The following is a 69,937-nucleotide window of genomic DNA, read 5'->3' on the forward strand; positions in this document are numbered from 1 at the left end:
CCCTTCCCTTCCCCCTCAAAAGCTCCTCCCCTCCCAAGCCCCCTTCCCAGCCCCCAGGCCCCTGTCCTCACTGTGCATCTCCACCAGCGCAAAGCCTTTCCTGGAGTCATCTCCACATTGTGGATCCTTCGCACACCCAGCAGCTGAGAGAAACATGCAAATTCCTTTCTTATTCCATGAGGAATCTCTAAGCTCAGACTCCAGAGGCAGGCCAGTGACAGTCGCCCATCCTTGTCGTCCAGTTTAACCTGACCCAGAGAAATAATTGGGCTTTGAGAGTTGTTCCCAGAGCTCCTTCCTTCGCCCAATTCAGTAATAATTTTATCCATAGCTCATCTTGTGCAGTACTTTATTTTATTATTATTAGTTTTTGAGACAGGGTCTCACTCTGTCACCCAGGCTGGAGTGCAGTGGCATGATTTCAGCTCATTGCAACCTCCGCCTCCCGGGTTCAAGTGATTCTCCTGCCTCAGCCTCCCAAGTAGCTGGGATTATAGGCGCCTGCCACCATGCCCAGCTAATTTTTGTATTTTCAGTAGAGAAGGGGTTTTGCCATGTTGGCCAGGCTGATCTCGAACTCCTGACCTCGGGTGATCTGCCCGCCTCAGCCTCCCAAAGTGCTGGGATTACAAGTGTGAGCTACCGTGCCCAGCCTTGTGCAGTATTTTAAACCGCGTGTTCACATGTATCTTCTTACTTGATCTGCTAACCTTGCTCTCAGGTAAGTAGGACTGGTCTTATTTTCCTTATTTTATAGATGAGAAACTGAGGTCTGAAGTCAGACTATTAGTAATGTCAAAACGTGGATCCCCTGATCCTCAGACCCCCAACCCCAGCCCTCCTGCCTCTATACTCAGCGCTCCTGGACACTGAGAGGTCAAGTTCCCTCTGTCTGTGATTTCCATACATGCAGATTTCAGAGTGAGACAGCCTCTGGCTCTTCCAAATCTAAATGCTGCTGAAATCTCCACCCAGAAAAACCTGTCTCTAGACATCTCTGTTTGTCTTAATCCGTTCCCCTTGGTGGATCGTGGCTGGGAGGACGGAGGAGGAGCTCTTGTTGTGAAGCCTCTCCTAATTGATTTCTCTCTGATGAGGTGACATAATCCTTTCTGGCTGCCCTTACAGCTTCTCCAGTTTCTTGAAACAGCTTCTCCATATTCTTTCTCCTGGCATCCTACATATTCCCTGAGCTAAAAATCGTTCTTGATTTTAGTCTTGGCAGCCACCCTCCATGACAGCCTTAGGTCTGCACATTCATCGAGAGAGCCTTGCTTCCTTCCCAGAACCTTGCACACGGGTGTACATGGGTACACATACATGCACACACACATGCACACACGTGTACACACATGCGTGCACACACACACACATACACACACACCCTTTGTTAGGAGTGAGTTTACTACTACATTCTGGCCTGTCTCCCACGTTCGAGTCAGGCAAAGGGGAACAGCAGCTTTGAAGATGGATTTAACCAGTTCTTCCTGAGGTGAGGCCTTTCTTGCCAAATCTATCAATGACTTGTTGGGGGTCAAGGGAAGGTTCGAGGCCTGCTGTTTGTTCTTTGCTCAGCCTTGGGACAGCTGGGGGAAACAGGCTTGCCTGGGCAGTCCTGACCCCACAGCTAGGAAAGTCGACACCATTCTCCTAGACCACTGGCTGCCTTTTCCTTCAAGACCCCCGACCCCTTTGCCAAGCCCCTCACCAGGAGGAGAGCCCCAGAGACCAGGTGGGCTGAAGCAGAGGCCTCTGGCCCCGGAACCTCTGAGCCAAGCTGGGTCAGAACTCAGGCTTCCCACCATATCATTCTTGTACCCCACTTTCATCCAGCCTGCTCTCGGGGAGGGAAGAAGGAGATTGGCTGGGTGCAGTGCAGTGTTTCTAGGGACTGGGGGGGCAGGGGAGTCCATTCAAATTGACAAAAATAGAACATCAGCCTCATATCATTTTTCTCAAAACAAGATTTATTGAAGTTCTGTCGGTGAAAATCGCTGCTGTGTGGAACGCTTAACTTATAGATTAGATTACTCTGTCGTGCCTTACTACATTTTTCATTAGAAAAATATTGGCTGGGAGAGTTTGACCTCATAATCTCTGCATTTTAAACAATAACCAGAGGAAAACCAAATAGAAGGTACAAGTTAACGGTTTTCTCCCCCCAGCATTTCCCCCTGGGAGAGATCGGAGCGAGGGCTGGGGAAGGGAACAGGAGTGGAATCTGCTGTGTGAGCAATTCCCCATCTCCCTGCCCATTCCCCAGAGGCTGCGGGAGGCCGCTGGGGGTGGCAGGAGGCGGTGGGCTGCCCTGAGTCCTTGGGGCTTGGGCCCTGCCAGATCCCTGCCTCAAGTGGCCCAGAGCTCTGCAGGGCCCCAGCCCAAGGTAGGTTAGCGTACCTGAGGGTAGGAGCCGCTGGAGCATCAGGAGGGAGAGGGCATTTTTTCTGTCCCCCAGGGAGAGCTCAGTCTAGGTAGGGAGTAGGGACACAAGAGCCATAAAGATTCAGGTGAGTGTATCAAATCCTCACGTTGTACCCTGTGAATATGCTCAATCTTTGACAATTAAATACTAAAAAAAAAAAAAAAGTAAAGACCCAGAGGAATCCAGAATCCCAGGGCAACTCTGAAGCTCTATAGGAAGCTGCAGGAGTGGAGAAGTGAGGACAGAACTACCCCTTGCTCCTCCACCAGAGCAGGAGAAGTCTCCTTACGGGGGGGATTTTATGAAGGAAGGAGCAACTCCAAGGTGAGGGTGAGCTGGGGCAGTCTAGGCTGGCCTAGGGCATTCTGACCATTCCTCTCAGCCCAGAGGCAAAGGTACCTAAGGGACCCTAGGCCTGAAGGCCCCAGGCTGAGCCTGCAGGTGCTGGCTGCTGGCTCCAGGGAAGGGAAGGGGCCATCCAGGTGCAAGCAGATCCCGGGCCACTTTACCACTGCTGATCTGATTCCTTGGAGAGTGGAACCCCCACCCCCTACTCGGTTTCTACTTTCCGAGGCTTTGGTGATTTCCAAGTTCTGACACAGTCATTAGTTACAAAGAGCAATTATTTTTTCTTTGTCATTAAGTCATTTTTTAAATGGCTCCAGGCGACATCACAGAACAAAGAAACAAAATATCCATGAAAAGGCTTAATCACAAATTACTAATTATTTCACCCCCCCCAAAATCGTGAAATCTGAACTCCATGAAAAAAGAGAAGGTCTCCCGTCCATAAGCTCGCCATGGCTCTTAGGCACCTAATCCATCATGGTGGGGGGGGGGCACTTCCTGGCCCCCTCCGAGCCCCGGGGGGAGGGGGTGGTAGGGAGTCCCCCATTGCTGACCTTTGAAGTCACCTTCTGCTCATAGATACAGCCCTTCAGCCAATGGGGGGCAGCTTGAAAATGAGTGGGGGACCCAGCGACAGCTCCCCGTACCTTGGGCTTGCGATGCCTCCACCCCTCCTCCCAGGCCAGCAGCCTCTGGCCGCGGCATTCCACTCTGGGCCCTTTGAAGCCTATGGGCCACAGCGGAGGAGCCACCCCCCTGCCGTGGGGCTCCTAGAATCTCCAGCTGGAAAACAAACCGGAGGAGGAAGTAATCCTGGAGGGGAAGCTCCAGGGTCCCCAGACGTGAGGAAATAAAATGTGTTTGACACCAAGATATATGGGAGGAGAGGGGACGTCCGGGGTTTGGGCCCCTCTATCGGCCAGGCTTTCTCCTAGGGCGGATTGCGGTCTCCTTATCTGACCCTTGCTGAGAGAAGGAGCAGCGTGGAGGAGGCGGCAGTCAGGTAAGGCTTGTCTCAGTCCAAGAGCAAAGATGAGTCTGCCAGGGCAGTGGGTTCTGAGGGAGGGCCGGCCTCCGAGGAAATGCCCACACTTGCCCCACCTTTCTGCCCACTACATCCAGTTTCCCTAGAGCAGCCTACCCCGAGCTTGAGAGACCAGCAGTCATGGAGAGAAAGAGCCTGGGAGGATGGGATTGCAGGTTCAGATGCGGGCCACGGAAAAGGAGGGGTAGGTGGGAGGGCGTGGTGGAGCCCCAACTTCAAAACCCACATAATCTCTCCTCACAGCTCAACCTCGAACCTGACTTCAGAGAAAGCCCAATCCTCTTCATTCGTCTGTTCAGCAAACTCTTACCAAACGCTTGTTCTGTGCCAGGCAACAGGAATACATTGGTGGACACGATAGAGCAGGTCCTGTCTTCATGGAGACCAACTTTACTTGAGTAATTTTTTGTTGAGAAGATCTGGGTCAAAGAGAAAGTCAGAGCTATGCCCAGTGTGTCTGTCCCAGCCTTTGCCCACTATGGCTGTCTGGATAATTGTCTTTGGCTGTTTTCTGACTCCCAAGTCACACTACTCTCTTAAGTACAGGTCTTGTAGGTCTCCTGGGTTCACTTTTGTGCTTGTCCTGGGCACCTGATAGAGAGGTGGAGAAGGTCAAAAGTGGAAGGAAGAAAGTAGGCAATCAGGAGTTTAATAAACAGAACCTACTTAACAAATGGTTGGAGCCATTGTTTCTATATCACATGACCTATGAAGACCTTGAGTATAAATGTCCAAAATATTGGAATCACAGGCTTTGTCCCAGCAAGAGAGCTTACACCTCAAACAATAGTCCCCAGCCATGGACCCGTCCTCATTCTCCCTCTTTCTCTTTCTTGTCAAACTGTCTCCTTCCTTCCCTCTCTTAAAATCATGCTGATCAAGGAACATCTGAAAATATGCTGGGACTTGGGCTATCTTTATTCACTTATTTTTATTTTATTTTATTTTATTTTATTTTTTTGAGATGAAGTTTCACTCTGTTGCCTACGCTGGAGTGCAATGGCACGATCTTGGGTCACTGCAACCTCCGCCTCCCGAGTTCAAGTGATTCTCCTGCCTCAGCCTTACAAGCAGCTGGGATTACAGGCGCGCAGCTCCATGCTTGGCTAATTTTTGTATTTTTAGTAGAGATGGGGTTTCACCATGTTGGCCAGGCTGGTCTCGAACTCCTGACCTCAGGTGATCTGCCCTCCTTGGCCTCCCAAAGTGCTGGGATTACAGGTGTGAGCCACTGTGCCCGGCCTATTTATTTATTTATTTATTTATTTTGAGATGGAGTCTTGCTCTGTCACCCAGGCTGGAGTGCAGTGGCACAATCTTGGCTCACTGCAAACTCCTCCTCCCCGGTTCAAGTGATTCTCCTGCCTCAGCCTCCTGAGTAGCTGTGATTACAAATGTGCACCACCACGCCCAGCAAATTTTTGTATTTTTAGCAGAGACGGGGTTTCACTATGTTGGCCAGGCTGGTCTCCAACTCCTGACCTCAAGTGATCCACTTGCCTAGGCCTCCCAAAGTGCTGGGATTACAGGCATGAGACACCTCACCTGGCCTATTTATTTACTTTTTTTGAGAGAGAGTCTCGCTCTGTTGCCCAGGCTGGACTGCAGCAGTGTGATTTCGGCTCACTGACATGTCTGCCTCCCAGATTCAAGAGATTCTCCTGCTTTAGCCTCCCACTAGCTGGGACTACGGGCTCAAGCCACCACCACATCTGACTAATTTTTGTATGTTTAGTAGAGATAGTTTCTCCATGTTGCCCAGGCTGGTCTTCAACCCCTGACCTCAGGTGATCCACCCGCCTTGGCCTCCCAAATTGCTGGGTTTACAGGCGTGAGCCATGGTGCCAGCCCAGGCCGTCTCTACTAAAAAAACAAAAATTAGCCAGGCATGGAGGTGGGTGCCTGTAATCCCAGTTACTCAGGAGGCCAAGGCAAGGAGAATCGTTTGAACCAAGGAGGCAGAGGTTGCAGTGAGCTGAGCTTGCACCACTGCACTCCAATCTGGGTGACAGAGCAAGACTGTCTCGAAAATAAATAAATAAATAAATAAATAAATAAATAAATAAATAAATATCTTTAAAAGGAACAGGCTTTTTCTTGGAGATTATCTGCTCCATCCTCCTGCTGCCAGTGATGGCAGCCACTCCTCAGACCTGTAGTAGGTATGAGCCTTGGGTAATAGCCCTCCTGTCCCCCAGTAGCCATTCTCCCTTTCTTCTTTTAATAATAAAATCCCCAAGTGTTAGCTGGAGCATGGCCACCTGGTTTAGGACTACATTTCCCAGACTCCCTTGCAGCTAGGTGTGTTTGGGTAACCAGTTTCCAGCCAATGAGATGCAAGCAGAAGTAATGTGTGCTTCTGGACTTTGCCCATATGAAGGAGTTGACACCCTTTTCTCCCTTTTTCACTCAGTGTAAATGGTTATAGAAACTAGAGCAGTCATCTTAGACCTCAAGATGGAAGCCATGTGTTGAGAATGGTGGAAGCACAGTAAAGAGAGACCCTGGAGCCCTGACGTTGGAGTGGAGCTGCCACATCTGCCCTGCAGTGCTTCTGCTTAGATTTTATGGTAAAGAGAAACAAACTTTTTAGGTGCTTAACCTACTATAATTTTGGAATTTGCTTTATTTCTTTCCTTTTGCTTCTCTGAGCAAACGAAAAGCAAATGAGCTAAGGCAGCACCATCTGATATAATGTGAACCACATATGTTATTTAAAATCATCTAGTAGATAGCACCACTGCATTCCAGCCTGGGCGACAGAGCAAGAACTTGTCTCAAAAAAAAAAAAAGTCTTCTAGTAGACACATTTTTAAAAAGCATAAAAAGAAACAGGTGAAATTAATTTATATTACATTTAACTCCATATTTTCAAAATATTACTTCAGCATGTGAACAATATAAAAATTTATATTAAAGAGATAAAGAGGTCCAGGCTCAATGGCTTACACCTGTGATCTCAGCACTTTGAGAGGCCAGGGTGGGAGGACCACTTGAGCCCAGGATTTTGAAACCAGCCTGGGCAACATAGCAAGACCCCATTTCTACAAAAATTTAAAAAATTAGCTGGGTGTGGTAGTATGTGCCTATAATCCCAGCTACTCAGGAGGCTGTGGTGGGAGGATCACTTGAGCCCAGGAGTTTGAGGCTGCAATGAGTTACAATTGCACCACTGTGCCCCAGCCTGGGCGATAGAGGGAGACCGTGTCTAAAAAAAAAAACAAAAAACAAACAAAAAAACAGAAAGAAAGAAAGAAAGAAAGAAAGAAAGAAAGAAAGAAAGAAAGAAAGAAAGAAGAGAGATAAAGAGTTTACATTCTTTTTTTCATGCTAAGTCTTCAAAATCCAATGTATATCTTACACTCACATCTGAATTGGACTAGCTGCATTTCAAATGCGCAATAGCCGCATTTGGCTAGTAGCCAGCGCAGATTAAGGGAATTGCCAGAGGTTGAAACCAATTAGAGATTGAGGACCAGCCGTGAGTTAAGAATAATAGTTACAGTAACCACTGTTCCTACTGCTGCAAAGGCCTTTTGGCAGCATTATTCCTTTTCCAGCCAGATGCTTGGCATACCCAGAGCGCTCTGGCTTCAGCCCACGAGGAACAACTATGCCTTAGTTTACTATATTGGACCCTGGAGAAGGACTGTCTTAGGAAGCAAGTAGGCCCCTAGGAAGATGGAGAAAGAAAAGGAAAAGCTAGGGTGTGGGTTACCCTCCAATCTCCACTTTGGCTTTAATCAGAATGGAGTGCACCAGGAAAAACAGTACAGGTCTGATCACAGAGGTGTTATGTTCAGGGAGACCCAGGGCCATGACATATGCCTCCTGAGCTCCTCGAAAGGATCAGGCTTATCTCATATATTATGTGGCTTAAAGAAAGAACAGTGATACCACATGAAGAGTCCATATTTACCAATGTAATATTTATCACCTTATCACTCCCTCATCTGGATAACAAGTCAACATCTCCACCACCATCACAATCACCTCTTCACTTGTGACCATAATTATTGTCACCATCATTCACTGATACTGCCATCACCCCTAAAATGATTGTTTCTGTTACTCTAGCTTCAATATCACCATGTCCTTCCCCATGACAATAGTTATCATCCTTACTCCCTTTATCCCCTTGGCAACGACCATTAACCATGGCAACACTATGACCACTCATCACCCCATTCCTGCTATTACCATAATTACTACAATCTCTGTCACTATCAATCTCACTACAACAGCAACTTCCACCATCATCATAATAATGAAATTAGGCCCTGCAGCATCTCTACCACCTCAGTATTCTAAGGACACCCCCAGATCCCCTTTTCATGTCTAGAAGTCTCCGAGTGTACCCAAAATTTCCATCTGGTCAAAATAAGCTCTTGAACCCCTTGTCCCCTGGCAGCCCCCTCACTCAATCATTCTTGCCCCAGGCTCAAGTTTGCATTACTCTGTTTGACCTTTTAGATTCTGGACTCCTTGCCTGTCCTGACCACAGTGCATTGAAATCTGCACTGTCTTTCTGCCTGCTTGGATGCTCTGGCTTTGGGGCTCTTAGTTGATAACTAACTTGTGGCCACTTAGCTGTAGGCATTCTGCCATCAGTTATATATGCCTGCCTGGCTGGGCCCGGGGAGCTCAGCAGTGCCTTGCCCTATCAGAGGGACTAATATCCTGCCAACATCTCTTCTTGGGTTTTTGCTGAGCACGAACAGGCTGGGTTTGTCTAGTTGATCCCTGAAGGCAGGTTGGTCCCTGAAGCCCAAAGGAAGCAAGGAAAGGGTATCTCCTGGCAGGACTTACCAATATAGAAAACCTGTCCTTGTTAGTATAGTGGTGAGTAAAAAAAAAAAAGAAAGAAACAAGGCCAGGTGCGGTGGCTCGTGCCTGTAATCCCAGCACTTTGGGAGGCCGAGGCAGGAGGATCACGAGCTCGGGAGTTCGAGACAAGCCTGGCCAACATAGTGAAACCCCATCTCTACAAAAAATACAAAAATTAGCCAGGCACGGTGGCACATGCCTGTAGTCCCAGATACTTGGGAGGCTGAGGCAGGAGAATCGCTTGAACCTGAGAGGAGGAAGTTGTGGTGAGCCGAGATCATGCTACTGTACTCCAGCCTTGGCAACAGAACGAGACTCCATCTCAAAAAAAAAAAAAAAAAAAAAAAAAAAGAGAGAGAGAGAGAGAGAAAAGGAAAAAAAAAATCCTGATGCCTGGAAAGTGCCACAGGAAGGAGAAGAGGTTGGGGCAGGAGATAAGTTCTGCTCCCCTGCTGGCTTGTCCAGTGGAGATCACAGTGGTCTTGTTCTGGCTCATGTATTTCTGAGAAAGGTTATCCCCAGAAAGAATGGAGACACGTTACTCTTGTGGAAGGTGTGCTATAGAGAGAGACCTGGATATCCCACATCTCTTCCACGGACAGTGAGATCTGGGGCTCTGAAGCATTTGGGGAGAGGGACCTCCTCCAGGGTTGCCGATGGTAGTGACCATGTTAGAGGCAACAGGAGCTGCCACCTCTCCCCACCCCTGGACTCTGGCCAAAGCCCCTCCAGTCACTCTCTTGTCCTCTCAGGGATGCATAGGCACCTATGTTTTCTGCAAGTCGTCAATTCCTCCAGTTACACATGGTTTGAGTCCCTACATGGGGAGAGAAAGGATCCAGTATATGCATCTGGGTTGAGTTCAGATCCCAAAGCGCATCTCTTGATCTGATCATGTAATCCAAAAGGAATTGCTCTCCAATCCCCAGATCTGAATAAATTTTACCAGAGTGCTATGGTGTGGAGGGGTGAAGTAGGAAGAAGGGAACTGGATTCTTGTTTGATGTTTTGAGACTAGATTCCTTCTCAATGCCTGGCACAAGGCTCTGCCCAAGGCAGAGACTATCTACAGAAAAAATGAGGTTGGAGGCTCCCTGGCATGTGCACAAGGCTGCTTACACTTTGAGGACAGCCCAAATGCTCAGTAGTTACCCCCTACCTCACCTCCAACGCTGGGCAAACGGATGATGGAGTGACCCTGGGAGGTGGCCAGGTGGGAGGGAAACTAGCAGCTTCCCCTGCCACCACCAGAAGACATAATGGCCATAGACATACCTGTTAATAAGCACAACCTCTCCCCACTTCCATCACCAGAGAAAAGGGATACAGTCCTTCCTTTCTCCCTCTTCCTTTCATTCATTTGTTCCATTTTTAATTTAGTGACTACCATGGGCTGAGCACTGGAGCTTGGCGACCCAAAGATGAATAAGACTCGACTCTTATCCTTAAGGAGCCTGCAGTCTGATCAAGTCGTTACTGAGAAGAGAGGAAGGAAAAGATACCCTTGGCCTTTCCAACTTGTCAAGGGTCAACTGAATTCCTGAGCCGGTCCCCCTGAGAGGGCAGTGGGCGAGATTCCAGCAGGTAATGGATGAGCACAGCTATGCCCTGACAGGGACATTGCCTGCAATTGGTTCCAGTCATATATGGAGCCAAACTGCTTTGAAAATTGGGGGGGATGGTGACAGAAGAGAGCAGGCCCGCCCCCTCCCCCATCCCCTAGGAGCCTAGGGCCCTGTCCTGATCCCCCTTCTGGGAGATGAAATGTGTGGTTTCCCAAAGCTAGGAGCAGAGCAAATATCTTCTGCCTCGGAGGGGCCGGTCTCTGCACAGGCTGGGAACCCCCAGGGAAGCAGCACTGAGGGCCCTAGGAGAGAGGGCAGAGGCCAGAGGCAGGGTACTGCCGGCTCAGGAGGTCAGATTCCAGAGCAAACAGCAAGCTGTCTGCCTTTTCAGACTCTGAAAGGCTCGGGGTAGCGGCAGGAAGGGAGGGTGAAAGTTTAGAGACCCTGTGGGTAGGGAAGGGGCCTCCAGGGTCTGACAGGCACCCCCAGGACACTGTGTCTGCCCAAGCCTTTGCTGGGAAAGCGGAGGCCAGTGCAGCTACCGGGTGAGTGCAGCCACTGGCTCAGTGCAGCGGCCGGGCGAGTGCAGCCCTCAGATTTTGCCCCAATAACCAGAGTCCCATTAGCACAGTCTGAGCAGGAGGCCTGGCAGAGCACATCGTCCCCCTCTCTCATTTAGGGTGGAAACAGTTCACACAGGGACAACCACCATCTTGAGTCTCTTCTGTCAACTGCCCTGTGGTCTCTCTGGCCACACTGGGACAGAGCATCACTCCAAGAAACCCTCTGAGCTCATTTCCCCAGCTGAGCAGGTTCCCACCTCTGTTCCTAGAGCACCATCATGAGTGAGCCTCAGGAACCACCCCAGATTTTAGGAGTTAGGAGTGAGTCTAGCTGTGCTGATGGCCACCTGGGGCTCTGGTGCGCTCTAGCCTCCTCCCATCCGCCCACTGGGGGCATCGTCAGGCCTCCGTGCTGAGCCATTTGCCTCCTGCTCTGCCCCAAACCTGTTCAGCCCCCAACACTCTCACTTTCCTGTCCCCTTCATGCTTCTTAGCTCATTTCTCTCTGCTTCTACAAGCCCCCCTGCCAAATGTTCCCCCACCCTAAACCGACCCTTTTCATCTCTATGTCCCCCCGTGCATACCTGTCTCAAAATGCAGGTCCATGGGGCACTCCTTCTTAGGGACTAGGCCATGCCTAGGGGTAGGGCTGGTGTGGCATTAGTGGCAAAAACTCCTATGTCTACCAGAGTAAGTCACATAAATATACAAGCAGGGGCCAGGCGTGGTGGCTCATGCCTATAATCCCAACACTTTGGGGGGCCGAGGCGGGTGGATCACTTGAGGCCAGGAGTTCAAGACCAGCCTGGCCAACATAGTGAAACCCCGTCTCTACTAAAAATACAAAAATTAGCTGGGGTGGGGGGAGGTGGTGCACGCCTGTAATCCCAGCTGCTCAGGAGGCTGAGGCAGGAGAATCGCTTGAACCCGGGAGGCAGAGGTTGCAGTGAGCTGAGATCTTGCCATTGCACTCCAGCCTGGGCAATAGAGTGAGACTCAGTCTCAAAAAAAAAAAAAAAAGCAAAAATTAGCCTAGCATGGTGGTGCAGGCCAGCTACTCGGGAGGGTAAGGCTGGAGAATTGCTTGAACCCGAGAGGCAGAGGCTGCAGTGAGCTGAGATCGTGCCACTGCACTCCAGCCTGGGCGACAGAGTCAGACCCCGTCTCAAAAAAAAAAAAAAAAAAGACACAAGCTGGATTGGTGGCATGAACCCCAGTGTGGAGCAAAAAAAAGGGCTGGCCCTGAGACAGAGGCCTGAAGAACATGCACAGGGGTCTCTCCTGAGAAATGCTGCCAAGGCCTGTCTAATCGCAGGTGCCTGTGGCCCAGCTACTATCCAAGTGTGTCCCTCCGAAATTCATGTGAAACCCTAATCTCCACTGTGGCGGTAATAAGAGGTGTGGCCTTTGGGAGGTGATTAAGACTCGAGGGCTCTGCCTTCCTGAGTGGGATTACTGTCCTTAGAAAAGAGGCTGAAGGGAGCTCCCTAGCCCCTCCCCGCCACGTGAGGATGCAGCAAGAAGACATCAGGCTGGGCGTGGTGGCTCATGCCTGTAATCCCAGCACTGTGGGAGGCAGAGGTGGGCAGATCACTTGAGGTCAGGAGTTCGAGACCAGCCTGGCCAAAATGGTGAAACCCTGTCTCTACTAAAAATACAAAAATCAGCTGGGTGTGGTGGTGCGTGCCTGTAGTCTCAGCTGCTCGGGAGGCTGAGGCACGTGAATCGCTTGAACCTGGAAGGTGGAGGTTGCAGTGAGCCGAGATCTTGCTACTGCACTCCAGCCTGGGTTACAGAGTGAGACTCCATCTCAAAACAAAAACAAAAACAAAAAAGAAGACATCACCTTTGAAGCAAGACCTTACCAGACACTGAATCCATTGGCGCCTTGATCTTAGACTTCCCTGACTCCAGAACTGTAAGAAATAAATTTCCAGGCTGGACCCGGTGACTTGTGCCTATAATCCCAGCACTTTAGAAGTCAGAGGTTGTACAGATCGCTTAAGCCCAGGAGTTTGAGATCAGCCTGGGCAGCCTGTATCTCAGAGAAACCCCGTCTCTTAAAAAAACAACAACAACAAAAATGAGCCAGGCATGCTGGCATACACCTGTAGTCCCAGCTACTTGGGAGGCTGAGGTGGGAGGATGGCTTGAGCCTGGGAGGCAGAGGTTGCAGGTGAGCTGAGATTGCACCACTGCACTCTAGCCTGGGTGACAGAACAAGACCGTGTCTCAAAAAAAAAAAAAAATGAACAAACAAACAAAAAAACAAAAACAAAACAAAACAAAAATTCCCTTGTTTCTAAGTTACCCAGTTTAAGATATTTTGTTAAAGCAGCAGGAGCAGATGAAGACAGGCCCAATTCCCAGAACTCTTCTCAGGACCTCAAACAGGCCTGGGCAATGAGTCAGGAGAACATCTAGGGTGGAGTGGGGAAGGATTTGACCCCTTGCTGTTTCTCCAGCCAGTAAGCCCAATCTCACCGCTCCTGCCACTCTCGCCCAAACACAGTGCAAAGAGGGAGCTGGTCCCCTTCTCAAATGTCCTCCTGTCTCCAGGCCATGTCTGTCTGTAGCCTATCTGGGGCTGAGGGGTTAGCAAATAGGAGAAGAGCTGGGCACAGTGATTCATGTCTGTAATCCCAGCACTTTGGGAGCCCAAGGTGGGAGGATCACTTGTGTCCAGGAGTTAGAGACCGGTGTGGGCAACGTAGTGAGACCCCGTCTCTACGAAAAAGAAAAAAGAAGGCCAGGTATGGCGGCTCACACCTGTAATCCCAGCACTTTGAGAGGCTGAGGCAGGTGGATCACCTGAGGTCAGGAGTTCAAGACCAGCCTGGCCAACATGGCGAAACCCTGTCTCTACTAAAAATACACAAATTAGCTGGTCATGGTAGCGTGTGCCTGTAATCTCAGCTACTCAGGAAGGAAACCCTGTCTCTACTAAAAATACACAAATTAGCCGGGCATGGTGGCGTGTGCCTGTAATCTCAGCTACTCGGGAGGCTGGGACTGGAGAATCACTTGAACCCAGGTGGCGGAGGTTGCAGTGAGCTGAGCTAGCTCCACTGTACTCCAGCCTGGGCTACAGAGCAAGACACCAGCAAAAAAAAAAAAAAAAAAGAAAGAAAGAAAAAATTAGCCTGGCATGGTGGCATGCGCCTGTGTTCCCAGCTATTCTGGGGCTGAGGTGGGAGGAGGGAGGATCACTTGAACCCAGGGGACAGTGAGCCATGATTGCGCCACTGCATCCCAGCCTGGGCAACAGAGTGAGACTCTGTCTCAAAAAAAAAAAAAAAAAAAAAAAGGGGGTAACCGGAGGGGGAGGTCTTCTGGGAATGACAATGACACAGGCATACACACCCAGCAAATACACACGGTTGCCCTGGCTCGGGTCCACACTTCTATATGCCTGTGCACTCACACTTGTACGTGTGTGCCCTGTCTTATCCACTCAGTCATCCAACAAATATTCATGGAGCAACCACTCTGCCCCAGGCACTGGGCTAGGAGCCGGTGTGACGACGATGAATGAGACAGACCTAGACCAGTGGTCCCAGCCTCCATGGAGCTTACAACCTAGCAGGAGATATATATATATTAAATGAATATTTACACAAAATTGTTAAAGACAGTCAAATCATAATAAGGGTCGTGGTGGAGAAAATTCCACTGGACTCTAAGAGCAGGGGGTTTTCACTTAGAGTTACGCAGGCTGCACCACACAAGAGGGCTCCAGGAGAGCATGACCGGTGTCTGTGTCTTTGTGACAGAAGGGGTGCCTCTTTTTAACTCTCTCAAAGCCATCTCCTGGGCTGGCGTTGTCTTGAGGTGGCAGTGGCTAGCTTAGTCTGGGGGTCAGTTTCACATCTACTATCCTGCATGCCCAATCTCATAAGGCCTCAAGCCCAATTTCAGGGTCAATCTTGCTTTCATACAGAGTATTGCAGAACACCCTATCATACACTCGCACAATCATCCACACTGCTCGACATCACACACAGGCTCCAACACCCTATTACAGACATGGCTTTCACACACACTTGAGGATGCTCACAATCACACGAAGATCCTCACACACGTACTGTCACATGCATACACAGCCTCACGAAAGTCACACATAAGCCTTCATATCCCATCACACGTGTGGTTCCTTACACACCACATCACCCGTATACTCATTGCTTCATTACAGCCACACACAGTTCCTCACACTCTGTTACACACACATGCGCACACACAGTTTCTTGTACACGCAGACGGTCACGCTCCTGTTAGGCTTCTGGAGACAGGCATGTGCAGCCCCTGATCACAGCTAAATGTCAGCGAGTCCCTCTCCTCCCAGTTAGAGATGAATTGTTGCTCGGGAGATATTTCATCCTTAATGCCTCCTGCTTGAACTGGAGCATGCATCTCGGGGAGGTTACGTTTCTCCCAATCCGTCTGCTGTCCCCCGGCTGGCTCAGGGAGCTGCCCTCCTGCCTCTCAGCTTTCATGAGGGGAGAGGAGAGCTCCCCCTCTCCTTACAGCCTCTCCCAACCCAACCCTTCCCTCCTGCCAGCTCAGCTCCAGGAAAAAGACCAAAGCCCAGGCAGCCGCCCAGGCCCCCTCCCCAGCTCCCAGCTCAGGAGATGTCCCCAGAGCCCAGGGGCCATAGCCTGGCCACACCCAACCCCTACCCCAGCTGCTAACTGCAGTCCCAGCCAACACAGACTCTGTGGCCTAGAGAAGAGTTGAGGATAGAGAGATAGCATGTGGTATTGAGAAGCCTGGCATTGAGAGACAGCCACTCTTAAGGGTTGGTCTGCACCCGTATCCCTCCTTGTCATAAACAAAACAAACAAAAAGCATGATTGATGCCAATATGAGGGTAAATTAATACAACCTTTCAGGAGGGAAGTTGGGTAAGAAGTATCCCCAGCCTCCACAAGTATACCCCCTTAGCCCCAGCAATGTCTAAGAATGTATTGTAAGGAAATAAACAGAAATAGTCCAGACAATTTAACTTCAAGGGGCTCATTCCTGCCTTGTTTATAAGAGTGAAAAATTGGAAACAACCTAAACATCCCACAGTAGGGATTGGCAACGGTACAACCATCAACAGAATACCATGTAGCCATTAAAATGATGGTGTGGAAGAATGTTTAGCATCATTGAAAGACATTCACAATGTAACGTTGAGTAAAACAAGCAGGTTGCAAAACAGTATGTATACTAAACTCAATGTGGTAGCCTGGATTGGATCCTGGAATAAGAAAAGGACATTAGTGAGAAAACTACTGAAAGCCAAATAAAATCTGAAGTTCAGTCAATAATAACATACCAATGCTGATTTCTTAACTCTGATAAATATACCTTGGTAATGTAAGATGTTAACATTAGGGGAAATTGTATAAGGGGTGTATAGAAACCCTGTACTAGCTCTGCAAGTTTTCTGTGTATCTAAAATTATTCCAAAATTTCCAAAATTACCAAAATTCCAAAATGGTTTATTTTTAAAACCATTATGTCTATATAATGTAATCCACATTTTGGTTTTTAAAAAAGCGTGTATAGCCCTTCCTCCATGTGAGGACACAGCTAGAAGCCTCCATCTCCAAGAAAAAGGCCCCTCCCAGGCACGGTGGCTTATGCCTGTGACCCCAGCACTTTGGGAGGCCAAGGTGGGCAGATCACTTGAGGTCACGAATTTGGGACCAGCCTGGCCAACATGGTGAAACTCCGTCTCTACTAAAAATACAAAAATTAGCCGGGCACAGTGGCAGGCACCTGTAATCCCAGCTACTCAAGAGGCTGAGGCACGAGAACCACTTGAACCCAGGAGGCAGAGGTTGCAGTGAGCTGAGATTGTGCCACTGCACTCCAGCCTGGGCGATAGAGTGACACTGTCTCAAAATAAATAAATAAATAAATGAAAGAAAGAAAGAAAAAGAAAGAAAGACAGACAAAGGGCCCTCACACAACACCAAATCTGCCAGTTCCTTGATTAGAAAGGATACCTATATCAAGATCTGGGAGAGTATTCAACAACATATTACCATTGGTAATTTCTGAGGAGTGGGATTATGGGCCATTATTTTAATCATTTGAATGATCTTTGTATTTAATAAAGGGACATGTACCACTTGTATGAATAAGAAAGAAATCAAACCCGAATGTCACTGAGGATGCTGAGAGTGGCTTCACTCCCGGCCACCCCAGCCAGCCTCCTTTGCCCCCCAGCATGGGGTTACTGAAGACCTGAAGGTCTTGAGCCATTCTGGATGGGATCTTTCACTTCCTGTCCAGCCACTAATTGGCATGACCCTCACCCCCTTCACTCCTTGGAAACTCCAGAATTTCAGGATCTGAACTTCTCTTCTTTGAGCCCAGTCCCCTATCTTCTCACCTCATTCATTCCTGTTGACTTGCTCTCTAGTCCCTGAAACCCTCTGCTTTCTCCCAGTCCCTCACCCCCATTCTGGCTTTACTTTCTCCCTTCTTACCCTGGTTCTGTATCAGCCACTTCAACCCTGTGCTTGCTTCCATCCTGCCCACCCCGCTCCAGCCCTAAGCAACACCGCCATTTACTTTTCTGGCTCCCATTCCTGGGCACTCTAGAGCAGGTGAAAAAACTGGCTCATTCATGCTGCCTCAACTAATTCCTTATCACCATGTGGAAAACACTTTCTCTGCATCTGTAAGTGACTCCCTGTTACAATTCCACAACCACTACAGGCTTCCTCCGTGAGCTTTCAACTCCCTGCTCTCCTCTCTTAGAGGACCGTCCCTCTAACTTGACCAAAAATATGGAGCCCATTCTTCAAACAATGTGCCCCGCTCTACTTGTCCTCAAACCTGCCAGTCCACCTCAGAATCTCCCTGGATCATCGCTTATCCTTTCTTCCCCGCTGTCTCTGAGGAGGAAGAGTTCCTTCTTCTTACCAAAGACTCAACATCTCGGGTGCCTTTCCGGAACTTTCTCCATCAAGCATCTTCTCCTATACCTTGTCACTCTTGGTTCTCCCTCCCTCCTTTCTCCTGGACTTTTTGCTTTTATTTATTTATTTTTTAATTTCAGTTTTAACTTTTTCAGACAGGGTCTTACTCTGTCGCCCAGGCTGGAGTGTAGTGGTGCCATCTTGGCTCACTGCAGCCTCCACCTCCCAGGCTCAAGTGATTCTTGTGCCTCAGCCTCCCAAGTAGCTGGGAATACAGGCACACGCCACCATGCCTGGCTAATTTTTTGTATTTTTGGTAGAGATGGGGTTTCACCATGTTGCCCAGGCTGGTCTCCAACTCCTGAGCTCAAGTGATCCTTCCGCCTTGGCCTCCCAAAGTGCTGGGACTACAGGCATGAGCCACCACACCCGGCCTCTCCTGGACTTTTAGAATGAGTAATCACCGTAATCACCTCTAGTTCTTTGCCATTCAACTCTTCATTCAATATCCCCACCACACTGTAGTCTCTTACAGTCGTCCGCGACCTCCAAATAACCACCCACTGGCCTTTTACTCTGTCTTCCTCACTGATTGAGCTGCACAATTTGATACTAATTCCCTCCTAAAAAAACTTCTATTTGAGAGATTGAGGTGGGCGGATCACTTGAAATCAGGAGTTTGAGACCAGCCTGGCCAACATGGTGAAACCCCATCTCTACTAATAATACAAAAATTAGCCAGATATGGTGGTGTGCACCTGTAATCCCAGCTACTCGGGAGGCTGAGGGAGAAGAATTGCTTGAACCTGAGAGGCGGAGGTTGCAGTGAGCCAAGATCGCACCACTGCACTCCAGCCTGGGCAACAGAGCAAAACTGTGTCTCAAAAACAAAAACACAAACACAAAAAACCCAAAACTTCCATGATCTCCAAGCCACTCACTCCCCTTGATTTCCTCTCAACTTCCCAACCACTCCTTTTTAGTCTCCTCTGACTGCTTTCCTTCCTCCAACTTCCTAAATATAGGGATCTCCCAGGATTCTGTTTCCAGTCTTGAACTACCATTCCCTCTCTCTAGCAAGCTCATCACTTCCCTGGTTTCAACGAGCTATCTGCTTGGAAGAATCTCTAACTGACAGCTTCTGACTTCCACTCTGGAATGTCCAACTTCCTGTTGGGTGTGTGTGAGTGAACATCCCTGGAGCACCTCAGACTCATCGTAAACATAATCACGATCTCTATCCCCTAACCCCAACAAGCCCTGCCTCCAGACTTCCACCTTCTTTCAAACAATCAAGCCTGGCCAGCCATGGTGGCTCATGCCTGTCATCCCAACACTTTGGGAGGCTGAGGCAGAAGGATTGCTTGAGCCCAGGAGTTTGAGATCAGCCTGGGCAACATAGTGAGACCCTGTCTGTATTTAAACAAACAAACACACAAAGAACAATCAAGTTTAACACCTAGGAGTCATTGGACTTCACCCTTCTCCTTCCTTATTTCCCAAGTCCATTCACCCACCAGGTCTGGCCAACTTTCCACTAGCCTCGGCTCTTGCCCACACCCCTTTGTGTTCTGTCCTCTCTGCCCGTTCTGGTTCTGCCCTTCCTTACCTGAACTATGGCAATACCCTCATCCATGACCCTCCTGCCTCCAATCTTGTCCCAGTCATGCTATTCCTACCATAGCAACAGCCCATAGCCCCTAAAGCTAGGGTGACCGTATACTTTAGTATTCAAACCAGGAGGCTTTTATGAGTGAAAGGAGGATCTGTAAAATAATAATAATTTAAAACAAAAAAACAATGTCAGAGGAACAGGAGGCATAAACTGGAACTATCTTGGGCATATGGTTATCCGAACTAAAGCACGTGCCTGATCACATCCCTCTCCAGCTCAGAGACCTTCCATGACCCCCACTGAATTCAGTTCAGACTCCCTGTGCTGGCATTCTAGTCCCACCTTTCCAGCTCTGTTCTACCTCTCTCTCCTAGTTTATACAGAACTCCTCGTTGGCCCTTGAACATGACTCATGCAATCCTACTCCTGTGCCTGTGTTCATGCTGTTTCCTCCTTCAGGAACTCCTTGGCTCCAACTCTCCCCCTCAAATCCTATTCTTATTTCGAGACCCAAGCCACAAACTATCCTCCATGAAGCCTCCTCTCATCCTCTTTTTGCACCTCACATTTCTTCCTGTAACCATTCGCATTTCCTCCTTACTGTATTATTTCTGTGCTTTGCTCTCTCAGAGATGTTGATTGGTGACTGCACACGGCTCCATTCCCAGCCAGCTCTTTGGCTGGGCAGCTGTTTACAATGTGTCCTGGCGTTAAAAGATGAGCTGGGCCAATCCGATTTCCTCTCCTGGGAATTTGAACTATGAAATACTGAGAGACTAGAGCAGTTAGCAGAGGTGATGTAGAGAGAGACTCAGAGAGGCCGGCTGGTCAAATGCAAGTCACGGTTATGAGAAATTATGAGAAAACCCAGGAAGCTCTCGGTGCTGCACGGGGGTCAGAAGCAGTTATGAGCTGGAGCTTGGGAGGCTGACCTGAGTGAGAATCCTTACTCTGCCACTTCCTGGCTTGAACCTGGAGCAGCTTACCTAACCTCCTTGAGCCTCAGCATTCTCATATGTAAAATGGGGGTAACGATATTAACTAACTGCACAGTGTTCTAAAGAGGATTAACGGAGATAAGCGTGGAAATCAATAGATCTGGCTCAGAATTTGTTAATTATTCTTCCTCCACTTATTATAATAATAATTATTTATTTCATTACTAATAATGAAGAAAGAGAGAAAGAAGAAAGAGACCCTGTGGGGTTCCCTTCCACCTGACCAGGAGAGAGAAGTTGGTCCCCAGAGCTTCTTTGGTCCCTGCGTGCTTTCTGGACCCAGTTCCAGTGACAAGCCCGTGTGCTTCAATACAAAAGGCCTTCCTCTTTCTTGTGATTACTCAAGTGAACCTCTGTTTCTTGCAAACAGAAGGACCCCTGCCCAGACCCTTGTCTTCCTCTCATGTCTGGACTTGAGCTTCTTGAAGTCCAGCACAACAGTCTGTCTACCTCAGTATCCTGCCTGGGCGTTGAACACAGCTGATGCCCAATGCTTGGTAAATAAAAGAATGAATGAATGAATGAGGTTCCAAAGCCTTTGCGGGGAGCCTATGGAAAGGCTGTTTTTAGGAGACTCAGAAGTCCATTGGGTAGATGGTTAGGGGAGAGTTCGTTGACAGCCCTGTCCCTCAACGCAGGACAGAAGGCAGGCCAGGACTGGAGCACTCTGGACCACTTGCCTACACCCTGCTAGGCCTTGCCTTCCCTGTGGCACCAGGATAAGGGGCAGAAGGTGACAGAAGGGCCAACTGGGGGAAGACACCTGCTGGGTCAGGTTGTCAGCCTGCTGAAACAGGGTTAGGCCTGCCCCCTCCCCTGCCCAGCCTCATCCCCTCCCCTCCTGCTCCCAAATCCCAGACCCCGTTCCACTCACATCTTTTCAGACACTTCCCTTCACCATGTTTTCTTACCATGTCTTTGCTCATGCCATCCCTTCCCTTTCCGATACCCTTCACCCTCACCTCCCATGAAAACTCCTACCTGTCTTTTAAAACCCAGCTCAGAACCAGCCCCCTACTGGAATCTTCCTTGGATCTCTCAGGCAGTTAAATGCTCTTCTTCTGTGCTTCCACGGTCTTTTTGGAGATTTTATGGGCCCCAGTTCATTGCTGCAATTACCCATGTACTTGTCTGTCTTCCCCCAAAAAGGTCTCAAGGACAGGAATTGTGTCTTATTCATCATTGTGTCCTCAGTGCTTAATAAAGGTCTTAGCTCACAGTAGGCTTTCACTAAGTGTTTGTTGACTGTACGTATGTAATAATAGATTAATCCACAGTTTCTCTCAGCTCTGGGATCCCTGGCTCCTGCTGTTTTCTCTTCTTCTTTGGCTGTCTTGGGCATTTCTTGAAGCCTTTCACAGTCCTGTGACTATTTCCCAATGGCACCACTACCCACCCCCAGTCCTGAGCAATGTCTGCTGTCCATAACACAGGACACTACAGGGCTATAGATCCAAAGCTTCTTGAAGCTAGAGATCTGGGAGTTAGGTCCTGAGCAAGGACCACAGGAGAATGAGGACACAGTGGAGTGAGTTGGCACCTTGATGTCCTCATTGGTCATGTGGGGTCTGATGAGTGGTTTCAGGCTCTCCCTCCCAGGCAGGCCTCTGACCAGGCTCCAGGCATGGCTGCCACTTGCCTGCCCTCCTACTTCCCCAGGCCGATGGCTGAGCGGCTGGCAGAGGCTGCACTGGGCCAGCCTGAGCAGACAGCCTTGCGCAATTGCTGGCTCCAGGCCTCCCAGCCCAGCTTGTAGCTCCCCCCAGAGTGGCGGGATTGATTGGCTGCAGCCGGAATGGGCACCAGTCTCCCTGGCTTGGACAGAAACGGGGCCATCTGTTACACCTCTAGTTAAAAGTACATAAAGTTGAGCATTTGTGCGCCGACAATACCACCCCTGACACCCTCCACGCGGCACAGCGCTCTGGCTCCTTGGCAGGCTTGCGCCCCGCGACAGGCCGGCGCAGTAACGCCTACACGGTGGCTCGTTTGGCACTGCTGCAGGCACCATGGCTCCACCCTCCAGAGGCCTGCCCCAGCTGAGTCTAGCCTAAAATCTCAGATCCCATCTGTATTAGAGAATAAAAGGGAGGATTGAGGGGTGTGAAGGTGTGTATTGGTAGGCAACACCTGCTCCAGCTCAGGGTGCCTGCTGGGCTGCAGATAATGCCAGGCTTCAGGCTGTGATTTGGGAGGACCCAAGACAGCTGCTCATGCCAGTCCTGGGGGGCAAGCCTCAGGCAGACCCAAGTTGCTCCTGTGCTTGGGTCAGGCCTTTGGTTTCCTGGACTAAGCCAATTAGGAGAGTCCACTTTGTTTCCCAATAAGATCATGCCCCTTGAGTTTGGAGTCCCCAAGGCATCCTGTTACAGCAGCTAATTGGATTGCCCTAGACAAGACTGGGTCCTGAACTTTGCCCTTGCTTTCTGAGTTCTAGGCTTTGGTTTCTAGGTTCTAGGATGTGGATTCTGATTTCTGAACCCCATTTTCTGTTCTCTGGCTCTGGGCCTGGAGATTCAAGGCATTCCACAAATGCCATTTCCCACTTGTCTTCTTCTGGTACTCTAGCCAGGCTAGCCTGCCTGCTCCCCAAAACGATTGTGGCCATTCCTGCCTCTGTCCCATTGCTCTTGCTCCCCATCCAACCTAGGATGGTCTATTTCTTTTCTTCTTCTTTTTTTTTTTTTTTTTGAGATGGAGTCTCACTCTGTTGCCTAGGCTGGAGTGCAGTGGTGCGATCTCGGCTCACTGCAACATCTGTCTCCCTGGTTCAAGTGATTCTCTTGCCTCAGCCTCCCAAGTAGCTGGGATTACAGGCATGTGCCACCACACCCAGATAATTTTTTTATTTTTAGTAGAGCCAACATGTATTTTCACCATGTTGGCGAGACCAGTCTCAAACTCCTGGCCTTAAGTAAACCTTGGCCTCCCAAAGTGCTGGGATTACAGATGTGAGCCACCACACCCGGCTAGAATGGTCTATTTCTTCCCTCCAACCACGCAATTCTTCTCATGCTTCAAGGACTAGCTCTAGTCTCAGCTTTGCCAGCCAGGCTTCTCTGGCTATAGGCCCTTCTCTGCTATGATCTGCAGAGGCTCCCCTCACCATCTGAATGGTTTCTTAAGAGGTTTGTCCAGTATGAGTCTTGAGATCCTTCTGCAAAGGCAGAACCTGGGCTGGCCCTTGTCTTATCCACAAACTCTCAAAGGGCTAGGCATGTGATGTCAGGGGAGGCTCTAGACATGCCCACTTGAACTCAGCTCAGCGGTAGAATAAGGGGGATAATGACTGCAGAGGTGGTTCTTGCTCCCCCAGTGACCACCCTAGTGGCTCTGTCGGTCACAGCCCGGAAAGCAGATGGCCAGGTAGGCAGACAGCTTTTAGACATTGGTTTACTCATGTGTTTGTTTGATACACATTTATTGAATAGCTTCTATGTGCCCCAGGCCTGTGGTCAGCATAGAACAGGAGAGGGAATCATTTTTAAAAATGTGATTAAACACAGTCCCTGCCCTCAAAGAGCTTATCCATTAGTATAAGACTATAAGTCCACAAATAATGACAATGCATCGAACCAACAAAAATCAACAGAAGTGCTCTTTGTCTTATGCAACAGTGGACTCTTGAGGCTGGAAAGGACCCCAAAGTCAGAGACTCTGATATCCCATCTTCAGCTAAAACGCATTTATATACCTTAAATGAAACAATGTGATGAAAGCTTTTACTTGACACAAAGTGATGGTCAAATGATAACAATGTTGGTGATGACAATAAGACCGTGATTATTTTCCTTCTTAGCAGGCACTAAGCCCTGCTTGCATACTCCATGTGTTGGGGGAAGCTCATTCCGTTGTCTCCACTTTGATCCTTCAGAAAGCCATTCTCAAGGATGAGCTGAAATCAGCCTCTCTGTCCCTTCTCAGCAATTCATTGGACTTGATTCTAACTCCCAGACCACACAGTAGAGCTGGGACTAGGGTGAGGCAAGTGAGATGCCCAAGGCACAAAACCTAAGGGATCACACACAGCGCTGAGAGCAGATGCCTTCCTTAAATATGGCACCTCACATGCCTCACCCTAGTCCTAGCCCTGCCACACAGTCTGTGCCTGCTCCCCAGCCAGCCCCAGGGGGGAACTGTCAGATTTCTCAAGTAACTTAAGTCTCCAAAGGAGCTCTCACCAGCAGCCTACAGGATGTGTGTTGACCTTGTGCAGCCCCCACTCCCAGGGATGGGGTGATGGGGGCAGAGGAAGACTGAGATTTCTAGGAGAGTATGGATTCTAGCCAGGGAGGCTCACCTGCCCACTTCAAGCCTATCCTGCACAACTCCTTCTGCCTGGCCCTGCCTGGTTACTGCCAACCCTCTCTCCCCTACAGCACAGGTACAAGCAGCCTATGTAAGAATGGTGTGCCCAGATCTGGGCCCTGTAAGAAGCCAGGTGGTGGGCTCTGAAAGGCATTGAGCAGTGGGCCTGGATATAGAAAGTAATGAGGCTGTTTCTCCTTCCCATGGGCATCTCCAGGTAGGGATGTGTGTTTGTGTGTGTGTGTGTGTGTGTGTGTGCGTGTGCGTGTGCGTGTGCGCGCGTGCGCACGTGTAGAAGGCAGAATGTAAGGCTTACAGAAAAACCCTGGAGAATGGGGGCGGGGAGGGGCATGGAGTCTGGAAGACAGTGTGACCAGCTACACTGCTTCCTAGTTTGGTCACCTCAAGCCACGTGATCTTTGTGAGCCTCAGTTTGCTAGCTGTAAAACTGGACTTAAAAAGACTATTTTCCTACCTAGAGGGAGGATTATGAGAGGGCCAACTGTGACAGGCCGAGATCCTGACTAGGTTCAGCTGTCTTCATGGGCTGGGTGAGGCCCAGGCATGCCGAAACCTCCTGGGTTCTGCCCAAACTGGAGTTGCACCCTGTCTACTCTCCTGGGGTCCAGCATGCTCTGTGTTGCCTGAAACCACTCCTGCAGCTTCTCTGTTTCTCTCTGGCCCTCATTGATCCTGACCTTACAAATTCTCGATTTTTTCTTTCCTGTTTAAAAAATCCTGTCCACCTTCAAGGCGTCTTCGGCCTCTCAACAGCCCTGAGAGGGAGGCAGTGACGGAATTCTTCCCATTTTCACAGATGCAAGCCAAGGCCCACAGCGGGTTCAAAATGCAAGGTGTGGCAGGGGAGAGGAAGGGTGTTTGGATTCGGCTCTTCCAAACCCCTCCTCCCAGGCTGGCGGCCGAGAGGTCACAGAGAGGCGCGCTAGGATGGGCGTGGTGGCTTCGACGCGCAGGCGAGAAGGGCACCCAGGGCGTTGGACCGGCGCGGGGAGCGCAGCGGCCAGGGCTTGCCCTTCCCGCGACCCGCCGGCAGCAGGCGCTGTGGCAGCGGCGCCCTCAGTCCAGGAGCATTAACTTAAGAATAGCTCACACTAATATCCCTGGCTGTGTGGAAACAGCGTTTTATTAAATGCTTCACACAGATTTGGTATAATAAAGATGAATATATTATATCCTTTGCCTCCCCCAGAGTGAGACAATAATAAGGGAGGAGAAAAAAAAAACAATAAAATGAAACATAAATACAACGTAATGGGACTTGTGGAGAGGGACCCGTGGCCTGTCTGCGCCGCCACGGGCGACCCCGCTGCTGGGACTGGGGACGGGGTCGCCGGGAGCCGGACTCCAGTCCCTCCTTGCCCAACCAGAGGGTCCCAGGCCCTGGCTTACACTCTGCTGTCCTGCAGGAGGAGGACCAAATTTCAGAGAGAGGCCCCTAGAGAGGGAGAGAGTGGGGGACTGGCTAGGGCTGCCGTGGGTCCCGAGCTGGGGGTGCGCCCTCTTCCCCCAGCCCCTTCTCCCATTAGGTCCAGGACTGCAGCTGGGGACTAGGCCCCACAGGACAGACGCTTGAGGAAAAACAGATCCAAGAGCGATGGCTGCTCCCTTGGCCTGGGGAAGGCTGCCCTCGCCTCCTCGCCCCAGGGGCTCTCCCATAACATGCGGGAAGTTCCTCTTTGGGTCTTACTTCCATCCTTCTCCGGGCACTGCCAAAATCGTTTACCTGAAAATAAGAAATTCAAAGCTTTCCTAGGGCAGAAAGAAAGCAACTCCTGGAGATTCAGCCCAGCTCCTCTCGGCTTAGGTCACTCCAGGCCCTGCGAGGGCTGGATTCGCCCGTCTGACGTCAGACTGTGTGGCTTAAACACAAGACCCGCTCCAAACCCCATCTGCGTTCGAATCCCACCTGTGATGCTGGCCAGAGCATCGCGACCTTAACCTCAGTTTCTTCTTTGGCAAAATGGAGACATGGTGAGGATTGGAGGGAAGGTTTCTAACGCCCGGCACCCCATCGGCTGTAAAAAAAAAAAAAAAAGAAAAAGAAAAAGGAGTTATCAGCTGCTCCCAAAATACTCGTTAAAACAAACGGCCATTTCAGATCTAGAATTCTCGAGAACCTCACTTCCTCCTTAGGTCCCAACACAGGCGACTCCCTTTCTCAAACGAATGAAAAGATTTAGTCTCCCAACACCTCCAAATCTCCTGCCTTTTACCAACGTCAAGACTCAGAGAGGTTGAAAGGCTTACCCAGGATCACACAGCTGGCTGGTGGCAGAGCCATCTGAGGCTAGGGAATCGCCAGCCCACCTTACCTGTCTCCGCGAAGACACCCAAGCTGCCTCTTGGAAGCCGTTCGAGACTTACAGTCCGGGCTAAGGCCACGAGGACGGCGAAGTTAGTCCAGGCCTCTCCCTAGGGGACAGAGCTGTGGCGGGTGGCACCTCACCAAACGAAAAGAAACGAATGGAAAGAAATACGTAGAGGCGGAGGGAAGAGGAAAGGAGAAGGCGGAGGAAGAAGAAGATGGGGGAGGGCTGGTGGCCTCTCTGGAGACTTGGAATCTGGCTATGCGGAATTCCCGTGAAGATCCCTTTTGAGGCCTGGTGCATGCCGGCCCCCGCAGGACTAGCGGAGCCAGGGCGGAGGTCTTGGCCCGAGGCTCGCCGCATAGGTATAGGGAGGCTACGTGGGGACAGGAGGGGGCGGCGAAGGAAGGGAGTCGACCTAATTAATGGAAGTGAAGGGGCTGGGGAGGAACTGGAGGGATTGAACTTTGGTGGGTGTGAGATGGGATGAATGCGATCCCTCAGGATAGGGAACCCAGGAATTTGTGGGAAGTGGCAAGAGCCAAAGGGGCCCGGTTTCGCTCAAACGAAATAAGGCTTCGGAAGTTACGGAGTGTACCTAGGGGGCGGCGGGGAGACAGGGGAGTCTGGTGCTGCAGGAATTGCATCCACAGGCCCAAGAAAGGCTCGGAGAGGCCCAAGTACGTGGGAGTTCAGAGAGGGCGGAGGGCCTTGCAGCTTCCCTGGCGCCTCACTTCAGGGCAAGGAAAATCCCGGCCAGGACGAAGCAGCCCGGAGGGATCCCGGCTCTGAGCACAGATCCGAGCCTGGCGTCTTCACTTTGCTTGGAACCACGCCGCCCACGTTCCCTGTGCGGCTGGGCACTGCAGATGCTGGATTTTCCGCAGGTCAGACGTCCGCATCCCTTATTCTGGCTCCGTCTCGCCGCCTGTCTTCCCTTGCCCGGAGTCTTGGGACACCGGAGCGGCTTAGCTGAGGTAGCACCGCCCAGCAGGCGGCCCCCTGACCCATGGGGCCCGAGGGGGTTGGGACCGGGGAGGCTCTCTGAACTCGACCTGGGTAAATCCAGGATACTGGTGGGCGGGGGATCTTCTACCCGACTCCCTCTTCAAGTGCCTTAGTTAGCTACTCCCCTCCGCGGGGACTTGGGCGCCGCGCGGCGGCGGCGGCGGCGGCGGCGGCGCTAATGAAACGAGCCCCCGCGCGACTGCTGAATTATTCACGTGCAGTTTATTTATTATGAGATGCCTGACTCAGGCCTTTCCTGTGTCCATCTAGCCGGGTGGGCGGCTCCTTGGTCTCCTCGTCTGTCCCAACTAGGTCTTTCCACCTTTCCACCTGGCCTAGCCCAGGCCCCATGCCCGGCCTGCGCCCGGCGCCCCCCGACAGTAGTGAGACCTCTGTGAAAGGGAGGGAGCTGACTAGCATTAACGGTTTTTGGTCAGACTTTGATGTTTCTGGGCCATTTGAGTTAGTAAGACAGAGGGTCAGCTCTTGGAGTTTCTGGAGATGGCAAGGAGAAGGGAACCCCAATTGTAGGCCCAGGAAAGCAGCCTCTCTCATCCCATCCCTACCCCTCACCCCACCCCACCCCATAAATAAATAAATAAATAGCCATCCCAGGAGTCCAGCAGCCCCTGGCTCTAGGCTGCAGACCTGCTGCCGGTAAACAAGGGACTAAGGGTTTCACCCTTACCCAGTAGCTCACCACCAGGACAACAGAGGGAGGAGCTATAGGGAACTCTGGAACCTCTCTTAGGGTGGCATTTTTGGCCTTATGCTTGGCTGTTCCGTTTGCCTCCAGGATGGTCCCTGCTTCTGCACCTATTTACATGCTCTTGGTTTTACAAAGTTCAACTCAAATGCCACGTCCACCAGGAACAGAACCAGATTCTTCCCCACACCCCCCCCCCGCCCCCCCACACACACATGCTCACTTAGGTTCCTTTATCCTCTTCATAGACCCCTGGGCTACTGGGGTGGCGTGTGGGTGTCTGTTTCCTGCTACTCCTGCCTGCCCATCACCTCCCATCTTCTGTCCATTCTTCCTCTCTGCTTCTGGGCCCAATGAATGATGGGGGGTAAATCCTATTCTCTTTCTTTCTTTCTTTCCTTTTCTTTCTTTTTTCTTTTTTTTTTTTTTTTTTTTTTTTTTTTTTTTGACAGTCTTGCTCTGTCACCCAGGCTAAAGTGCAGTGGTGCGATCTCGGCTCACTGCAACCTCCAACTTCCACGTTCAAGCAGTTCTCCTGCCTCAACCTCCGAGTAGCTGGGACTTCAGGAGCATACCATAACACCCGGCTAATTTTTGTATTTTTAGTAGAAACAGGGTTTCACCATGTTCACCAGGCTGGTCTCAAACTGCTGACCTCAAGTGATCTGCCCACCTCAGCCTCCCAAAGTGCTGGGATTACAGGCCCAGCCACTGCGCCCGGCCTCAATCCTATTTAAAAAAAAAAAAAAAATCCAGCCTGGGCAACATCGCGAAACTCCATCCCTACAAAAAATACAAAAATTAGCCGGGCATGGCGGCATGCTCCTTTGGTCCCAGCTACTTGGGAGGCTGAGGTGGGAGGATCACTTGAGCCTAGCAGGTCGAGGCTGCAGTGAGCCCAGATTGTGCTACTGCACTCCATCCTGGGTGACATAGTGAGACCTCATCTCAAAAACAAACAAAAAAAGCAAATGAGGGAAGTTCATTACTAAGTCAGACCACACTACCACAGCTGGGTCCACAACCCAGGAAACTCACTCCATAGCCAAAAAGCATTAGAAAATGAGGTTTCTGGGCCCCTCTGAGTATATTGGTGTGAGCGGCAGGAGCGCCGCACGCATCTGCAGGCAGCTGGCAAAACCAATACACCTACCCCTGGTCCTCTCTCTGAGGCACAGGCTAAGTTCCCTGTCTGGCTCCATTTTTGTCCCTTGTTTATTTATTTAGTTTATTTACTCAACAGATGCTTGGACCCCTTGGTGTATGCTGGGCTGGCATAGGGGCATGGAGAGGTGATTCAGGTCCTTCCTTCCCAAGTTCACAACAGATGGAGAGAGAGAGACAGGACAGACAGACAAAGCAGCACATTCTTGGCAATATGACAGTGACATCCAGGGGAATGTGCTAAGGAGCACAGAGGAGCTGAACAGGGCAGAGAAGTTTTCCCCCAGGAAATGAGTTGGGCACTAGAGACAGAGCAGGAGGTGCCAGGAAAGGAAAGGACACAAATCAGCCCAACCCTTGGATGAGGGAAGCAAAAGCTTGGAACCAAAAGAGAAGGCTGTTCTAGAAGCTGCAGAGTATGTGCACCCAGGATTTGAGCATCTCTGAGAACTTGTCTCTTCTCCTCCCTGCCTGTCTCTGTCACTCAGTGGTCTGTCTATGCCCCCCAGTACTTCCAAAGGGCAAGCACTCCCCGCTCCTTCCATGCAGGATTACAGTGCCTGGAGGAGGCTGGTGCATGTGGTACGGCCACCTTCTCGTGGTGCTCTGAAGGCATTCAGCTCACAAAAGAAGTAGGGAAGGGGAGAATCAGGGAGGGGACCAAGGAGTGTCCTGCCCTCAGATGGTGCCCCACCTCTTCCTGCCAGCTGAGGTCCTAAGAGCTGGGTGTGACCAGAGAAAGCATGGCAGGTCCAGGAGCAGGCTTGGAGCCCAGCCTGAATTTTGAAGCAGCTGCCTCCCTGATCCCCAGGCCTGGGAGGAGGCTGCTTCCCTCCCCCTTCCCCAGTGGCTTGCCTCCCTTCCCCACAGTGGCCTGATTCCAGCCTTTACCTTTTCTGGATCCCCACCCGCTTTGAGAATCCTAGGTGTTATATAATATTGCTCCCAGAAAAATGTGCCCACCTGGGTACACATATACAATTTCTGAGATTTACAGAGCCCCTGAAGCCCATTCAAAGAGCCCTTGGGGGACCTCTGGTTAAGAACCCCCTGGTTCAGGAATTAAGGGGACAGACTTGAATAAGAAACAAAACAAAACAAAAGGACAGTGTTCCAATCCTGATCACTCCAAAACAGGCTGTGTGACTTTGGATGGGTTACTTAACTTCTCTGGGCCTCATTTTCCTATTATGTAAAATCGGGGTAAGAGCAGTAGCTACCTAGAAGGATTGTGAGTAATAAATGAAATGAATAAAACTCTTAGCCTAGAGCCAGGCACAAGGTAAGGGCTTATGGTATTTATTGTCATGGTTATCGTTGCTGTTACTGCAGACAGTGGCCCAGGGCAAAATGTGAAAACCAAGTGGGCAGTCCTGGCTCAGCCTGGGTGGCAGGAGGCCGTTTATCATAGTCCACTTCCATAGTAGAAGAAACACTCTGAATTCCACACAGAGTGTCAGAGTAGCAGGTCTTCATGGGACAACAACAACAGTAAATGATCTGCACTGCTGGCCAAGTTAACTTGTTTCAGGCAGTGTCAGACCCTTTGCTCTAAAGGAACTCTGGCCTGAGAGTCAATGCTGGTGCTTACACAAATAATCTGGAAATGAGTGGGGGTACCAAAACAATCCAGAGTGAATCCAATGGAGTCTTTGGGGGTTTAAGCGAATTCTTCTCCTGTGTTAAGGATTAACCTGTTTTGTTTGGGTCTGCAGGGTCTCCTTATTGTGGCAATTCATGAAATGCTGTTTCCCTCTTCTTTGTCTGGAATATTCCCTAAACTGAGGGAAAGCAGATTTTTGGCAGAATCATCCCTTCCCTATCCACTGAGAAAGAATAAACCTGGACCCTGGCTGTTTAAGCAGCAAACAGGAATTCAGGATCAGCGTAGCATATAGATTATGCTCTGAAGACAGGTATTCCCTCTGTGGAGCAGACCTTGGGAATCAGCTGCTTTCAGCTCCAGGTGAGAAGGTGCTGGCCCAGCTGACTGGGGGTGGGGAGACTCCCAGAGTGTCTGCCTTGCCCCAGCATGGGGGCTCAGGAGGGGATTGGGCAGAAAGATTGGAGCCCAGACTGTCAGGGCTGGCTCTACCCCCACTGACCCTGTGTTACTCGTTTCTGGAATCCTCCTAATCTCTAAACTCCTCTGAGGGGCCCAAACCATCCCCCTCCACATTGCACAATCATGTATACCCCATTTGCTCTATAGAAAGTCATTCAACCAATATTCAGCGGGAGCCCGGTGTCTCCTAGGACCTCGAAGGTCCGAGATGGACTGTAATACCCAGAGGAAGGCTCCTGCCCTCAGGTCTGGCAGAGGAGGCAGGTAGGGGTCACTACACAAACCCAAAATATACCTCATTGCTCTGCAAGAGGGGTACAAGAGGCAAGCGGGTTGGGCTCCCAGGAGTCCAGAAGATTCCAGACCCCCACACAATGGAGTTTTTTGGCAGTGGAGGTAGGGGTTGGACCACAGTGTTGGGAAAAGTTTGGTGTAGCAGGTGGGCTGGTTTCCAAAGGTGGCCTGGATAAGGGGATCTAGGTGAATCAAAACAACAAAATCCAGGGCGATACCACAGAGTTGCCCACATCCCTGAACCTCACACCACACTGCACACCCCAGCTATATGGTGTGCCCAAGCGTGTTTGACCAAGAGGCCAACGAATTAGGCCAAAATAGCCAAGTCATAGGATTGGACAGCAGGTAGAGGTCAGCCAGGGAAGAAGAGGTTTGGTGTCGGTGGTGGAGGTAACTCAGCAGATGATTGTGAAATGTCGTGTTCCTTTTGACATGGTGTGGCTGAAGACTAAAGATCTCAGTACTAGCCAGCAGGATAAGACATTAAGAACATGCCAAGCAGAGGGACCCCTCTGCTCCCCAGTTCATGTTCCCCTTCCTGTCAGCTTCCTAGTAACCCTGAACTCCCCTGGTCTTGAGGGTCTGGGAGATGGGCAACAGCAGGGGCTTGGCTTGTCCTTAAAGTCCTATCCTATGGGCTAGTACCAGATGTGATGCAAATACTGAAGAGGACAGGAAGGGTGTGGAAGTATGGGAGGAACTCTCTCTCTCTCTCTCTCTCTCTCTCTCTTTCTCTCTATTGGTATCCAAGGGTCCTGGTTCCTGGATCTAGAGGGGCCTCCTTGCCTCCCTGGTAGCCTCACTTGCCTGAGGCTCTGGGTCAGGGGGTTGGGGTTATGGCAGGAAAAGGCTGAAATGGGATCCTGGGGGCAGGAAGTGAGAAGACAGACCCCTCTTGGCCCCAGAGCTTCCAAGCCACCCAGGTTCAGCTCCCTGACGCCCTCTCCCACTGGTCCCTCTCTGCCAGTCTCTAGGCTCTGACTCCTCTGTTGCTAGGCCCAGCATCACCTGGTGGCTCCCAGGGCAGCGCAGAAGAGTAGAGACAGGTCTGCCCTGGAGTGGATCTGCACCTCTGAGGGAACTGTGATTCCCATTCTCACCAATCCCGCCTCTGAGCACTTGTCTTCCCCCGACTCGCTTACTCCCATCCCAAAATGCAGGACAAAGATGAGTTAGAGGGTAGGGGTTCTTCCCAACACTCACAGCACTGGGGCACCAAACAAGAACCCTTTCTCCCTACACTGTCCCTTTTACTCCAGAGAGCTGCCAGCCACAATTCCAAACAAACAACTGAAGGCGAGATCATGAAACGTTATCTCTGCTGTGCAGAGGTCCCCTACGCTGAGGCATCCAGAGAAAGAATCTGCTTCCCGCCCTGGAGCCCAGCTTAGCTCACTCCCTCTCTGGGGTTAGATATGAGGGGAGAAGGGGCAAGAAATCCTAGTCTTCCCATTTCAACCCTTGGCCTGGGCCACAAATCCTCACTTTGGCCTCTCTGGGCCCTTTTCTGGTCCAAGTGGTGCCGCCCAATGCCCAACCTCACCGCCCACCCAGGAGTTTACAAACAAAGCCAGGGCCGGGGCTGTGTGTGTGTGGGAGGGGAACAGCTCTTCCTCCCTGGACTCCAACCCCCTCTAGGTCCTCCCCTCCTTTCTCCAAGGGCAGAAATGGAAAATTAGTAAAGAGGCCAGTGGCCCCACATAAACAGAATGGGGTAGCAAGACAGGAAGGCCTGAGGGCACGGCCCTGCTGGAATGCCTCAGGGAAATGAAAGAAATAGCTGAGTTCAAACACACCTATATACCCCCTGGTTCACACACATTTATACAAATATACACATGGAGAACCACACACAAACACACCTTCAAAAACACAAACACCTTCAAGTAACAATGCACACAACATGGTTCTCCCGATATTCACAGACCCCGGGCCCTAAGGTCTTTAGCCCCAGCCTAACTGGAAGCCTGGCCTCCCTGCGAGTTCCTGAGAGCAAAGCCCCAGCCGCGGCCTGGCTCCCGCCGGGCCCCCGCCTCGCATCCGGAACAGCTGGAGTCGGCCTGGCCATGCACTCAAGCCGGGCGCTGGGCTAGGCGGGGCCGGCAGCGGGGCCCCGGCCGGGGCCCGGGCGGAGCGCAGCAGGGAGGCACGGAGCCGGCCCCGTTAGCCCCGGCACCTGGCCTGGCTACTCTTCAGACGCCCATCATCAGGCCGACGGTGGCCCCAGCCAGCCTGGGGAGCGGCTGCCGGAGGAAAGTGTGCAAGATTACCGGAGGAGGTAGGGCGGCCGCTTCGGGATCAGGCCGGGGAGAGGCGTCCAGAGCCGCCAACAATTCCCTCCTCCGCCTCTCCGCGTGGAGAAGGCTGAGCTCCCCGACTAGCCCCCTCCCCCAACCCCTGGGCTCCTCCACCCCCTTCCCGCGTCGCCCACCCAAGGCTGCGCAGCCGACTCTGACCTCCTGCGGGCCAGCGCAGGAGGGCTTCAGATTCCCTCTCCCCAGGCGCGTCGCCCAGGCAGTGGGGTGAGGGGCAAGAGGGTGAGGGTTAGAGGCGCTGGGCTCTTGATCTCAGCTCCGCAAAGTCCACGCTGGGTGGCAGCGGGGCCCACCCGGGCCGCTGGTCTTACCTGGCCCGCGCGGCGGCCGCGTCCCTCCCGGGCTGGGGTTCCCACCACCCTTTCGGGCTCCACATCTCGGGTCGGAGAGACCGAGACCTTTGGGCCGGTGCTGTCATTGCGGCTAGGCCGGCGGGAGGCGGGTGCGCCAGGAGCGCGGCTCGCAGTTTGGGGTGGGGGCGGTGGCTTTTCAGTCGCCCGAGGTTCGGGTGCAATAAAGGAGCCGCTAATGTAATTTACAAACAGCTCGGGCCGAGCCCGGCGCAGCGCCCGGACTGACAGGCGCATTAGGCAGGCTAATTCCAGCCGGCTCCTCCTACCCCCGGCCCGCTAATTAATGAGCTTCCCAACTTAGAGCCGCCTGCATTGGACAGACAGAGAGTGAAAGAGAGGGCGAGGGAGAGGGAGAGAAGGAGAGAGACGGGGGGAGCAGAGAAGAGAGAAGAGAGAAGGAGGGAGGGAGAGCGAGAACAGGAGGAGAGAACAGAGAGAAAGAAGAGAGGAGAAAGGCAGAAAGGAGAGAGAAAGAGAGAGAAGTGCCGCTGCAGATAATTGATTACACCCCGATCAAGGCTAACTTGTTAGCAATAGTCAATTGCCCCGTCTCTCCGCCTCCCTCGCAGTCCGGGATCGGCGCCCTCGCCTCGGCTCTTCCAACTGCGGCCGCCAGGACCCGGGGCCAGGAGCCACTGCCGAGCCACCTGACACCTTTAAATAGCACCGGGGTTGGCGAAACTGGAGCCCCGCGCAGCGCGCCCCGGCTCCGGCCCCGGATTGCTGGAAGCCCCAGCAGCAAAGGCGCCCGCGTCAGCGCCCTCCTCCCGGGGCCCGGCGCTGTTCTGCCCGCCTCAGCCGCCGCGCTAATCTGTCCCGCGCCCGGCCCGCGCCCTGCCCAGTGCGGCCTCCTTTCCACCCGCCGCTGCCTGCCCGCGCCGTCCGGCGCCCTAGCCGCCCGCGGGCTGGGTCCCCGCGGCCCGAGCCGCCCCGGCCGGGCCCCCGAACGAGGCCGAGATGACTTCCAAGGAGGACGGCAAGGCGGCGCCGGGGGAGGAGCGGCGGCGCAGTCCGCTGGACCACCTGCCTCCGCCTGCCAACTCCAACAAGCCACTGACGCCGTTCAGCATCGAGGACATCCTGAACAAGCCGTCTGTGCGGAGAAGTTACTCGCTGTGCGGGGCGGCGCACCTGCTGGCCGCCGCGGACAAGCACGCGCCGGGCGGCTTGCCCCTGGCGGGCCGCGCGCTGCTCTCGCAGACCTCGCCGCTGTGCGCGCTGGAGGAGCTCGCCAGCAAGACGTTTAAGGGGCTGGAAGTCAGCGTTCTGCAGGCAGCCGAAGGTAGGCGCAGCTGCTGGGTTCCCCTGCACCCAGCGCCTCGCGCCCTGTGCCCTGCGCGCTTCGTCCCCTATGCCTCTGCTCGCCTCTGCCCACTCCGGCCGCCAGGGCCTTCCAGCCTGAGCAGCTGCTTATGGGAGTGAAGATATGTGGGACGGGACCCAATCCTTATTTCCTAGGGGCCTCTGGGTAGGCCAGAGCTGGGCGGTGGCCGGAGAAGGGTGGTGAGAACCCAAGCTCTTTCCGCAGTCGCTTGCTTTGCCGGGCTCCCTTGCCTTCCCAGTGTCCTGGGAGCTCTTAGCCCGGCTTCTCGGCGTGGGGAATCGAGAGTCTTTTGCTGGGACCTTATGGGTGGGGTAGAGTTGAAGTGATTGGGAAGGGATGGAGAACCAACATTCACACCGCAATTAGGGTGTCCCTGCCTGGCTTTCTCATACCCTTAGAGACTTTGGGTCTTTCAAACCAACTCTTAGGTAGGGGGCAGAGACCAAAATAATTTTTCCTAGGGACTCCTGGGAGACCAAAGACAGGAGATGGTTTGCCATAGCCAAGACTTGCCCTGGTCCTGGAGGCTGAATTAAATCTGAGAAGGGAACATTGGTAGACTGCAGGCCGGACAGGCCTGGGTGGGTTACGGAGTTATGGGGGCGAGAGCCAGGGTGGGCTTCCTCTCTCCCAACGCGAGCCTACACTGTCCTTTCCTCCCAGGCCGCGACGGGATGACCATCTTTGGGCAGCGGCAGACCCCAAAGAAGCGGCGAAAGTCGCGCACGGCCTTCACCAACCACCAGATCTATGAATTGGAAAAGCGCTTTCTATACCAGAAGTACCTGTCCCCCGCCGATCGCGACCAAATCGCGCAGCAGCTGGGCCTCACCAACGCGCAAGTCATCACCTGGTTCCAGAATCGGCGCGCTAAGCTCAAGCGGGACCTGGAGGAGATGAAGGCCGACGTAGAGTCCGCCAAGAAACTGGGCCCCAGCGGGCAGATGGACATCGTGGCGCTGGCCGAACTCGAGCAGAACTCGGAGGCCACAGCCGGCGGTGGCGGCGGCTGCGGCAGGGCCAAGTCGAGGCCCGGCTCTCCGGTCCTCCCGCCAGGCGCCCCGCAGGCCCCGGGCGCTGGCCCCCTGCAGCTCTCGCCTGCCTCTCCGCTCACGGACCAGCCGGCCAGCAGCCAGGACTGCTCGGAGGACGAGGAAGACGAAGAGATCGACGTGGACGATTGAGCGGCGCCCCGGGTCTTCCGCCGCCCTGGGCTCCTAGCGCTCGAAAGCCCAACACCTCCCGGACAGGACCGCCAAGGGGAGCTGGGACCTCCTCTGCCAACTCCCGCCTCCTCCCCTGTCCCCGGCCCCGGACTCGGCTCCTGGCAGCCTCCTCTTCCCTCTCGAAGCAATAAACCCAGGCTGGCCGGCCGGGCCGGCCGCCGCCAGCGGCCTCCGCCGCCCCGGAAGCCCTCGCCGTGCAATTCTGTATGGCTTCTATATAAATATTTAAACCTATATAGCGGGTTCTTCCCACCGCAGCCTGATTTTTCCTTTATTTTATTTTATTTTTTAAATCTCGGAGATTTCGATGTTTTCAAAGCTCTCGGGCTGCCGGGTTTGCTGAGGGCGAGGCAGAAACCAGGGCGGGGAACACTAACCCTGCAGTCTAGAGGAGGGGCAGCTCCGGCTGTTTTGATTTTTCTCTGCATGTGGCGAATGCACCGGCCCGCTCCTTCCTCGCCTCCCTCGGCCTTACTGCAGTTGACTTCTATTTCTTCCTGCCTTTTTTCGTCATGTGGGAAGGGAAGAGGTGGGCAGCCGGATCCTGACTTGCAAGTTTCAAAATCGATCTTTCCTCCCCACCCTCTGAGAGAAAAGTCTGTTTTCGATGCCATTTCTGCCTCCTAATGCCCACTAATGCTGTTTTTAAAATTCCTCCCTCCCTCCCGCATTTCCTCGGACTGACTGTTGGAGTCCGGCTCTTAGGGACAATGCAGGAGGAAATCCAACCAACCAACCATCGAAAACAGAACCCAAAGCCCTATAATTATTTTGTACTCTTTTTAGAATTTTTTTGCATGTGACAGAGACAGAGAGGAGGCCGACCCAAGCCCTCATCTCACCTCCTCCACAGCCCTGGGTCTCTCTTGCCACCTCGAACACCCCACTCCCACCCGACTTGGCCAGATGAGGGTGGCTGGATACGGGTGGGCTGCGAGTGCCCCTTCCCTGCTCCTCCCTTCCCCTCTCCTCCTCAGACTGTACCCAAGGCCTCTTTCTCCAATAAATAAAGTCTTTGCCATTTTACTAGAACCGGCAGCGACCGTGTCTGAGTGGTGGGCCCGTTTCCGAGAAGCAGCGGCAGGCTGGGCTTCTTGCCGCTGCTTCTTGCCGGTCGCCCCAGCCTTGGAGATTTGGGGGGGATTTTCAGGACAGGCTTAAGAGTGAACGGCGAGGGGGAAGCAGCAGGAGGAGGCGCTTCTTGCCCAGAAACCTGAGGCAGCTGCTAAATCGGGAGAGAAGCGGGCTTCGCCAGGTCGGGGTAAAAAACGAGCCGTGAAATGCTGGGAGAAAATGCCTGTGTATGTGGGGGCACACCACAGTACAACATTAATTTGTGTTGAACAAAGGGTGGGAGGGTGTCTTGCCCTGCATTTCCTGCATCCTACCCCAGACCCAAGGGCATTCTCCCTCACTCCCTGAAAACTGGACTGAGCCCCGTGAGCGCTGCAGGTATCACTCAGTCAGACGCAGGGTGGAGCCTTGGGTTCCCAAGTTTGGATTCTAGCCCCGAGGGCCTCATCTCTGGGGAGTATGGGGCCAGAGGCTAAAGGCATCAAGGCCAGGCTGAATTTCAATGTGGGCACCTGGAAATGTAAGCCCAAGCGTCTGGGAGCTGGTGTGAATTTCTGGCAACATTAACAAATTCTGCCCCCACACCCCGGCACTCCGCTGGGGGCAGAGGTATGGATCTTGCAAGGACTCTCTCGGGTCTGCGGCGCCCCAAGGCCGGCTGGGGCGGGGGGTTGGGGGGTTGAGGCCGCTCGCTTTCACTTTCCCGGACAGAGCGGGTTTCTCTCCGGGCTTTTGTTGTCCCTGGGCTGGCGAGTAGCCGCTGTCACCGGAGTGGGGTCCCGCCTCCGGGCCGCTGGGCTCTCTTTCTCCGCAAAATTGATGTGAGAAATGCGCATCTGGTCTCGGGCGGCGATGGGGCCCCCGGGCCCGAGCCAGGAACGTGCGTGTCCAGGAGGAAACGAAGAGACAGAGAGAAACAGGAAAAAAACAAAACAAAACAGGAGCGCAGAAAGACACTCCAAAAGCAGAGAGAGAAAGCGGAGAGCCACAGAGACAGGACGGGAAAAAGAGGAAAAGAGAGAGAAACAGAGAAACGGAGAAAGGGAGACAGAGACAGCGGGAGAAAAAAAGAATGGGAAGAGAGGAGAAGAGAGAGAAGGAGCAGAGAAGGAAGGAGACGGCAGGGCAGCGGGGCAGGCGTGCGGCCGGTTCCTCCCGGGCGACAAAAATTGCCCTCTCTTAGGATGGATGGGTCTGTAATTCGGAGCGCGGACCATGAAGGCCGGGACGAATGGGCCCGGGCGGCCGCTGACAGGCGACAATAGCCGGGCCCAGCCCCCCGCGGCTCCCGGTGCGGGCACGGCCGCGGCCCTCCGCAGCCCAGAGCGCGCCGGCGCTGGCGACCATATGGTTTTTGAATTTTCTTCACAATTTGTAGACAATTTGATGGATTAGGTCCCCGCGCGCGCCTCCTCGGCACAAAGGCGGCGCAGGGACCGCGGCGGGGCGGTCACCCGGGCATCTGCGCCCGCCGTGCGCACCCCCCCACTCGGCCCCCGCCCCGCGCCCGAAGCCCCAGGCCGCCCGCCCAACACGCTCATGAATCCCAATGAAGCGGCCCTGGCACCTCCGGCCGCTCCCTGCTTCGCGGCCCTGGGCCTGGCCCCGCTGGGTCCCTTTGGGCTGGGGGCGGCGGCCCCAGGGCTGAGCCCACCCGAGCTGCGGCGCCCGCGGGGCGCGCAGCTAAGCAGGCGCATCCGGGCTGAGGAGAAACGGGGCCATTTATCCGCCCGTCTAGTTAAAGCGGGTTATTTGTTTGCTTCTCCGGCCTTCCCCCTCCCCTCCCTTCCCCCTCTCTCCTCCCCCGCCCTTCCCCTTCTGCCTTTTATTCTTTTGTCTCTAAATGGATTTAATGAGCCTGAAAAACATGACAATTGAATATAACCAAGAAATAAAAAATAACGAGGGAGGAAGGAAGGAGGAAAAGAAAGAATGAAAGAAGGAAGGGGAAGGATTAATAAAATAAGGAGAAAACGCAATTCAATTCAGCAAATGTTTATTGCTCGTCTTTTCTGCGCCAGGCCGCGCAGGGGGCTGGGAAAATTGAAACGAATCAGATTCGGTTCCTGCCCTCAAGGAGCTCCTAGTCTAGTGGGCAAGACTTGCAGCACCCCCAGCGCTAGTAGAAGCGGACCGAGCGACAGGGCCGTGCCAGTTGTAAAACACTGAGAGGCAGCTACCAGGGTTTTGGGGGCTTCACAGAGGAGGTGGCTTGGGACCCGGGCTTTGAAAGGCGAAAAGTAATTCGTTGTTTCCATAGGCCAGAGAAGAAAGCCAGCGGAAGGAAGGACCAGAGTTGTGGCGGGGGGAAGGGGGAACGAAGTGTACGTGGGAGCCTCGGCTGAACCCGAGCTAAGGAGGCCACGAGAGCGCCCTGCACGCTCGGTCCCGCACAATGTGGGAAGTGGATTCGAGCCACTCCGCAGTGTCCTCTGCTCTGAGGAATTCGCTGCGTCCATCAGGTTCCGGGTGGGCTTCCGGAGCCCAGCCCACAGCTCTGTTGAGGCCGTGGACTAGCACTGGACTCTGCCTGGACTAGCACCCGGGCTTGGGGCTTATCGCTAGGTCCCATTGCGCAGGGAGGCGGCGAGGAAGTCAGCAGCCCTGGGCAAAAGCTGAGGGGCTTGGCTGTAGGCGGAGGCGAGGATCTGGGATCCAGGGAGGCCTGGGCTCTAAGCCCACTCTCTCCTTGGCTCCCCCAGTTCTGACGAAGTCTGCTCCTGTGCGCGGCCCGGGGACCTCGGATGGTCTTGGCTGTGCCTCGGACGCTGCCGCTGGGACCGGCGATGTGAGAGGGCCTCAAATCCCAAGTGCGGGCCCGAGGCCTCTTAGCCCACGCCTGCCGGGCCTGTCTCGGGATACTGCTGTTTGTGGTGTGTTCGCCCATGTGTAGGCTCCAAGGGAGTGGGGCTTGTGTATTGCGTGTCTGTTTCTACTCCTGGTCTGAGTGTACGAGTGAGCTTGGCCTAGGTTTTGTGAGGGGCTGTGGGCCCTACGCCCATTCTTCTGGCGTAGTTCATTAAGGCTTGGTATCCTCTGGGCTGCCTGCCCTTCGGGCCTGAGTTCCATCACCTCCTAGAGCCCTTTGCCCATCTGTTCCCCCAGGACTCTGGGCTCTCTACGGACTCACTTTCGGTTCCCGGCTGGCCAGGAGAGGCGGCTCGGCTTCGTCTCTCCCTTCCCCGTTGTGTCCCGGGGCTCGGCGGGGCTTGCCAAGTCCCGGGACGCGGGTAGTTTCTGCTGTCCAGTCTGGGAATCCCCCGGCGCGCGGACGGCCGATCCCACTTGTTCGGCTTCCCCTCGCTCCGCCTTTCCCGGCTTGGTGGCCTGGCGAGCGGCGCGGGGTGAGGCCGGGAGGCGCAGTTCCTTATTTTACGAGGTGTCGGGCCGGTGTCAGACGCAGCTCCGATAAGTAATACTCCAGTCTGAGGGACCAGAACGTGGTAATTAATCCCAAAGACTTAAGTGTATTTTAGTTCAGGAGAAAAAAAATCACTAATTCAATCGTCCGGAAAATTGAAGTTTGATGCATGAGTCCCCGCAGAAAGGGACGGGCTGGGGCCGCACGCCTACCCTCCGCCCCTTCCCGTCGCCGCGGGGACCCCCCCCCCACCTCTCCATCCCTCTGAGCCGCCAGGTCCGGGGAAGTCCACTCACCCTGCCCTGGCTTTTCCAGTCATCTGAACCCTGGGCTTGGCTTCCCACCCGCAACAACTAGCCCCTCTTGGAGCCCAGAAAGTGATTTGTGGGGACAATACATATGCTCCCCAAACACATGCATCTGAGAGGGCACCACAGAAAGCCCAGGGATACAGAGAGGGCAGCCAGATAAGGGGGCAGGGTAGGTAAGGTCAGGGGCTACAAAGCATGTGGAAGAAGAGACAGAGAATTTGAATGGACTGGAGTCACAAGGGTCAGCGAGTAGGAGGCTGCTGTTGTAAAGTGAAGTACATATGGCTTTGAAGTGGGTGGGAATGGAGGGGAGTAGAACTGGTTGTGCTGGGTAGTGGTGGTAAGGCTGTAGGTGTGCGAAGGGGTGTGTGGGAAATGGCTGCATCCCTGGACTGTACATGTGTGGAGTGGAGGTCCCTGGCAGACACTGACAGGTCTTGAGGAGCCTAGAATCTGACCCCTGGGTGCGTCCACAGGCCAAATCTCCTAGAGAACAGGTCCCTGGGACTGGAGCAAAGGAAGGTGGGGGTTCCTGGGGACCAGCACCCTGGAGGGAGGAGCATTCCCACCTTGAGTGTTCCTGGGGCCCCACATCTGCACTTCCAAGTCCAGGACTGCCATCTGCAAATCACCCCGTCTTCTCCTAACAGCTGCCAGTTCTGGGAGAGATTTGGGGCTGTGGGTGTGTGTGTGGCAGGCTGCATGGGGACTAGCAAGGGCACATTCCTGAGTGTGTCATCAAGTATGTGCGACTGAGAAACTGAGCATGTGCGGCTGATTGATGGAAACGGAGCGTGGGACTGGGTGTGTGATGCTGCGTTCCTGCAACTGATTGTTGCAAACTAGTGTGTGCAGCTAGGTGTGACTAAATTTGCTCAATGGAGAGGAAAAGAGTAAAGCTGTCACTGAGTGGGTGTGGCCAGCAGGTAAACGATGCCCAGGGTGTGTGAGGTGTGCAGTGAGCTGGTGTGAGCAGATAGCTGGGAGAATGAATATTGATGTGGAATTGAAGCTACAGGCAGACAACCAGAATCCTAGCTCCAGACATTTTGGCCAAGCTGGCTACTGAAATTTACATTTACAATGCTGGGGGCAGGGAGCACATGGCCTGACAGGAAGAGGACTCAGGAGAGGACTAAGTAGAAGATGGGATAGAGAACTTTCAGCCTGGGTTGAAGTTTATTCTGAGGGCAGCTGAGGCCATTGAATAGGCACTATATAGGCATGGACTCTGCTTCTTTGAAAACAGGTTGCGGGGATAGGGGCATCCTCTGTTGTGCAGTTGGGTGATGGCCAGGCTGCCCTGCCTGCCTTCTCCCATTCAAGCTGGTCACTAGGCTGAACCTTTGTCTTTGGAGTGACCTGTAGACCTGCCCTTGGCTGCTCCAGTTCCAGGTAGCGCTTGAAGGCCTAGCTTCCCCCAGCTCAGTCAAAGGAAGTTCCTCCTCCCTGTGGGGGCTCAGCCCTGCCCAAACTGGGGAGGGTACAAATGGCAATATGCACATGGCTGCAAGCAGAGTTGGGAGTGAATGAGTCCTGCCTACTTTAGAATCTGGTTTGTACGTGTGCAAGTGTGTGCAAGGATTGCTGTGCATTGGTGTGTGCATGTGGGCATGTGCAGGCTTCCCCATGGAGAGCTGGATGTGGCTATTTGTCTGTGAATGGGGGTGGATGAAGTGGGGAAGGGAACTTAGTTGCTTGAGGGTATCTATGTAACCAATGGATCTGAGTGTGGATGTGACATCTGAGCACATGGGATGGAGGCATCCCTGAGTGTCTGCACCCCAACCCTTCCCAAATTCAGGGGCCCAAGGCTCTTCAGAAAGGGAGATCCAAGTTGGGAGGCTCCTCCAACAAGAAATGAGAGCCTTCTTCTCCCCCTTCTCACACACCTCTGCCAATCCAGAGTTGGGATAGGGACCAGTGTAGGGAAGAGTTGACCCCTTCCATCTCCCAGAGGCTGTTCAAGGCGAAGTGTCTGGCTCTCTACAGGGACTGTCTCCTCTCTCCAGATGTCTATAATGGGGCCTATTGATCCATCTGCCTGAGGTCTCCCTGGGACTGCATGTCCACATGGAAATGAAGGGTAAGCCCAGACAGGCCCACAGGCCCGCACCCAACACAGGCACACCTCAGAAACAATCCAAACACACACAAGGCAGGCACCCAGTTACATAGACCAACACTGCAGAGACCCATTACACACCCACAGTGACCCACAGACACACAGGATGCCTGGAAAACACAGTGCAGTCACGTAAGACACAGCAAACCTGCCCAAATATGGGCAGCTAGTAGCATACATAAGAATTAAGCAGATAAACCTTTGCCGTTAAACATATACACCATCCCCACTATATACATACAATACAGGCAAGTGACAGAGGCACAGCTCACAGTTGCCACAAACACACAAGGCACCGGCTTCCTGACAGTTTATGCAAACACAGGAGTAGGGCAGGGGCTAGCTGGTTTAGGCGACTTCGGTGGAAATGCTGCTCGTGTTCTGATGTTCTGAGAAGAGTCCATTTGTAGAGAGGGCAGCCAGTAGCAGACAAGAGTTGGTGGGGAAGGGAGGCTTCCACCGTCTGGGGAAGCTCCAAACCGGTGCCCCAGTGAAAAACCAAGTCCCCAACCACCCCGAAATGCAATCAAAGCCGCGGCCGCCCACCCGCCCTGCACAATGGCTCTGGCTGGAGTCGTTATCATTTTTGTTAACTTTTTATCGACTGTTTGCTAGATGGCGTGTCAGTAAAGTGTATGATTTGAGATGAAAAATTAGGCAGATTAACCTGAGGGGAGAGCCTGATTGATTACTAAATAGGATCAATTTGAAAGTTTTAGTCCTGGCGTTTCTGCAGAGCCTCTTAATACTTCAAACTTCAATTTTACGGGCGATTGAACTAAGCATGTTTCTGACAAAATTGATATATGTATTAATTTGCTTTAACTGGTGATTAATTACTCTCCACTGAAAGAATTATATGGAGCTGTTTGCCTGCGATTTGCATATTAATCAAATCCTAGTTGATAATTCCTCCGGTGGGGGGGGCTGGGGCGGGGCGTGGGGCCCAAGGGTGTGAAGGGGTGTTTGCGCCTGTGCCGGTGTGTGCGCCCGTGTATGTGTTGGGGGGGGGCTACCCACCCCCCTTTTGCTCCCTCCCTGCTTAGCTGCCAGTTTAGTGCATTAAAACCAAAGATGCAGAACGAGTTTGCCCGGCTATTTGGCGGGAGCAGAAATTGCCTGTCCGGTTTTATGATCTGCTCAGCCTGAGCAGCCGGGTCCTTAATGTCCTCTGTCAAAGTGTCCGCGATTTAAAGGGAAAACGGCCCCCGCTTTAGCGCCGCGCGGGGCCTGACAAGGGACGAGGCAGGGACAAGCACCCCCTCAAATAACTCCCTCCCCTCCAGGACCATGGTTTCCCGGTGGCGTCCCAGCTCTGGGGACCTTCAAAACCGAGCCATGTCCTTGGAGTAGTCCAGCTCCTGGGATGCCCCAGCCATGGACCCCCACCCCGCCCCACAACATTCATCTATTTGGGGATATATGCAGAGACCCAGAGATGAGGTCACTGTCACTTGAGCTGACGGGCAGGAAGCCACCGTCTTAGACACCGCAGACACAGTTACCCAGTCACATTGCTGTTCACTAGACCCCTGCTCGGGCCTGTCTATAGACACACTCAGCTACCCATATGTACACCCAGACACAGAACTACACACAGGCGGGGAGCATACATACATAGACACCCAAGTCACGTCTACATGGCCTCTCAGCCGCACGTGGTCACACACACGCAGACACACGGAGGTCCATACACACACACCCAGGCATGGAGACCGTCGCAAAGGGATTCTTGGCCGGATATACACTAGACGCCTGCCCACACCCTCCCGGGAGCAAGCAGTCCCCATGCAGCCCCTCCCGGTCCCCTAGCCAGGCCGACCCTTTAAGCTAAAGAGGGCGGCGCCACCAAATCAACTTTTCCCATCTCCGGATTCAAAGGGTAGGAGTGTAATTAAAACCAGATAATTAATGAGACAATATTCCTCCAGCTACATCTTTAATGAACAAACCCCTTCAGGGCAGCCTCTTCTTCTAGGCTCATTAAGAGAAGAAAGTTGGGCTGCTTGCGGACTTCCCAGCGCGTTAATAACGAACCCGTGGTGGGTGCCTCGGCCCGAAGAGCGGTAGCCACAGCGGCCCTCTCTGGCCCTGGCTAGTCCACCGCCACGTTGTCCCTTTGTCCGCCCCCACCACCACTCCTCACCCCCTAACCCCTTCAGTCGCGTGGCCTCATCGTCTCCGGCCGCCCCCCAGCGACCCTGAAAGTCTCTGTTCAGTGATCCCCGGCTCCGCCTGCGCTTTCTCTGGCGGCCTCTCACCGGTACCAGGCCAGCCATGCGCTCGGCTGCGGCCGGGTGTTGGGCCTCCCAGTTGCCCCGGCTGGGCGCTGAGTGCCCCAGGCCGTTTGGCTGGATGGAACTGGCTCTGTAGAAGGGAATTCGAGGCAAGGTAGGGGCCCGAGTCTCCCTCTGAAACTCAGTGCCCTAGCTGGGTGGCCTAGGACTGACGTTTGAGCGTCGTCCTGGGAACCGGTGGGCTGCAGGGAAGGGGAGGATGGCGATCAGCTCGTTTTCCACGCGCCCCTTCGCACTCTCAGGAACGCGCACTAGCAACCATACTCCTGTGCACTCGCGCGCACGTGAGCATGCACACACAGAAACGCCCACTCGGTGGTGCACACACGTGCGTGGTCGCAATGCCTGAGGTCCAGACGGCGCGGCCCCAGCCTGGAGAGCCTGGTCTGGGCCTTCCCCAACCGCACGAGGTCGCTCTGGCGTCATTCGTCTCCAGGTCTCCAGGATGGAAGCCTTTTCGTTCCGTGTTCAGCGTCTGGGGCCTGGAGCGGACAACTCGGGCCGGAGAGACTGGGAGCGGGCAGCGCAGGAGGGGAGGGGGGCCCGGGAGGGCAGCGGCTGTAGCTGTGGCGGCGGCTCCGGCTGCAGCGCCTGCTTTCGCCTGCGCCGGCTTTTAGGGATGAGTTATGTGGCAATGAGCGAAGTAAATCTGCATGCGCAAAAGATGCTAATTACTCTTAATAGCCTACCCAGACGCCCCGAGACTGGAAACCCAGAAACGTAAATCTGCTCCCGATAAATATTTTTAATTGTGAAATTTCCTGGAAAGAAGGCTTTTGGTTCGCGAGCCCCAGGCATCTGGCTTCGGAAGGAGGAAAACGGCTCCCACCTGAGAAGCAGGGTCCGGAGTCAGGGTCCCGCTCGAGGGCGCCAGGCGCTGGCCGAGCGACCTGAGCCGGGCCGGCCTGCGCTGGGTAAAGTTAGTGATGTATCGCATTAATTACCAGTGTGAGCTGCAAATGGTTCGAGGCCCAAGGAAAATTAATGGGAATCCAAATTCTAATTACGTAGCTGTTGTTAAAGAGTTTAACTAGATAGTCACGGAGAAAATTGGATTATGCATAGAAATATGCAGGCAGCGCACGCGGGCCTGGCGGGCGGTCAGGGGACTCGTAGCCAGGCCGCCCCTTGCCTTAGAGGACGCTCCTCCTCTGCGAGGAAGTAAAAGACCCATCCCCACCCCAGCGTATAAATAAAGATCCCGCGTGTCCCGATGGCAACGGCAGGGCGGGTCTCTGGCTGGCAGGAGAGGGCGAAGGTTTCAGAGGCGCGCGCTTGGATGCGGGGCTGGTGTGGAAGTCCGGGACTTCTGGGTCCCTTGATCTGGGTAAGCGTTTGTGCCTGCCCTTTTCTCAGACTCTAGGTCGTTGCTGGGCTAATCCATCCTGCACTTCTTTTGATAATCATATAATTACATCTGAGCGCTGTGAGTTTACATTTTTTTCCACTCTCAGTTTAAGGAAATAGCCACCAAACGGAAGCCCAATTACACCGAAGCCTCGTCATTCACTTTATTAAGGATCCTGGATATGTTTCCATTTTCGCAGGAAATGAGGTCTGATCAAGCAGCACTAATACCTTGGGCCTCGGGGAGGGGGCAGGGACTCTCAGGGGCTGGCTAGATTCTGCGCGAGGCCGCGCCGTCCGCAGAGCCGAAACTGCGAAGCGGATGACCCCACCTTGGGGCGGCAGATACCCAACTCTTCACGTCTCCCAATTCCTCCCAGGACCTCGGATTCGTTCTGTCGGGGCCACCCACTGGGCAGACCCACACCTTCCCACATCTCAGCGTGCTAGGCTTGGCGCTACACCACGCTGGCGCGAGTGGGGGGCGGATGGGAGGGCCAGGAGAGTTGAGGGGACTTTGCATTCCCAAAGAGAGACCTAGAGTCCTTTCAAGCTCCACCTACCCCCTTCCCAGGTGTTTGGCAACCTCCGAGGATGCTGCTAAGACCTCCGGAGCTGGGCAAGCAGGCCTGGAACGTCTGGGAGGCATCTTCCGGGGTCCCATGCCCCTCCTCCTTCAGTCTCTGATTCCAGTTTTCCATCGCCCCTTCAGTGGGAACGCATCCTTTCCCCGCTGCCACGCTGTGCTTTTGAAGGAGAAGACGGTGGGTCCGGGTCTCACCAAGGAGCTCGGGTCCACCAGGCCTGACCCCGGCGCCGGCGGCTTTTGCCCCTCCTCGGATCTCGATTTCCTAGACGGCGGCCAGGCAGGATCCACGCCTGCGCGGTGGCAGTGCAGCCACTCGGTCTCTCCAGGTTTTCCTTTCCCTCCACACAGGCCCCCGACTGAATTCAGGGGGTGAGGAGTGGCAGGGATGGGGCCTTCAGGCCAAGCCTCGGGAGAGGGGGATGAGCTGGAGGCAGGACCCCACAAGTTTGAGGCACCAGAGTCTCTAATTTGCAAGCGCCGTGGAAGTCAGTCGAGGCCCTATGGATCGATCCAGGAAAGGCCCCAGGCAGAGAATGGCCCGCGGTGCGGGGGTGTCCGCGAGAAACTAATTCCGATCTGGGGAACGGGTCTGAGTTAGACACGTTTACAGCCCCATTCCTCTTTCCTCCTGGGCGCTGGGGGGCAGTTCCTCGAAACTTGGGGGCAGATTCCCCAGGAGCAGCTGCTGTGGGTGTCCGAAGGAAGAGCGAGGAAGGGAGCCCCGGGACGCGGGAGTCTACACCCTCTGCCCTCCCAGTCGCAAGCTCAGAGCAGCTGCTCATACACAGACCCGCATATCCTGGGAGAAAAACAATTGAGGGTGCCCTTGTATGTTTGACTCCTGGGCCAAATGTGGCCTCTAAGACCCCGAATTCTTCTCCTAGCAGTCTCAGAACGGAATCCACAAATCCAGAGAGGCAGATGTGCCGACCACAGTCTCCCACCCCTCCAGGCCCTGGGGAAGGCCGGGGGATGCCTCCTCTCTCCCTCGCAGCGCCTGCCACGCTTTGGCCCCCCTCTTCACCTCGCCCCTTTTAAGCCTCCGGAGAACGATGGCTGCCCCATAGGCCCCGTGTACCCAGGCCATCCCGCTGTTTCGGGGAGGGTCCTAGGGTCCAGGCTCTTTCTTCCTGCAGCCCTCTCGGGTCTCCAAGCCCGCCCCCTCTTGAGCACAGGTCTTCGAAATGCTGCGCTTCTCTGCGACGCGGGCTTCGAGCGCCACCTAGCGGTACTTGACGCTTAGCAGCAGCGCCCGCCCTTCAGCCACCCCTTTTCCCCACCCACCCGGAGTCCGCATAGCCACCCTGACGCGGTCCCACTCCCAAACTACAAGCTCCTGCGTGAGCACGCTTCACCCCCACTTTATTATTATTATTATTATTATTATTATTATTATTACTATTATTGAGACTCTATCGCCCAGACTGGAGTGCAGTGGCGCTATTTCGGCTCACTGCAGTCTCCACCTCCCAGGCTCAAGCGATCCTCCCACCTCAGCCTCCTGAGTAACTGGTACGACTCAGACGCGCACCACTACCCTTGGCTATTTTTTTTTCTTCTAATTTTTGGTATAGACGAGGTCTCACTATACAGCTCAGGCTGGTCTTGAACTCCTGGGCTCAAGCGATCCTCCCACCTCGGCCTCCCAAAATGCTGGGATTACGGGCGTGAGCCACCGTGCCCGGACTTCTTTTTAAAAATAGAGACGGGGGTCTCTGTCTGTCACTCTGACTCAGGCTGGAGTCCAGTGACATGATCATAACTCACGGCCTCCCAAAGCTTCCGCATGACAAGTGTGAGCCACCGCGCCCGGCCTCTCACTCTCACTTCTTGGAACGGAGCCTTTAACAGAGGGCCGCAAGGAATTGCAGGGGTGTGGCTAGGGGACTCTCACTTGGACCCGGCAGATGTGCGGGACACTGTTTCAGGGTTTGGGTTTGGCGTGGGGTTAAGGAAGGGACCACCCCATGTCTCTGCTGGTGGGAAGCAAAAAAAAAAAAAAGGGTTCTCTGGCCGGGTGCGGTGGCTCACGCCTGTAATCCCAGGAGGCAGAGGTTGCAGTGAGCCGAGATCGCGCCACACTGCATTCCAGCCTGGCGGCAGAGTGAGACTCCGTCTCAAAAAAAAAAAGGGGGGGGGGAGTTCTACTTATGAGCCCCTCTCTTCCCTATTCCTACCCGAGCCCGGCCCCCAGCTCAATCCCCGGTACACTGCGGGCAAAGATCAGAACACTGCGGGCAGAATCAGAACTTTCTCGGCTCGCAAAGTTCCGGTCCTGGCACCCTCCGCGGCATGGGAAAGGTTAGGTAGGAGCGCCCTCTGCCGTCTGTTATTTGGCACTGCGGCGGGCTGCGGGGCTGGAGGCTGCGAAATTCCTCTAACTGGCTCGCGGTCATCTCAGCTGTCCTGCCTATAGGGAGGAAGTCTCTTTCCCAAAGGCGCACAAGGGTTCCTCCAATCTTCATGGGATTGCACAGGGAAGGGAGACTCAGTGTTGCTGAGTTCCACCCGCTCGGCGAGTTCTGCGCTAATCTTACCTCTTTCCTTTCTGCTGTGGGGTCGGCTTCCTCCCAGCTGATAGGATACCTGGGAGGTTAGAAATTTCTTCCCGTGCACCACAGTATATAGATCATATTGCACAGCATAAATATATTCAATGTTTACTTGTCACTTAAAAGTAACAATGCAGAAATTGCCGGGCGCGGTGGCTTATGCTTGTAATCCCAGCACTTTGGGAGGCCAAGGAGGGTAGACCACCTGAGGTCAGGAGTTCGAGACCGGCCTGGCCAAAATGGTGAAACTCCGTCTCTGCTAAAAATACAAAAATTAGCCGGACGTGGTGGTGGGCGCCTGTAATTCCAGCTCCTCGGGAGGCTGAGGCAGGAGAATCGCTTGAACCAGGAAGGCAGAGGTTGCAGTGAGCTGAGATCGTGCCATTGCACTCCAGCCTGGGTGACAAGAGCAAAACTCTGTCTCAAAAAAATAAATACCTACGCTGGGCACGGTGGCTCATGCTTGTAATCCCAGCACTTTGGGAGGCTGAGACCGGCGGATCACCTGAGATCAGGAGTTTGAGACCAGCCTGGCTAACAAGGAGAAATTAATTGCCTCTAGTAAAAATATGAAAATTAGCTGGGTGTGGTGGCACACGCCTGTAGTCCCAGCTCCTCCGGAGGCTGAGGCAGGGAGATCACTCAAATCTGGGAGGCAAAGGTTGCAGTGAGCTAACATCACGCCACTGCACTCCAGCCTGGGTGACAGAGTGAGACGCTGTCTCAAAATAAGTAAATAATAAATAAATAAAAGTAACAATGCATAAATAAAAATAAATTTCTTTCTCTACAGTGTGATCATGAGGGCTGACGGACGGGCCACGTTCCCCAGCTAGCACACTGCAGATGGAAAGGTCAGGGGAAGAGTGAGTGCCAACCCAGGCTCAGTCCATGGGTCTTGGGCGAATTGTTCAGAGTAGATAAAGAATGGTGAGAGGTGGCGACAGCGCTGCCTGGCACTTCTAGAAGAGCCAGTGATCCCTGAGCTTCCAGTGACATCCTGACAGAAAACCTAATAGGTAGTGGGTGCAGCAGGAAGTTCTGTGCCCCATGAGGGCCCCCACATGCCTGACACACACATGTACTGATTCTGTGGTGCACCAAACACTCCCCTTACACCGGCTCAGGCTGCCACCATGTCTTGACACTGAACCCCTGACCCTGCAGAGCCACATTCACCCAAGACCCACTCCTGAGACCCGCTCCCACCCAACTGCAGGACCTTTCCAGCCCTGAACGTTTAGGAGAAGCAAGGATCAGAGTGGGAAGAACCCCTGGGCAGGTATGGGAGGAGGCAGTCTGTTAAGGTCACTCTAGGTCTTTGTCCTCGATTTTGAGACTGTCCTTAGAGAAAGGGGAGCACTGTGTCTTACTGTGTGACAGGAGGGGTACCGGGCTTCAAAAGTCCCCTGTGACCTGAGATCTGGTGACAGCCTTTCATTCGAGGCGATGCTCTGTGATTGTTTGTAAGTCTCCCAGAACTCTGTCCCCGATCCCCTCTTGCCCACCTGCCATGTCCAGAGAGCAGGACTCCCCCCTAGACACAGATTATCCACAAGTATTGGGAATTTCCACTTACTGTAAGTTGCAGGAAAATGAGAATCCTGAGCCCCAAGCCTTAGGAGGGGAAAGAGGTGAAGGAGATCCTCTGTCCCTGTTCCATCCATTTCCATCCTTTTTCTCTTGGGGTCTTAAGTAGTTTTCCCTGGCAGAGTGTCCTCCCGGAGTGGACATCTTGGGGTCCCTGGAGTCACTGCACTACAGCCAGGATACCTCGTGTCCCTCTTCCCTTCCCCTAGGATTGGAGGGCAGCAAGGGAGAGCTGTTGACGGGCCCGGCTGTGCTAGTCTGAGCTTGAAAACACAGATTTCAAGTCCTCACTTCATAGCCACTGAAATAGAATCGGTAAGGCCTGAGAATCTTCCCTTTATGAAGCAGCCTGCTCCTTCTTTCTCCTTCTTTCCCTTTCCCAGACTCTTCTGGGAGAACTGCAGAATCTCTCCCCTTCCTATCTACTCCTCCCCAGCATGACTTCCAAATGAGGAAATCCACCTGCCATGTGGGGTCAGAAATCCTGGGCTTAAGTCTGTAACTTCCTAGCTGTGGGACTTTGGCAAGTCACTTCATCTCTCAAAGCCTCAGTTTCATCATCTGTGAGTTGGGCATAATATTCCCTGTCTCAGGGGGTGCACTCAGGGTCAGATGAGCTAATGTCTCCAGAGGGTGCTTTGCAAAAGGCACATTTGAGTCCAAATGCTGGTGACTATTCAAGAATTTCAGTGCCAGATGTAGAGGTGTTGGTAAGCCCAGGAAAACCTTCTCCTGGCCCAAGCAGTGAGCTCTGAACACAGAAGGGGGAATGATCCCAAGACTGGAGTCCAGGCAGGGCAGCCCCCTCCTTCAGAGAGCTCATCCTTGTGGGCATGTGAGGGTCTTTTATTTGCAGCTCCCCAGGGCTCCACACTGAGTGGCCTTTTCTTCCCAGCCCACCTTTCCCACCAAAGATATGTAACTGATCTCTGTGGGGGAGAAGAAAGAAGGAAAATATCCATGCCAATTACCTTCTTCAAAAAGAAATTGGGGCTGGGCACGGTAGCTTATTCCTGTAATCCCAGCACTTTGGGAGGCTGAGGCAGGTGGATCACCTGAGGTCAGGAGTTCGAGACCAGCCTGGCCAACATGGTGAAACCCCGTCTCAACTAAAAATACAAAAATTAGCTGGGCGTGGTGGTGGGCACCTGTAATCCCAGCTACTCAGGAGGCTGAAGCAGGAGAATTGCTTGAACTTGGGAGGCGGAGGTTGCAGTGAGCTGAGATTGTGCTACTGCACTCCAGCCTGGGTGACAAGAGGGAAACTCTGTCTCAAAAAAACAAAAAAATTGGGCTTACTTAACATCAGTTTCAGTCACTGAGAAACTCACATCAAGTTCTGGGGAACGTGTTAAAAATACACAGGCTGAACTGTGGTACATTTCTGTCATGGTCTCCAGCTACTGGGATTTCTTTGTCCCTGGGGGTGAGACCTACTGCCTTGGAATACCTAGTGTTACTGATCATAAGCAGCCAGTGAGGCCTCCCAGAATAGCCCTCCCAGAGATGCCCCCTCCACATCCCTGGTTTTCTTCCAAAGATGGGGCAGGGAGCAGGGAGCTGGGCAGACTCTGGGGACAATAAGCTAGAGTGACATGGACTTAGAATGACAGGAGATAGGTCTAATAGAAAGAGCAGGGCTTTGAGCTGTGGGGGAGGGGAGCAATGCACGGGTCTCACTCCTTCTAGCTGTTCCTCAGCCTCGCTAAGCCAGTTTCCTCATCTGTAAAGGCAGGTGATACTAAGACCAGTTCCATCTCCCACAGTGGTTATTAGCAGCCACTACTTCCACAGACAGAGCTGCGTTTTTGCAAACATATAGATGTGTGCATATGTGTGTAGAAATAAGAACAGAGCGTGTGTCCTGTTCTGAAATTAACTGTTTTCACTTAATAATATTTATTGGTTACTTTACCAGGCCCTTGTTCCATGGCGATAGCTTGTAAACTGCAAAACTATTGAAATGTTAGTTAATTTAAATAACTCAGAGAAAACACTACCCTTTGGAGATGAAGGGCTGTTTTCTCACTGGGGTGTAGCGTGTGGGTACCCATGTCTTTGTGTTGATAGGCTGGAGGAAAGGGAGGGCTTGTGAGTGTGCATGGTACTTCAGCAGCTGGTGACCCAAGTGGGATGAAGACTTTTCTGATTTTTAGGAATATAGAGGCTGGAGTGAAAAGATATTGAACCAATTAGGAAACTTCATCCCCTAGGGAGCCCTCTCAGAAGCCTCCCAGGAGCCTGCCTGCTTGGTTACTGGACCTAGGGGGAGTGTGGAGAGGGGGAGACCTATGTTTGCCTCTGGGGTGACACAGAGGGTATGTTAAGGTATAGTTAAGCTGCTGTGACAAAGAGGTCCCCTAATACATAGACTAACAGGGATAGGTGTCTATTCTTTTTCACATAACAGTTCAGTGTATAGATCTCTGTTCTATATGTTGTCATCACTAAAAGCATGGACTCTGGAACCAGGTTGCCTGGAATCAAATCTTGCCCTTGGTGACCTTATAGCAATTACTCAACCTGTGTTTCAGGTTCCTTACCCGTAAACTTGGCTGGAATGATAGTAGTACCTGCTTCATAGGATTATTTTGAGGATTAAGTAAGTTAGGACCCTCCAAAATTATTTACTGAGCACCTACTACAGTCAGTCATAGTCAGTCATTGTTTGGGGCTCATGGTAACTCCCATTGGTGGGCTCAAAGTGGCGGCTCTAGCTTCTGCCATCATGTCTGCCTCCCACTCAGTGGGGAGAAGGAAAGGGCAAAGGGAGCACACACCCATTCCTTTAAGGTCATACCCCAGAAGTGGCATACATCTGACCTCGTCCTAACCATCAATCAGAATTTGGTTGTATTGACTCATTAAGCTGCCAGGGAGGCTGGGGAGTATAATCTTTAGTCATGTGATCATGTGCCCAACCAAAACTCAGGCATACTAACAAAACAAGGAAGGAATGGATATTGGTGGGAAATTAGCAGTTTCTTCTCTCTTCCCAGGGACAGCTGCATTGTTCTCACATACAATTGTTATGAGCCAAAGGGGGCTTTCTTTTCTCAAAACCAGTGTGCCAGGTTTTGAGAAAAGAAAGGCTTTTATTGCAAGTTGACTCACAAGCAGACATGACTGTGAAGCTCAAATCTGTCTCCTCGTCCTGGCTTCAAAGCAGTAATTTTATTAGAAAAGGTTCAGGCGGTGGATTCTGAGATGAGCAGATGATTGGTGAAAGGAAAGTGGAGATCTGGAAAGTCCCTGGGCATTCACAGTTATCTCTTCCTGTGATCTCATGGGTCACATGTGCAAATTCAAGGGGAGTTAGTATGAAACATGCAGTGGAAATTCAGTCGGTGCCATCAGCAAGTTCATCCCGCACAGACTCCAGTTGTCCATGTGGGTTCCAACCAGTGTTAGCCAGTTCTTTTGATCTCATAAGCAGAGGGAGTTTCAGTTGTTTCTTTTCCTTTTTTTTTTTTTTTTTTTTGAGATGGAGTTTCTCTCTTGTTGCCCAGGCTGGAGTGCAATGGCGTGATCTCAGCTCACTGCAATCTCGGCCTCCCGGGTTCAAGTGATTCTCCTGCCTCAGCCTCCTGAGTAGCTGGGATTACAAGCGTGCGCCACCATGCCTGACTAATTTTTGCATTTTTAGTAGAGATGGGGTTTCGCCATGTTGGCCAGGCTGGTCTTGAACTCCTGACCTCAGGTGATCCACCCACCTCAGCCCCCTAAAGTGCTGGGATTACAGGCATGGCGTGAGCCACCGTGCCCGCCCGGTAGTTGTTTCTTTTTTTTTTTTTTTTTTTTTTTTGAGACAGAGTCTCGCTGTCGCCCAGGCTGGAGTGCAGTGGCGCGATCTCGGCTCACTGCAGGCTCCGCCCCCCCGGGGTTTACGCCATTCTCCTGCCTCAGCCTCCAGAGTAGCTGGGACTACAGGCGCCTGCCACCTTGCCCGGCTAATTTTCTGTATTTTTAGTAGAGACGGGGTTTCACTGTGTTAGCCAGGATGGTCTTGATCTCCTGACCTCGTGATCCACCCGCCTTGGCCTCCCAAAGTGCTGGGATTACAGGCATGAGCCACGGCGCCCGGCCTAGTTGTTTCTTTTTTTAACCTCCATTCTGCAAACTCAAGAATTTCTGTTAGCCAGGCGCGGTGGCTCATGCCTATAATCCCAGCACTTTGGGAGGCCGAGGCGGGTGGATCACCTGAGGTCAGGAGTTCAAGACCAGCCTGACCAACAGAGTGAAACCCCATGTCTACTAAAAATACAAAAAAATTAGCCGGGCGTGGTGGCACACACCTGTAGTTCTAGCTACTCAGGAGGCTGAGACAGGAGAATCGCTCGAAGCCAGGAGGAGGAGGTTGCAATGAGCCGAGATTGTACCACTGCACTCTAGCCTGGGCGACAGAGAGAGACTCTGTCTCAAAAAAAAAAAAAAAAAGAATTTCTGTTAGTCATTGGCTTCCTTAACTCTTTGGGGCATGGTTTTACAGCTCCTGAGGACAGGGACAGAGGGAGGAGTGGGAGAGACTATAAGGAAAAAAGCAATAAAGGTCTCATTTAAGAAGGAGGGGCCTGAGACAGGGACCAGGAGCTGGAAGAGGGAAAACCAAGACCAGGGCTGCCAGCTTGGGCCAAGGATCTGGGGTCAGGGAGAGGTCCTGGGTGCAATGGACCATTTTCATGCCTTTGGATCTTCTTGGGTTTTTGTTTTTTTATAAATAAAGATGGGGTCTCACTATGTTGCCCAGGCTGGTCTTGAACTCCTGGCCTCAAGTGATCCTCCTGCCTCAGCCTCCAAGTAGCTAGGACTATAGCACTCCCAAAGTGCTGAGACCACAGGTGGGAACCACAGCACCCGGCCGGGATCTCCTTATTTCCTTCTTCTTCTTCTGAGTTCCCAGTGAAGGTCTGTGGACTTCTGTGCTGAGACAAAATGTGCATTATTTTTTTGTCCTGGCCTGAGCTCAAGAGGATGAAGACTCAGAGTAACCCTGTAGGGCGCTCAGGAAGTCCCAGGCAGTGACAGTGGACCAAGGCTGCTCTGCCTTGGCTGCAATAGCTGAGATTCCTGAGGCTCCCAGAGAAGCAGCTGAAAGGGATGCCCTGGCTGGGGGAGCCTGCACGCAGGCAGATGGAGGGTGGTGCACAGAGTGCATTCCGAGTGGACTCTGATGGGGCTCAGGACTGTGGGCACAGGGGCAGTGTTGCTGACACTGAGAACTGGGAACATCAGCTCCACCCACCATCTTCACCTGCTGCCGGCTTGTGTTTTCCTTGTATCTTTAAGCTTACAGGAGCCTCTAGACCTGACATTCTCAAGCCAGTGTCCAGAATCCTCTGCAATTGGGAGCAGAGTTGTGTGACTATGTGCTTAAGTGTGTTTTCTTTTTTTTTCTTGAGATGGAGTCTCGCTCTGTCACCCAGGCTGGGGTGCAGTGGTGTGATCTCGGCTCACCGCAAGCTCTGCCTTCCGGGTTCACGCCATTCTCTTGCCTCAGCCTCCCGAGTAGCTGGGACTACAGGTGCCCACGTCCACGCCTGGCTAATTTTTTGTATTTTTAGTAGAGACGGGGTTTCACCGTGTTAGCCAGGATGGTTTTGATCTCCTGACCTCGTGATCCACCCGCCTTGGCCTCCCAAAGTGCTGGAATTACAGGCGTGAGCCATCGCGCCCGACCTTTTTTTTTTTTTTTGAAACAGTCTTGCTCTGTCACTCAGGCTGGAGTGCAGTGGCACAATCATGGATCATTGCAAATTCTACCTCCCGGGTTCAAGCAATTCTTCTGCCTCAGCCTCCAGGGTAACTGGGATTACAGATGTGTGCCACCATGCCTGGCTAATTTTTGTATTTTTAGTAGAGACAGAGTTTCTCCATGTTGGCCAGGCTGGTCTCGAACTCCTGACCTCGGGTGATCTGCCTGCCTCAGCCTCCCAAAGTGCTGGGATTACAGACGTGAGCCACTGCACCTGGCCTTAAGTGTGTTTTTCTGCGTGGTGGTGGCATAGCTTTTATCAGACTCCTAAGGTGTCTGTGACCCAACAGAGGTCAACAGCATAGACTTCCTTCTCTTTTCCTCACATCTGCTGTGAAGAATCCACCGTAATTTGATTTTTACAGCTGTGCTTATAGCCAGGTATGGTGGCTCATGCCTGTAATCCCAACATTTTGGGAGGTCAAGGTGGTAGGATCTCTTGACGCTCAAAGTTTGAGACCAGCCTGGACAACATTGTGAGACCCTATCTTTACAAAAATAAAAAAATAGCCAGGCGTGATGGTGCATGGTCTGTGGTTCCAGCTACTTGGGAGGCTGAGGCGGGAGGATCACTTGAACCCAGGAGTTTGGGGCTGCAGTGAGCTATGGCTGTGCCACTGCACTCCAGCCTGGGTGACAGAGTGAGACCCTGCTTCTTAAAAATAAATAATAATAAATAAATAATTTAAAAAGCAAAATACAAACCTTGTAAAGCATTTGAAACTATTTTGGCAGGTGCCTCAGTCATTTCAACAAGCAGTTGCACAGTGTGCAGAGCCCCTTGCCTCTGATTCCCTCCTTCAGTCCCCGGAACAACCTGGAGACGTAGGTACTGGGAGTTCCGATGCCCATTGTACAGATGGAGGCAAGAGACTGGGGTGCGGGGTGAGGCACCTGCCTGAGTGCAGGTCTGTGGACTTCTGTGTGGAGACAAAATGTGCATTATTTTTTTTGTCCTGGTCTGAGCCCAAGAGGATGAAGATGGAGAGTAACAGTGTAGGGCCCTCAGAGAGTCCTAGGCGGCGAGAGCAGACCAAGGCTCGGAGTGGACCTAGGTTTACCTGAGGCTGATCACAGATGACAGTTGGCAGTGGGGGACGAGAATCGAGCCTGTTCTCTGAGGCTGTGGAGCCCGCGCTCTGCTCTCCTTCGGGCCGCTCGCCGGGAGCTGAGCAAGGTAGGGCATGTGCGACCTCAGGGTGGCAGCCTTTCCTTTCAGCATCTCTTCCCCTACCCCCAGGGGAGTGGTGACATCCAACTCTCCAGTTTCTTGCAACTCAGAGTGTGGTCCTGGGACCGGCAGTATCAGCAGCCCCTGGGAGCCAGTTAGAAAAGTGGAATTGCGGCCTGGCGCGGTGGCTCATGCCTGTAATCCCAGGACTTTGGGAGGCCGAGGCAGGCAGATCACGAGGTCAGGAGTTTGAGACCAACCTGACCAACATGGTGAAACCCTATCTCTACTGAAAATACAAAAATTAGCCAGGTGTGGTGGCACACACCTGTAATCCCAGCTACTCATAAGGATGAGGCAGGAGAATCACTTAAACCCGGGAGACGAAAGTTGCAGTGAGCCTAGATTGCGCTACTTCACTCCAACCTGGGCGACAGACAGAGCGAGACTCTGTCTCAAAAAAAAAAAAGAAAAAGAAAAGAAAAGCGGAATTGCTGGGCCCACCCAGGCCTGCTGAGTCAGTATCCACATGTTAATGAGATTTTCCTGAGAGCTTCTTGTCTACATTGAAGTTGGAGAAGTTCGGCGCTAGACCTCTCCTCTATCCACAGGTATGAGTCTCATTCATAGGAAGACACTTCCTCAGGGATGCGGGGGGCAGGGATGCCTGTTTTGTTCAAGACCTGCAGCCTTGAGCAGGGCTCAGTGGTTCTCCGGGCCTGTAATCACAGCTACTTGGGAGGCTGAGGCAGGAGGATGGCTTCAGCCAGGAGTTGGAAACCAGCCTGAGCAACACAGCAAGACCCTATCTCTAAAAAAAGAAAATGATGGCTGGGCGCGGTGGCTCATACCTGTAATTCCAACACTTTGGGAGGCTGAGGTGGGTGGATCACCTGAGGTCAAGAGTTCAAGACCAGCCTGGCCAACATGGTGAAAATCCAAAATACAAAAAATTAGCCAGGCGTGGTGGCAGGCGTCTGTAATCCCAGCTACTCAGGAGGCTGAGGCAGGAGAATCGCTTGAAACTGGGAGGCCAAGGTTGCAGGGAGCCGAGATCGCACCATTGTGCTCCAGCCTGGGCAACAAGAGTGAAACTCCATCTCAAAAAAAAAAAAGAAAGAAAAAGAAAAGAAAAAGGAAAAGATCCGCTGGGGCTTCTGCCTTCCCAACTTTCCTTCCCCTTCCAAACCAAAGCCAGATCCTCCTGCCCTCCCCCATGCCCCTGCCTTACCTTTTCATTTTATTTTATTTTTTTACCTTTTTATTTTATTTTTTTTGAGACAGGGTCTTGCTCTGTTGCCCAGGCTGGAATGCAGTGGCGCCATCTCACTGCAACCTCCTCCTCCCGGGTTCAAGCAATTCTCCTGCCTCAGCCTCCCAAGTAGCTGGGAACACCACGCCCAGCTAATTTTTGTATTTTTAGTAGAGACGGGGTTTTGCCATGTTGGCCGGGTTGGTCTCGAACTCCTGAGCTCAAGTGATCCACCCGCCTCGCCTCCCAAAGTGTTGGGATTACAGGCATGAGCCACCACACCTGACCTCCCTTTTTATTTTAAGTAACCCTTTTCTTTTAGAATAGTTTAAAGCTTATAGCAAAGTTGCAGATAGTACAGAGAGCTGTCATGTACCCTCACTCAGGAGCCTCTGTTGTTAACATCTACGTCACCATGGTACATTTGTCACAACAAGCAAACAACATCAGTACATTGCTACTAACTAAATTTGCCACTTTATTTAATCAGATTTCACTAACATTCTTTCTCTAAAGGATGTTTTTCCACTAACATCCCTTTTCTGTTTCAGGATTCCATCCAGGATGCCACATTACATTTGGTCATCACATCGTCTTAGTCTGTGTCTGTGACAGTTTCTCAGGCTTTCCCTGTTTTTTATTCCCTTAACAGTTTAGAGGAGTACAGGTCAGGAATTCTGTAGAATGTCCCTCAATCTGGATTTTTCTGTGGTTTTCTCATGGTTATGTTACCTGAAAGGGGTCCCTATCCAGACCCCAAGAGAGAGTTTTTGGATCTTGCACAAGAAAGAATTTGAGGTGAATCCAGAAAGTGAAAGCAAGTTTATTAGGAAAGTAAAAGAATAAGAGAATGATTATTCCATAGGCAGAGCAGCCTTGAGGGCTTCTGTTTTTTTTTTTTTTCTTTTTTTTGAGACAAGTCTTGCTCTGTCACCCAGGCTGGAGTGCAGTGGCGCAATCTTGGCTCACTGTAAGCTCCACCTCTTGGGTTCAGCCATTCTCCTGCCTCAGCCTCCCGAGTAGCTGGGACTACAGGTGCCTGGCACCATGCCCGGCTATTTTTTTTTTTGTATTTTTTTAGTAGAGATGGGGTTTCACCGTGTTAGCCAGGATGGGGGCTTTTGTTTTTTATGGTTATTTCTTGATTATATGCTAAACAAGGGGTGGATTATTCATGAGTCTTTTTGGAAAGGGATGGGCAATTCCTGGACCTGAGGGTTCCTCTCCTTTTTAGACCATATAGGGGAACTTCCAGACATTGCCATGGCATTTGTAAACTGTCATGGTGCTGGTGGGAGTGTCTTTTAAGATGCTAATGCATTATAATTAGCATGTAATGAGCAGTGAGGACAACCGGAGGTCACTCAGGATGATTCAGGAAATTGTATTTTACTCAAATTGAAGGAGAACATTAGTGTTAGATTAGAGTGATGGGGAACCAGGTGTGGCAGCTCACACCTGCAATCCCAGCACTTTGTGAGGCAGAGGTGGGAGGATCACTTGAGCCCAAGAGTTGGAGACCAGACTGGGCAACATGGTGAGACCTCTTCTCTACAAAAAATAAAAAATTAGCTTGGCATGACGGCACACACCTGTAGTCCCAGCTACCTGGGAGGCTGAGGTGGGAGGATGATTTGAGCCCAGGAAGTCGAGGCTGCAGTGAGCTGTGATGGTGCCACTGCACTCCAGCCTGGGCAACAAAGTGACATTCTGTCTCAAAAAAAAAAAAAGTGCTGGGGAACAGGGCTGTGCTGAATGTGTGAGGGAGATACTACTCAGGTATGAAGAAGGCTTACCGTTTGTATTTTTTTTGTATTCATTTTAAATTCTGAATTATCCCTTTGTGTTAGTCTGTTCTTGTATTGACATAAAGAAATATCTGAGGCTGGGTAACTTATAAAGAAAAGACATTTAATTGCTCATGGTTCTGCAGGCTGTGCAAGAAGCATGGCACCAATATGTGCTCAGCTTCTGGTGAGGCCTCAGGAAGCTTCTAATCATGGCAGAAGGAGAACGGGAGGCCACCCTATCACATGGTGAGAAAGTCAGCAGGGGATGGAGTGGGTGCCACACCCCCCCCTTTTTTTTCTGAGACAGGGCTGTCCCCAGGCTGGAGTACAGTGGCACAGTCATACCTCACTGCAGCCTCCACCTTCCAGGTGATCCCCCGCCTTCAGCCTCCTGAGTAGCTGGGACCACAGGCTAACACCACCATGACCAGTAATTTTTTCATTTTTTATAGAGACAGAGTCTTGTCATGTTGCCCAGGCTGGTCTCAAACTTCTAGGCTCAAGTCATCCTCCTGCCTTGGCCTCCCAAAGTGCTGGGATTGAAAATGTGAGCCACCGTGCCTGGCCACCATACCCTTTTCAACAACCAGATCTCATGTGAACTCGAGTGAGAACTCACTCATTATTGTGAGGACAGCACCAAGCTATTCATGAAGGATCCGCCCCCATGACCCAAACACCTCTCACCAGGCCCCACCTCCAGCACTGGGGATTACATTTACTTACTTACTTTTATTCATTTACTTTTTGAGATGGAGTCTAGATCTGTCGCGCAGGCTAAAGTGCAGTGGCACAATCTTGGCTCACTGCAACCTCTGCCTCCTGGGCTCAAGCAATTCTCCTGCCTCAGCCTCCCAAGTAGCTGAGACTACAGGCGTGTGCCACTGTCAGGCCTCTGAGCCCAAGCCAAGCCATCGCATCCCCTGTAACTTGCACGTATACGCCCAGATGGCCTGAAGTAACTGAAGAATCACAAAAGAAGTGAAAATGCCATGCCCCGCCTTAACTGATGACATTCCACCACAAAAGAAGTGTAAATGGCCGGTCCTTGCCTTAACTGATGACATTCCACCACAAAAGAAGTGAAAATGGCCGGTCCTTGCCTTAAGTGATGACATTATCCTATGAAAGTCCTTTTCCTGGCTCATCCTGGCTCAAAAAGCTCCCCCACTGAGCACCTTGCGACCCCCACTCCTGCCCACCAGAGAACAAGCCCACTTGACTGTAATTTTCCTTTACCTACCCAAATCTTATAAAACGGCCTCACCCCTATTTCCCTTCGCTGACTCTCTTTTCAGACTCAGCCTGCGTGCACCCAGGTGATTAAAAGCTTTATTGCTCACACAAAGCCTGTTTGGTGGTCTCTTCACATGGACGCTCATGAAAGCCACCATGCCTGGCTAATTTTTGTATTTTTAGTAGACGGGATTTCACCATGTTGGCCAGGCTGGTCTTGAATTCCTGAGCTCAAGTGATCTGCCCGCCTCAGCCTCCCAAACTGCTGGGATTACAGGCATGAGCCACCATGCCCAGCCTGGGGATTACTTTTAAACATGAGATTTGAAAGGGACAAACACCCAAACTCTATCACCTGTTCAATACAGGTAGTATATATATGTGCCTCTGCTTTAACACAAGCCAGACATCGTTTCATTTTAGCATAGCAACATTTAATGGGAAACATCCCGTCTTTCCCACTTTGAGCCTTCAAGCTGCCTGTGCTCTGTGAGACAGCTACTGTCCCCACCCCAGATCTAGGGATGCCTGTTGCCAAATGAGGAAGAATGAGAACTTACATTCCACAGGGGCTCTGCCAAGCAGACGTGTTGCTCAAGAAAGAAAACTCTGGCCTCTGGGTGGACTCCATGTCTTTTGAGTCCTAAGGGCAGAAGGTGAAGAGGTGCCTAAGACGCTCACTGACCCGCCCACCTCTGCAGCACGACCTTCCAGTCCTAGTGAAATCTGTAGCACTATGTTCAACTTCCAGAATTCTGCCTTCAGTGTCAAGCGTGTAGGGTTCCAGAATTGTCCAGACCTGGTGAAATATTGGTATTTGTCTTCCCTGAAACGATAAGTTGCGATCAACGTCATACACATGTCAGATAGGAGTCGGCGCTTGGAACTTTCCGTAGGATTCTTTGCCATCCTCCCCAGAATGCGTGGTGGGTCAGATACTGTGACACTGGCCAATTCTCTCTCAGGAATGGTGGCAGGAGGTGGGTGAAGAGAGGGACAGTCGGTTGGCATCACCGTGAATTCTAGTTGTTTGCAGGGGATACAGCGTGGAAGAATGTTCTCGGCCTCTGAGAAGAATTGCCCCTTCTATCCATCTGGAGATACTCTGAGGCACACAATTCCAACACAGAGAGGGGCAACAGGTACCCCAAAGCTACCGGCAATTGCTTTAGTCAGCTCTGTTCAGTGGCAGGGAATGGGGTCCTACCCAAAGTAGCTTGATATAACAATTGCAGGGATTCCTCTTTTTAGAAAAGGTTTTTTTTTTTTTTTTTTTTTTTTGAGGTGGAGTCTCGCTCTATCGCCCAGGCTGGAGTGCAGTGGCGCAATCTCGGCTCACTGCAAGCTCCGCTTCCCGGGTTCACGCCATTCTCCTGCCTCAGCCTCTCCGAGTAGCTGGGACTACAGGCGCCCGCCACCACGCCCAGCTAATTTTTTGTATTTTTAGTAGAGACGGGGTTTCACCGTGGTCTTGATCTCCTGACCTCGTGATCCGCCCGCCTCGGCCTCCCAAAGTGCTGGGATTACAAGCGTGAGCCACCACGCCCAGCCGAAAAAGATTTTTATTTTCAATTTTTGTGGGTACCTAGTAGGTGTATATGTTTACAGGGTACATGAGGTATTTTGACACAGGCATACAATGGGTAATAATTACATTAGGGTAAATGGGGTATCCATCACCTCAAGCATTTATCTTTTCTTTGTCTAATAAATAATCCACTTATATTCTTTTAGTTTTTTAAGTGTATAATAAATTATTGTTGACTGTAGTCACTCTGTTGTGCTATCAAACACTAGGTCTTATTCATTCTTTCTATTATAACTAATATGTTTTTGTACCCATTAATCATTTCCTGCCCCCCCAACCACTACTCTTCCCAGCCTCTGGTGACTATTGCTCCACTGTCTGTCTCCATGAGTTCAGTTGTTTTAATTTTTAGCTCCCACAAATAAGTGAGAATATGAGAAGTTTGTCTTCTTTTTTTTTTTGTTTGAGGTGGAATCTCGCTCTGTTGCCTAGGCTAGAGTGCAGTGGTACGATCTCGGCTCACTGTAACCTCTGCCTCTCAGGTTCCAGTGATTTTCCTGCCTCAGCCTCCCAAGTAGCTGGGACTATAGGCATGCACCACCACACCATTTTTTTTTTTTTTTTTTTTTTTTTTTTTTTTTTTTTTTTAGACTTCTTTCGCCAGTGAGTGGGCGATCTCGCTCACTCCCCCCCCCCCCCTCCTCCCCCTCCCTCCCCCCCCCCCCCTTTTTTTTTTTCTTCCCCTCTCCCCCCTCCCCCCCCCCCCATGCTATACGCTGCCACCCCCCCCACCCAGTTAATTTTTTGTATTTTTAATAGAGACGGGGTTTCACCATGTTGGCCAGGCTGGTCTTGAACTTCTGTCCTCAAGTGATCTGCCCGCCTCGGCCTCCTGAAGTTCTAGGAATACAGGTGTGAGCCACCACGCCTGGCCAGAAGTTTGTCTTTCTGTGCCTGGCTTATTTCACCTAACATAATGATCACCAGTTCCATCAATGTTGTTGCAAATGACAGGATCTTTTTTTTTTTTTTTTTTTTGAGGTGGAGTGTTGCTCTGTCATTCAGGCTGAATTGCAGTGTCATGATCTCAGCTCACTGCAAACTCCACCTCCCAGGTTCACGTGATACTCCTGCCTCAGCCTCCCAAGTAGCTGGGATTACAAGTGCATGCGACCATGCCGGGCTAATTTTTGTATTTTCAGTAGAGACAGGGTTTCACCATATTGACCAGGCTGGTCTCAAACTCCTGACCTCAAGTGATCCACCCGCCTCAGCCTCCCAAAATGCTAGGATTACAGGCGTGAGCCACCGAGCCCAGCCGACAGGATCTCATTCTTCTTTTATGGCTGAATAGTACTCCGTTGTGTATAAGTACCACATTTTCTTTATCTATTTGTCTGTTGATGGACACTTAGGTTGTTTCCAAATCCTGGCTATTGTGAATAGTGCTGCAATAAACATGGCAGTGCAGATATCTCTTTGATAAGCTTATTTTCTTTCTTTTGGGTATATACCCAGCAGTGGGATTGCTGTATCATATGGTAGCTCTATTTTGAGTTTTTTGAGGAACTTCCAAACTGTTCTCCATAGTGGTTGTATTACTTTACATTCCAACCAACAGCATACAAGGGTTCCCTTTTCTCCACATCCTCGTCAGCATTTGTTATTGCCTGTCTTTTGGATAAAAGCCATTTTCACTGGGGTGAGATGATATCTCGTTATAGTTTTGATTTGCATTTCTCTGATGATCAGTGACTGAATACCTTTCCATACGCCTGTTTGCCATTTATATTCTTCCTTGAGGACTCCTCTTTGACCCTTCCCTGGAGGTGGGCTGTAGCAGACAATGGGACCCCCACTCCACCAGACCTGGCTGGTTGGAGCAGGTAGGTACTGACCCAGACTGGGCCTGCCAGAATCTTTCTCCTGGGCATTCAGACAAGGGCTAGAGAGTGAGCAGGACATCTCTGTGGCCACTTGAACTTGTATAATCTGGGGCTATTGACAGCCATGTTTAGCCTCATACACATGGATAATTGAAGGAAATTGGTCTCAAATAAGATACTTGAGACCATAGGCCCATTTAGAGAAGGACTGCCTGGCGTCCCAGAGTTCCAGGAGACACCTGCCATCCTTATAAGGACTACCCTTTTAAAGCCGGGTGCGGTGGCTCACGCCTGTAATCCCAGCACTTTGAGAGCCTGAGGCGGGCGGATCACCTAAGATCAGGAGTTCAAGACCAGCCTGGACAACATGGGGAAACCCCGTCTCTACTAAAAATATAAAAATTAGCCAGATATGGCAGCATGTGCCTGTAATCCCAGCTACTCGGGAGGCTGAGGCAGGAGAATCTCTTGAACCTGGGAAGCAGAGGTTGCAGTGAGCCGAGATTGCACCACTGCACCCCACTCTGGGCGACAAGAGCTAAACTCGGTCTCAAAAAAAAAAATAGACTACCCTTTTTGCGTAAGTTAGCCCGGGTGGGTTTGTGTCAGTTTTACCTCCAGAAAAGCCTAAGACAGGGTATATTATACAGGTTCAGAGAATGTCACAGAAAGAAGGGCAGGAAGCACACTGGGGCTCAGGAATTGGGAAAATTCTGTCTCTCTCTCTCTCAATTTGCTCATATGGTTCTCTTCTCTCCTATCTGTCTCAGCAGGCTAGCTTTCTTTTTTTCCATCAGTGAGTACCCAACCAAATTGTTGTCCTAGTCCTGAATCTATACAACCTTCAGTTCCAGCCATCAGACTGTAATCTCTGCCTCTCAGTTTAAATATGAGGGGGAGGCCGGGCATGGTGGCTCATGCCTGTAATCCTAGCACTTTGGGAGGCTGAGATGGGCAGATCACCTGAGGTCAGGAGTTCGAGACCAGCCTGTCCAACACGGTGAAACCCCATCTCTACTAAAAGTACAAAAACTAGCCAGGTGTGGTGGCAGGCACCTGTAATTCCAGCTACTCGGGAGGCTGAGGGAAGAAAATCGCTTGAACCCAGGAGGTGGAGGTTGCAGTGAGCTGAGACCACGCCACTGCACTCCAGCCTGGGTGACAGAGCAAGAATCCATCTAAATAATAATAAGAAGAAGAAGAAAGAGGGGAAGAGGGAGAGAGAGAGAGGTTGATTCTACCCTATGTCTTGGTTCCCCTTTGGGTCAAGTATCCACTCCGCTCACATGGACCATGACTGGAGGAGAAGGAGGCTCACACAGCCCATTAATCAGTGCCCTCCCGCCAGCCTTTAAAGAAGAGACAGCAGTTTAACTCAAAGTAGCCCAAGGGGAAAGGCAGAAATGGCTTAGCTCCCATAAGTGATGCGAACAGAGCAGGGAGGGCTTCTGGAACAACTGTGTCCAGAACACCAACAATGTCACTGGGGCTCGGCTCCTTTCTCTGTGCTGGCCTCATTTCCTCATGTTGGACCTTCGTGTGGGACATGGGGAGACTGACAACTCGAGGATTCTGTCACCTCAACTAGTGACTTTAGGGTCAAGAAAGACCCTCCGTCTCGTATGGCCTGTATGTAAAATCCCAGTTAAGCAGCTGATGAACCGGTCTGAGTTGGGTGCCCCTCCCTGGGCTGATCTTCCCTGGGCCAGGGGTGCAAGGATACGGTGATCAGCAGCCCCTCCATGCCCACGTTGTGGTGGGGGGACTTTCTCAGAGAACAGAGCTGGTCGGGAGGGTCCTGACCGCTGTGCTTGGTCTGTAGTGTGACACCCCTGTCAGGGGCTGGGGCTGGGGCAGAGAAACTAGCAGGGAAGCCAGGTGAGGAAGGTGGCAGTTAATGGCTCTGGATGCTCCTCTTCTGTGGTCCTGATCAGCTCTTACTCCCAGGCCTGGCTTTGCAGACCTGAATCATTCTGCTGACAGCCCTTTGGCCTCCTTTATATTCTTGTTCTCCCTGGAACTTTAGTGTCCTGCTAGGACTCATTCTGCCTGGCCCCAGCTGATGGGCTCCGGAGCCTGCTTCCACTCTGCGGGAGGATTCCCAAAGCAGGACTCTGAGCCAGAGCCTGCCACTCCCCCGTCATGGATTGGCACTGCCCACTGGGGCTGGAGGCCTTGGCTCCCAGGGACCACTGGAGCCAGAAGAGGTCACTGTATGGAGTTGAAATGGTGTGCACCCGCTACGGCATTGCCAGCCCAGGCATTTGGCCTGGAGGATCCCAAACTGATATGGCTTCTGCCCCATGGAGGGAGGGTCTTACTAGCCCTTCTAGTAGCAATGATGAGCCCCTCTCTGTGTTGACTTCTGTCATCCCCAAGTCTTAAGCAAAGTTTTGTCAATTGCTCACAAGAATAGAAGGACGTTAGAGGTCAGAGGCCTGCAGGCAAAGCCTGCCTTCAAAACCGAGACATGGGGAGACGCCAGGATTACTTCACAACTCCAGCTGTCTCTCAAACAAGTCTGTTCAGACATCTTCAAATAAGCATCTAGCACTTCTCTCTGCCAGAATGTTGACACTCAGGCTGGCTTTCCCAGGGCTGAGTGATGCCTCCGTGGCTCTGGGTAGAACACCCTCCTGGGCTCGGAGGTGCAGCCATCGCCAAGAGGCAGGAGAGGAAA

At 52.2% G+C, this 69,937-nt stretch overlaps 2 protein-coding genes across 3 annotated transcripts; one reads left to right on the plus strand and one right to left on the minus strand.

The window, feature by feature from the left end:
• Positions 1–25,694: 25,694 nt before the first annotated feature.
• Positions 25,695–35,148, minus strand: LOC100582306. 2 transcript variants are annotated; one of them, XM_003255364.3, is made up of 3 exons: positions 34,805–35,148; positions 32,177–32,357; positions 25,695–26,647 (listed from the first exon to the last, which is right to left on the minus strand). In XM_003255364.3, exons 1-3 carry the CDS (start codon positions 34,909–34,911, stop codon positions 26,573–26,575), a joined length of 363 nt encoding a protein of 120 aa, XP_003255412.1. In that variant the 5' UTR covers positions 34,912–35,148; the 3' UTR covers positions 25,695–26,572. The 2 variants fall into 2 exon arrangements, with proteins under 2 accessions (XP_003255412.1, XP_030664066.1); XM_030808206.1 differs by lacking the exon at positions 32,177–32,357.
• Positions 35,149–35,309: 161 nt separating this feature from the next.
• Positions 35,310–38,393, plus strand: LBX1 (ladybird homeobox 1). Its single transcript, XM_003255363.2, has 2 exons — positions 35,310–36,128; positions 36,834–38,393. Exons 1-2 carry the CDS (start codon positions 35,804–35,806, stop codon positions 37,352–37,354), a joined length of 846 nt encoding a protein of 281 aa, XP_003255411.1. The 5' UTR covers positions 35,310–35,803; the 3' UTR covers positions 37,355–38,393.
• The last annotated feature ends 31,544 nt before the right edge of the window (positions 38,394–69,937 follow it).

The sequence above is a fragment of the Nomascus leucogenys genome, chromosome 3 (assembly GCF_006542625.1).
Source record: "Nomascus leucogenys isolate Asia chromosome 3, Asia_NLE_v1, whole genome shotgun sequence".
Taxonomy (NCBI): Eukaryota; Metazoa; Chordata; class Mammalia; order Primates; family Hylobatidae; genus Nomascus; species Nomascus leucogenys.

Coding starts and splice junctions, on each gene's coding strand:
- LOC100582306 (XM_003255364.3), bottom strand. CDS start 34,911: ATGACAGCACCGGCCCAAAGGTCTCGGTCTCTCCGACCCGAGATGTGG. Junction 32,358..34,804: donor GCGGCCGCCGCGCGGGCCAG/GTAAGACCAGCG, acceptor TGATTCACCTAG/ATCCCCTTATCCAGGCCACC. Junction 26,648..32,176: donor CCCTCTTGCAGAGCAATGAG/GTATATTTTGGG, acceptor TTTTTTTTACAG/CCGATGGGGTGCCGGGCGTT.
- LBX1 (XM_003255363.2), top strand. CDS start 35,804: ATGACTTCCAAGGAGGACGGCAAGGCGGCGCCGGGGGAGGAGCGGCGG. Junction 36,129..36,833: donor CGTTCTGCAGGCAGCCGAAG/GTAGGCGCAGCT, acceptor CTTTCCTCCCAG/GCCGCGACGGGATGACCATC.